The 72,089-nt window shown below is 41.4% G+C and overlaps 1 protein-coding gene across 1 annotated transcript; it reads right to left on the reverse strand.

Annotated features, from left to right (window-relative positions):
* Positions 1-1,726: 1,726 nt before the first annotated feature.
* LOC145408634 (aldo-keto reductase 1B-like) lies at positions 1,727-28,346 on the reverse strand. The gene is made up of 7 exons (XM_080279320.1): positions 28,290-28,346; positions 26,867-26,939; positions 12,398-12,565; positions 8,895-9,011; positions 7,378-7,464; positions 2,414-2,530; positions 1,727-1,849 (listed from the first exon to the last, which is right to left on the reverse strand). Exons 2-7 carry the CDS (start codon positions 26,933-26,935, stop codon positions 1,727-1,729), a joined length of 681 nt encoding a protein of 226 aa, XP_080135446.1. The 5' UTR covers positions 26,936-26,939; positions 28,290-28,346.
* Positions 28,347-72,089: the final 43,743 nt, after the last annotated feature.

The following is a 72,089-nucleotide window of genomic DNA, read 5'->3' on the forward strand; positions in this document are numbered from 1 at the left end:
TGGTTTGGGATGCTGCCTTTGTCAGAAGTGACGGGAGGTCGATCATTGGCTAAAATAGGGCTTAGTTTGATTACCTGAATTTAGTTATAGCGGCTTTTCTTTTACTTCCACCAAACCTATTTCCACCATACCAACCGAAATGCCATTAAATACTCTTCCGCATATACCAAATTACCGGTAATGCATGAGACAGCACTAGCACGTATTCAGTATGGACGGTGGGGTTAATGCTGAAGCGATTACAATTGAGAATATGTGCACGTAGAACTGGTGGGCCTCAGGAAAAGGGTTGTTTAGCTTATGACCAAAGTCAGACACAATGAGAAAATATTCGCCTATCAAAGACACTTGCCTCATGAGGGCGCTAGATTACAACATACAGTATAAAATGGCTTGGTTTTGGACACTTAATGATTAGATATTCCGCCATTTTTTTCTTCTTCGGTACAGTGACTATTTTATCACTGTTACTTTAAGTAATTGCATTCAGGTTTAAAAAGGCCTCAGGTAGTGAAAGGGTTAGAACCAATTTATATTTTCTATTGGATTCAAACGATTATCATCGTACTTAGAAGCAAGTCTCTGCATTTATTATCCAGCAGAGCACACACACACACACACACACACACACACACACTACAATGTTATATGTTGTGTCACCAGTGCTTGTCGTTGCTGCTGTTTCGGCTGTTCTTTGTGACCGTACCATCTAAATGGCTTAGGCAGTGCATGGGGACATGTACAGAGAAAACAATAAGTATCTTTCCAAAGTGTGACGAATACATAGCGGAAAAGTTGAACCATCTGAAACACGCACTAGTAAACACAGGGCTTTCATAGTATTTCGCCAATTGTAAATGTCCTTCAGACGGAACTGGGAAGATCGTTGTTTCTTTGACTGTGCAGTTGTGGACGTAAGTACCGATTTACTTCTTCACAATAATTAACTACACAACACTCAAAGACAGCATACCTCCGCCAATACCTATAGCAAAGAACTCACATCACCGCCAAAATTAATAAGCTCTTCATTGGCCCATGACCCACATACCCACAAAATTTCACTAAAATCTGTCTATAACTCTTTTGTTGACGGAGGTGACAAGGTACTGAACATTAACTTCTGAAACCCAGAAATATGATCCTCGGAGCCAAAAAACTCCTTGAAATATTCAGTTATGTAGTATGTTTTCCCACATGTACAGAAATACGAGATGGCAGAGGGAGTTTCATGGATCGTTAGTGGGCCTCGTCAAAGTTGCTGAAGTCTATAGACAAGGAACAGGACTCTGAGGGACATAAGATGAGGCTTCGTTAAAGTTAATGTCTATGAGAATGAAGTATATATCTCGTGTCCGAAAAATGTTAGTGAGTGACAGAAGGACAGGGTGACAGTTCTGTCAGGACACTAAAATATCATAACACACTACGTAATAGCTAGTGACATATATGCGGTTAATAAGTAATATAGAGATTTGAGGAAAGTCGTGCCTAAATTCGAGAGAGCTGGAGGAAAGAGCAGTGGAGATTCTAGATAGAGAATTTCTACCGCTGTTTCTCTCGAATTTAGGCACGACTTTCCTCAAATCTCTATATTACATATTAACAACATATATGTCACTAGCTGTTATGTAGTGTGTTGATATCTTCGTGTCCTGACCGTTAGAGGTGATCCGGAGTCTAAAGAGTGGATCAATATTCTTGTCTGTGATTGTGGACATTTAACTCACGGGCCCATGAACTTTGTTCTGCCGGGTGACCCCAGTGGACTGTAAGCTGTGATAAAGATGTTGTGAGCCTTGCAGAACTCATGCAGCTCCTTTTGTTGCAGATACACGTGCATCTCAACCTGCAACGACACGGAGACGAACGCTAGTCAGTGCGATGGGTCATATTGTCCAAGGTCTAAAGAATATCCGTTTATTCCCTGCAATCCTATAACTTCTTAGTTTTTCATAATCTGTTTTGATATGTCGTGTCCAAACAGTTTTACTTTGCTTAATGTTTTACCTCTTCTGCTTCTCACTTCCCTCGCTGGCTAATATTCTTATGATGTAAGAGACTTGGCACGTTTATTTGCTCATAGGTGTTTTTGATAAGATGCAGTTAGGAAGGAAAGTGATAGACATAATTATGCTGAATGTGAAACAGACAGTATGATACTTGTCCAGCTTTCTACACTACATTCAAGATCAATAAATTGCTGACACTTTCTGCCGACTGTGGAGATGTAAGATGATGTATGAAGTACATTTATGATGAATATATAAAGGACACAACAGAGGAACATAAGAAGGAAGGATACTCGGAGTGAAATGCAGGAGACACGGTTGGCAGGGAAGGGTTGGCGAAGTTTAGCTCGTGATAGTAAATTCTTATTTGAGAGTAACTATGTATATTTGGTGCAGCTGACCTGGTTGGTGGCTGGTGGTATTTTGGCGATGGCGCAGATCCTCCTCATCTGTGGCACACTGAAGTTAGACACACCGATGGATTTGGCCAGGCCTATCTTAACCATCCTCTCCATCTCCTGCTCAAGAAAAAGAAATAATAATAATAATAATAATAATAATAATTTAAAATAATAGTATGCTGGTGCTAAGGCTGCAGTGCGTGTGGATGGTGAACTGATTGAATTTTTCTCTTTGAAGGTTGGGTTGAAACAGGGATGTCATGTCTCCATGGTTGTTCAATCTGTACATGGTTGGGGTAATAAAAGAGGTACAAGGTAGGGCAGTGGATGTTGGAGTGGCCCTGGTGAGAGAGGATAGTGTTTGGAAACTCCCTGTACTGTTGTTTGCAGATGATACTGTGTTGTTGAGTGAAGACGAAGGGGACCTGCAAGGCTTGGTGGATGAATTTGGGAGAGTGTGTAAGAAACGGAATCTAAAGGTGAAAAAGGGAAGAGTAAAGTGATGGTCTTTGAGAGAGGTGAAGTCAGTGAATGTTCAGTGAGGTTGGATGGTGAGGAATTGGAAAATGTGAGTACGTTTAAGTACTTGGGTAGTCTGATGAGTAAGGATGGAGGTTTGGAGGGTGAAGTGCTTGAAAGGGTACAGCAGGGAAGAAAGGTTGCTGGTTCCTTGAAAGCAGTGATAAGAAACAGGGAAGTGAGCATGGAAGTGAAAAAGTTACTACATGACAGTATTGTGATACCAACTCTAACGTATGGAAGTGAAGCTTGGACGTTGTTGGAAGGACACAAGTCAAGAGTGAGAGCCGTGGAAATGAGTTATTTAAGAGGAACCTGTGGAGTCACAAGGAGAGACAGGCTGACAAATGAGGATATAAAGGAGCGTTGTGGTGTGGATGTGGATGTGACAGGAAGCGTTATGAGGAACACACTGAGGTGGTTTGGCCATGTGGAGAGGATGGAGGGTGAAAGACTGACGAAGAGAGTGTATGTGAGTGAGGTGGAGGGGGTAGGGAAAGGGAGGGGGAGGCCGAGGATGAGATGGAGGGATGGGGTGGAGAGGTATATGAGAGAGGGGGTGTGAGTTGGGAGCAGGGTAGTGAAATGGCGGGGGACAGGGCGACGTGGAGGCGATTTGCTTGTGGCCACTCCGAACGGGATTGAGGCGTCTGGCAATAGATAGGTAGATAAAATAGTAGTCATGGTGATGGTGATGATAATGGTAATAATAATAAAAATAATAATAATAATAACAATGATGATGATCATGATGATGATGATGACGATGGTGATCGTAATAATAATAATTACAATAATAATAATAATAATAATGATAATACTAATAATACTAATACTACTACTACTACTAATAATAGTAATGGTAATAGTAACCATCTATCCATCCATCATCCAGTCCAATGTTGCCTCATGAGGAGCGGAAGAGCCCGGGTTAGGTAAGTTGGTCCTGACATTTAAGATGAGAGAGACCAGCTTCACTCATCCCTGAGTGGCATTATGTAAGCAGTAAACCCCAACCACCCCATGGATATAAACCTTCACCGGCTCAATCCGACTGGTGCGTCTTAATTACCCACTCAACCACTAGGCGCAGTAATTTGCTTATATGGTTACCACCCAGCGTAGTAAATGGTTTCTTGATGTACAGGAAACCATTTGGCTTGTCACTCAGTGTAAAGTCACCCATAGGCAGAAGGAAGGTGAAAGAATGAAGGAAAGAAGCAGCACTACATCGACTGAGTGGATGGTGAGCGCCCACCTACCCACGTAAGAACAATAATAATAATAATAATAATAATAATAATAATAATAATAATAATAACAATAATAATAATAACAATAATAATAATAATAATGAGTAATAATAACAACAAATAAATTGCAAAGTCATATGTACATTTCCAAACTCTAATGTCTCTCCAGTTGTTATTGGAGCACTTATGGTACTCTTCAAATCATTAAACGTAAGGTTCTAAACAGTGTCAGGAAAAACGTAAAGGCCAGTTATAGCATAAATAATGTTCAGCTTGTGAGAGTAAACCATGGAAAAAGACTTTGAAGTTATAATATGTGATCTGAAAGCAAGAGAACAGTGAACAGAGGCTGTTAAAAACGCCAACAAACTGACTGGATTCAGAGGCAGAGCATCCACATAAATCAGAAAATATCATCCTCACCTTGTATAATTAATTAGTACACCTACACGTAAAGTATTGCGTCCAGTTCTGGTCACAATATTAATAAAAATTGATATGGAAAACCCTGAAAGAGTACACTAAAGTGTTACAAAAATGATACCATGATTGAAAAATAAACCATATGAGGAACGATTGGAAGAGATGAATCTGTTTACCTAAGCCCGACTACGAGGGGATTTAATTCATGTACACAAAATCATCACGGGACATAATAATATGACTACTGAAAAGTGCATCACGGTAAATCGGTCGAATTTGACGAATTATACTATAGGCGATGAACATAAAATCGTTGGCAAGCATTCTTACCACACGAAGCTGAGCACATTTTCAATAGAATTATAAATATAGAGAAGAAGTTGCCTCCTTATGTTGTTAACAGTGATTCAGTACTAACATTGAAAAAAAACCCTAGATACGCGCATTTGTCTTCTAATCCCCAGCCTTGCTGTTCACTTCTGATTCATACATTTATGAATTAAGATGTCATGCAGTTCAAAAGATGGAGGACGTAGCATTAAATGTAGAACAACATCATCCTTAAGTTGACTAGGTATGTTTCCCTTGCAGGTTAAACAGCATCGACTATGATATCGCTTCATCCTTACCCAAGAATGTTCCATGACAGCTTTTCAGTGTTGCATGGTATTCTTGCTAACTAGTTCATGTCAGTCTCTGCTGGTGGGTTTGGTGGGTTGAGCTTTCCTGTTTTATTATCATTGTCTTTGACAAAGAAAAGTGACGTTTGTTATAACCTATCCCGTTATAAACAGCCCCCAAAGAACCAGTAAGTTACGTCTGTAATAACCTATCCCGTTATAAACAGCCCCTAAAGAACCAATAGGTCTGTTGCTGTTTACTTTCTTTTGTACTCTTACATAATATTCTAAAAATTATGTTGAGCACCCTAAGTCGCACAACTTGGTCTTTGAAGTCATTGTTAACTGCTGTTATTTATCGTCATGAAGTGGATCAGTACTTACGTCCTCAACCGCACATGCATCATCATCAACGATACAGTCGTAACTCCCACATAAGATACTGACTACTGATTGCATTAATGATCTTGGCAGCGTAAGATCAAAGGACATTCCTAACGTATCGCAAGGATGACAATTATGATGGGGATAAATATATATATACCACACATCTGAGGTAGGCTGTAATTATTAAGACGATAAAATTCATCCCCATCATCATCATCCAGATCATAAGTATCACTTTAAGGTCGAAGTATCTGTATAAATTATCATCAACTGATTTCTCATGCAAAGCAAGGATACCTGTAAATCATCACTACCATCGCAAATCCTAAACCCCGTAAGAGATGGAGTCAAGTATGTCAAAAAAACAAAAAAAAAACAAGCAATATAAATTAACGGAAAAAATACATTATCGATGGAAAACTCGAAGGTCCAGAGTCACTATCACTTTTAAGACCACTTTTTACGAGTATATAACAGATGAACCTACAGTAGTATCAGGCCTTATCTGCATCACCCACTGACAGAGAAGCTATCTGACATATTTATCTCTTATCAGCTCTTCAGTAATAATAAAAAACTGCTTGCTTTGGCCTTGCCCCAGGACTTTCCATCACACTTGATAGATTACATGTTTACCTAGCACGTCAAGCCCTCAAGAAGATATCGCGTTTTTTCTGTCATATAAAGAGTTGCCGGACAAGTATATCGGCCTCCTGGCCTTAAATAATCTGGGGTTGTATAGTAAAGGATCCTAACCTATTTCTATAATGAACAATTTTCCAAGGCACGTAACAGTTTCAATAACCCTAATTTGTCTCATTAATATTCATTTTATTATGAGTATAAAGTGTTTAGTCTCCATTTGAGCAAAGACAAACGTAAACTCATGGAATCTTAAGCATAATGTTGAATTAGAGCGTTTATAAATTCGGCAAGTGATGAAGCTAAAGGTGATGAAGACTGTGATGATTATGATGATGAGGATTATGATTATTAAAATAGTAATAGTAGTAGTAGTAGTAGTAGTAGTAGTAGTAGTAGTAGTAGTAGTAGTAGTAGTAGTAGTAGCAGTAGTAGTAGTAGTAGTAGCAGTAGCAGTTGCATCCCCAGGCAACCAGAGGACTATAAGCTTAAGTTAACCTTCATCTGCAGTCCACCATCATCCTTTTGAGGGATAGGGAGGGAAGTGAGAGCTGTTTGTGGCCAGGCAGCTGAGCCACCTGGTCATATCGGTGTCACCACGTGACGACAATTTATTTCGTACAGTACCAGTTAACACTGTTGCGTAATCTATCTATATCACTTTAATTCCAAAATACTATACACCGTGCACTGTAACTTGGCCCTACTTTTCATTCTTTTGCGGCTTATTTCACGTAGCTCGGTGGCGGAAAAAGATAATAATGTAGCTCCACATCCTCTCTGTTGTACTCTTCGTGACTCGCATCATATTCTAGTGTTATTCTCGTTTTACATCTCAGGAATCAAGATGGAAGGATGGGAATTTCTGGTTAAGGCAAAGTGAACAGAGTATAACATCAATAACACACCAGAGAATGCTGCGGTATAGAGTAACGAACATATCGATAAGCAAGGGGCGCTGCGGACGTACCAAAATAATTTATAATACAACGAAAAGATTATGAAGATTATAAGGAAGTAAGAAAAACGAAAATCATGAAGACAAAAAGTAAGACAGCGCTAATGATATGGATGGAGGTAGTAATGACTCCCTCTCTCTCTCTCTCTCTCTCGTACTGACCTTCCAGATAGCGATATGGTCAGTGCCGTAGTCCACAATAAATTTCTGGTTCTCATCCATTGGCAGGAAGTCTTCGTCGTCCTTGCTCTGTAAGTACAAAAAAAAAAATATGGAAAGAAATATATGTGGAAACAAAAAGCACGTATGGAAGAGATAGGCATAGCTGACAAAGAGGAATAATTTCATATGTTGCAAGTAACCAAATGCCAAAGAGCTATGTCTGCAAGAAAGAGAACAGAAAATATGTAGAAAAACTATACGTGAAGGAAAGGCAGGTATAAATGAAGAAAGGATGTGCGGTCTGAGACAAAATTTCGCTATTTCACTGCGTCTGCTTTGAAATTAAGGCTTGTCTTTGATTTTCCTTTATGATGCATCCAACCAAAGAAAACAATTTATGGTCAGAAGACATTCCACGCCTCTCTCAGCATGGAAATAATGGCCAGCGACCAAAACTGAGTACAAGGGGTGAAATATTAGACGAGCGTTTTTCCTAACTGTACAGTCAGGAATGACAGGGAAATTCAAATACAAGTCTCCATACGCATACGATTCCTTACACACACACACACACACACACACACACACACACACACACACACACACACACACACACACACACACACACACACACACACATGCAGTATATAGATAGATAGACAGATAGATAGATAGATAGATAGAGAGAGAGATAAAGAGATATATAGATTGATAGATAGATGCCACATATGCCAGTGACTTCGGCAAGATCTTTGTCAAATTTAATAGTAAAGAAATGGTGGCGACATTGAGAGATCAATTACAAAGAGTTTTCACGGCTAAATTTCCTTAATGAATAAGAGAGAGAGGGCAAGCTTCCCTTTCTAGATGTGCTTGTCCAACAAAGTCTTACCAGATTACACACCAGTGTCAAGTGAATCCAACCAACCTAGGACTATGCCTAACTAGAAAGAATTAGTGCCTCCAACAATACAAGGACTCCACCATCACGGTCTGCATCAGGATGGTCCTCAGCCACTCGAGTACTTGAATACCACCCATCAGGAAACTTAATGGGCTGCACAGGTACTTGTCAATAATGGACCATTCAACCAGGGTATTAATTAAACAGCATACAAGTAGTTAGGAAAATTGTACCAGGGAAATGAGAAGAGACCCAACCAACATGACCAGCGCATAAAATTATACTATAAAGCCCACATGCATCCATAATATAAGAAGGAAGAAAGGATATTGAAACAGATAATCAAAAAATTCCAGCATTCCTTTACAAGGTGGCAGTCAAAATTGTCTTCAAGAGAACTTGTCACTGAAATATACATAGAGACATAGTTATTGATAGATAGATGTATGGATAGACAGACAGACAGTCAGGCAGATCGACAGATAGATCGATAGATAGACAGACAGATGGATAGACAGACATAAAGAAACAGACTTTCATTAAAACGGAGAGAAAGATTAGTGAACTTAGCTTCATCTGAGGTTCTGTGAGTCTCTCTCTCTCTCTCTCTCACCTTCATTCCGACTGGAATGTGAATGAGGTAAAGGTCGACGTATGTGAGGCCGAGCTTTTTGAGGGACTTCCTGAGGTGTAACTCCACCTTCTCCGGGTACATGCCATTGGGCGGCAGCTGCAGAAGGAAGAATTAAGTATTGAGATAAGCAGATGTGTAAGACTTGGCTAGATAAATAAATAAAAATATATTTTTTAATGTGTCCGACTCTGCGCATAGGCTTCATAGCCTGCTATCAAGGCCCAGTAGTCCTCCTACATACCATACACCCCTACATGTCACCACTTCGGCGCTAACACCCACCGTCCATATTGAATACATGTTAGGGCTGTCTCATACAGGACTGGTGTATTGGTATTAGCGGAGGTATTTTTACGACATGTCGGGGGGTCTTATGGTAGATCAGTAAAGTCTGATTTAATGAAATTCAAATCCCTAAACTGTTCCCTACCCCAGCGGGGATTTGAACCTGGGTCCGGTAGGCCTGCAGGCCACCTCTCTACCGATTAAGCCACCGCCTTCCCCAAAAGATAGATAGATAAATAAATGCATTTGGAAACAGTGGACATCAGTGTTGGAGGTGGTAGGGTGTTGTCTCGTGTTGGACGTGGTAGGGTGTTGTTCCGAATTATAGACCCTGGTGGAGGCGTGTAACCTTATAGGGGAGGATGCAGTTCCTGTCTTCAGTAGATGGTCTCTTGATGTTGTTCAATTCGCCATCCTTTTGTTAACCATTTCACATCGATTAAACATGTTTGTATTTTATTCTTACTCCCTCCTCTGGCACTGGAGTGGGGCACCTTCTCGTGATGACACTGATATAACAGATCTACACCGCTGTTCGGTTATAAAAACGTCTCTCAACTCCCCCGCATCCCTCCAAAGAAGGATGCTTACTTGGAGGAGGACACTCAAACTGAAGTCACCAGGATAACGTTCAAATGACCCTGGGATTGGAACTACTACTACTACTACTACTACTACGACTACGACTACGACTACTGTTACAGTATACCATGCGTAGACATTCTTCTTTTCAAGCTCCGCTCCCTTTCTGAAGTCGTAGCTTCAAGTCCATGACCTTCCACTTTCATGGTGGCAGGAGAGGGGGTGGGGCTGATGATTCTACAGTACTACTACTATTACTACTGCTACTATTGTACTACTACAGCTACTGTTACTACTACTACTGCTACTATTGTACTACTACAGCTACTGTTACTACTACTACTACTATTATACAGCTTTGTTACTACAACAGCTACTACTACCACTAATATTACAACTAGTACCATTACTACTGCTGCTACTATTCTACTACTACTGCTACTACTACTACTACTACTACTACTATTGTACTACTACAGCTACTGTTACTACTACTACTACTGCTACTATTGTACTGCTACAGCTACTGTTACCACTACTACTACTACTACTACAACCACAACAACTACTACTACTATTATACAACTGTGTTACTACAACAGCTACTACTACCACTAATACTACAACTAGTACCACTGCTACTGCTGCTACTATTGCTACTACTACTACTACTACTACTATTGTACTAGTACAACTACTGTTACTACTACTACTACAACCACCACAACAACAACTACTACTAGTATTACTACTACTACTACTATACAACTGTGTTACTACAACAGCTACTACTACCATTAATACTACAACTAGTACCACTGCTACTGCTGCTATTACTACTACTACTACTACTACTACTATTACTACTACTACCACTACTACTACTACTACTACTACCACTACAACAACTACTACTACTGCAACAACCACAACAAAAAGAAGAACAACAACTTCTACTACTACTACTCTTACTACTGCTACTACTGTTACCACTACTACTACTACTACTACTACTACTACTGCTGCTGCTGCTGCTGCTGCTGCTGTTGCTACTACTACTACTACTGCTGCTACTACTACTACTACTACTACTGCTGCTGCTGCTGCTGCTGCTGCTGCTGCTACTACTACTACTATTGCTGCTGCTGCTGCTGCTACTGCTACTACTACTACAAACTTCATGCGGTATAATTTTATTCAAATTATGGGGGCTCTAAATCAGTGCAATGAGTAGTGATTGCTATATAGCACTCCTTCGTTTAGAGAAAGTCCCTCGAATCCTCATTAAAGCATCCGAGAGCAGCAAGAATATATCCGCAGTTAGATCACAGTACTGAAGGCGTTAAAGGTGCACCCTAACCCACTAGACCTTATACCTCTGGCCTCTGGAAATATCAGCCATCATTATGGGTGTGTGGGTTATATCGGGCATAATACATGTCGGGGTTGGAGCCACATCGGACAAGTCGCACCCTTTAACAATCACGTGACGAGTGTGGCGTATATCAGTGTTAATATGTAATGGGAATAGGGATGGACTGGAATCTTTAGAAATCATACTGTGGATGTGGCATATTATCAGTTACAGTATGTGGTGGGGTTAGAGTCAGCGTTATTGTCACTGGGGGTTGATGAGGTTTTTTATCAGTCGGAAAGGTTATCAGCTGGTGAGGTAGTTATCAGCCTGAGAGGTGGTTATCAGCTGGTGAGGTGGTTATCAGCTGGTGAGGTGGTTATCAGCTGGTGAGGTGGTTATCAGCTGGTGAGGTGGTTATCAGCTGGAGAGGTGGTTATCAGCTGGAGAGGTTGTTATCAGCTGGTGAGGTGGTTATCAGCTGGAGAGGTGGTTATCAGCTGGTGAGGTGTTTATCAGGTACGGTGCATCACTATGTGCAGTTGGAGGCCGTATTCCACCAGTGCAAGGTTCAAAGCCTTGGAAGTATAACTCAAAATAATTGGCATGTTTTATCTCGATTATGTTTATGTGATTAAGCCCTACACTGGTGCTGGACGCCTTCACGTGGTGGTACCGATATAACCAGGCGGACCCACTTCCTCCCTATCTCCAATGGAAGGTTGTGGATTGCAGGACAGCTGTCATCAGCAACCCACCGAGTTCATGTTTCAGATGAGCCTGGCGCCACCATCACAACAGTAACTCTTGCTCTCTGATGGCCTAATACCATCTCTAATTTTTGCTGTGTGCAAAGGCTTTATTTCATTTAGGAGAGACTTTATGAACCAGAGTCCTTCCTTACCTCCTGCTGTATAATAAGCCTTTCTCAAGCTGAGCAGTATAGTCAACAAATAGCAAAGAAAATAACACGTCAGCAGCTTTATAGCGGCATTTAGAGTGACTTTGGAGATTTCCTAGCACCATTTCTGTAACGATTTAGTTTATCTTCCTGTGTGATATTGATATACATATTTTTATATGAATCATACACACACACACACACGCACACACACACACACACACACACACACACACACACTCCTGGGAATTTTTTGTGGCTTAAAACACGAAATAAATCGGTAAGGAAGGGTGTACAGCCTGCGATACCACCAGGAACACGGTAGTATGCGGGTTAGAAATAAGGCAATAGATACGGTACCTTGGTAACCACAAAAATATCCTTCCTGTCCTTCTTGGTCTTCTGCAGGTACGCCTTAATGCCGGCACCCACGCCCTCCTCGTTCATGTAGGAGGAGGCGGTGTCGATGTGGCGATACCCGGCCTCCAGCGCCGCCTCCACGCTGGCCTGGATCTCATCCGGCTCAGTCTGCGGGGTGAGACAGGGAGGGGATATTAGGTTGTAGGTGTCTTAGAGGAGAAGGGTGGGGAGGGGAAATTAGGGAGAATTAACTTTGGAAAGGATGAAGGAATATAATGTCAATAAAACTGGCATCTCTCTCTCTCTCTCTCTCTCTCAATGCGCCGATTTCACGCTGACCAATATCTCAAGGAATTCAGTGTGGGGGTGGTGGGGAAGGGAGTTTTAGCTGACATGGGGCAGTCTGTGAGTGAAGGGAGATGGGGAAAACATGGCAGTGATAAAATGATGAGAGAATGCGGCGAACATCGGCCTGCATCTTTCAAACGGACGAGAATTGGGAGCCTTTGTGATAAATAATATTAATAATAATAATAATAAAAATAATAATAAGTTAACGAAGAATAATCAAAACTTAAATAATACTGAAATGACCTTGCCCGTGACCTGTGACCTACGATATTTTTTCAGTCAAAATCTAATCACCTGTTCCTATAATAGCTAAATTTAGTGTAGTTCCATTCAATAATTTTTCTATAATCTTCTTATGAGAGAAAGAGAAAGAGAAGAAGAAGTAGCGATAAACACATAACTCATTTGCGTGATCGCCTCCATGTTTTTTTTTTTTTTTTTGCGAGGAAGAAGGAACCAAAGGCCATGAGCCCGCAGTAACAGTTCCCTCCAAGAGAAAAACAAAATACAATAGAGAGCCAAATTCAAGATCCGATCATTTTGAGATGCCTGGACACACTGCGTTTGAAAGACTGGAGATCATAGGCAGCAGGAAATACAGATAGAGGGAGACAGTTCCAGAGCTGACCTGTTGCATAAATGAAAGACTGGGAGTAACGGTTAACTCTTGCATTAGAGAGTTGGACAGAAAAGGGATGAGAGTTTGTTGCCAGACGGGTGCTACGCGCCCGTCGTAGAGGTGGAGGAATGCAAGCAGACAGTTCAGAGGAGCAGTGACCATTAAAGTAGCGATAGAAAAGAGATAAAGATGCAACAGTGCGGCGAAGAGACAGAGGTTGAAGGGAGTCAGTAAGAGGAGGAGAGTTAATGAGACGAAAAGCCTTTGACTCCACCCTATTGAGAAGAGCTGTATGTGGGGAGCCTCCCCACACATGAGAGTTGTACTCCACACAGGGGCGGATAATACCCCTGTATAGAGTCAACAATTGTGCAGGGGTAAAGAAAGAGCGGAGTCGGTTTAGCACACCCAATCTCTTGGAAGCAGATTTTACAAGAGATGTAATATGATCTTTCCAAGATAAGTCCCGAGTAAATGAGACCCCAAGCATGTTCAAGGATGATGCAGGATTAAGCTGAATATTATTAAACATTAATGGGTATACCTGTGGAAGATTTTGTCGGGTTGATAGGTGTAAGAACTGAGTCTTAGATGCATTAAAGACAACCATATTATTTTTATCCCAGTCAGAGATACGAGCCAAGTCAGACATTAGGTGTGCCATAGCCTCATCCCTTGTTTCTTGAAGTAACTGTTGAGATGGGCGTTGTGGGAACCGAATGGAAAGGTGAAGGGTGGAGTCATCAGCGTATGAGTGGATAGGGTTAGATGTACAGCTTAGAAGATCATTGAGGAATAAAAGGAAGAGAGTTGGTGATAGGACAGAGCCCTGAGGAACACCATTGTTGATAGATCTAGGAGAAGAACGATGGCCGTCTACAACAGCGGCTATAGAACGACCAGAAAGGAAGCTAGTGATGAAGGCACAGATAGAAGGATAGAAACCGTAGGAGGGCAGTTTGGAAATTAAAGATTTATTCCAGACTCGATCGAAAGCCTTTGAGATGTCAAGTGCAATGGCAAAGCTTTCGCCAAAGTCCCGAAAGGAGGATGACCAGGAGTCTGAAAGGTAGGTGAGAAGATCGCCAGTGGAGCGTCCCTGACGGAACCCATACTGATGATCGGAAAGAAGGTTGTGATAGGAAAGATGCCTTAAAATTTTTCTATTAAGAATTGACTCGAAAACTTTTGAAATACAGGACGTTAAAGCAATTGGACGATAGTTGGAGGGTTGGGAGTGGTCACCCTTCTTTGGGACTGGCTGAATGAGAGCAAACTTCCAGCAAGAAGGAAAGGTACAAGTTGACAGACAAAGGCGAAAGAGTTTGCCTAGGCAGGGTGTAAGCACAGAAGCACAGTTATTGAGAACAACAGGAGGGACCCCATCAGGCCCATATGCCTTGTTAGTACTGAGGCCAGTGATGGCAGAAAATACATCAACTGAAGAAATTTTAATGTCAGCCATGAGGAAGTCGGAGGGGAGAAGTGATGGAGGAACAGCACCGGAATCGTCTAAGGTGGAATTGGAGGAGAAAGTCTGTGTGAAGAGATCTGCTTTATCAGTAGAAATAGCTACAGAACCATCAGAGTAGAAAAAAGGAGGGAAGGATGATGAGGTAAAGTTGTTAGAAAGATTTTTGGCAAGGTGCCAGAAGGAGCGGGAAGAATTCGAGTTGGAGAGTTGAGAGCATTTAGTATGGATGAAATTATTTTTAGTAGAGCGAAGAACAGACTTAGCACGATTCCGGGCAGAAACGTAAAGATGATGTGATTCAGGGGTGGGTTGGCTTCAGTACCTTTTGTAGGCCCTCTCCTTGTTGCGGACGGCATTAGAAGAAGCGTGATTAAACCAAGGCTTTCTTGCGTTAGTCAAAGGATATGAGAAAGGAATGTATGCTTCCATGCCCGAGAGAATAACCTCTGTAATGCGCAAGGCACACTCAGATGGCTCACGGCCATGGAAGCAATAATCATTCCAGGGAAAATCAAAGAAGTACTGCCTGAGGGCCTCCCAGTTCGCGGCTCCAAAATGCCACAGACAACGTTTCCCTGGAGGGTCCACAGGCCGTACCGGAGTGATAGGACAGGTTAAGGTAATAAGGTTGTGATCGGGGGAGCCCAACGGAGAGAAAAGATTAACAGAGTAAGCAGAAGGATTAGTTGTGAGGAAGAGGTCAAGTATGTTGGAGCTCTCTCCAAGGCGGTCAGGGATACGGGTAGGGTGCTGTACAAGCTGCTCTAGGTCATTAAGGATAGAAAAGATGTAGGCTTGTTCACCGGGTGGATCCGTGAAAGGAGAGGAGAGCCAAAGGTGGTGGTGAACATTGAAATCTCCAAGAATGGAGATTTCAGAGAAAGGAGAAATGGACAGAATGTGTTCCATCGTAGAAGTAAGATAGTCGAAGAATTTTTGATAGTCAGTAGAATTAGGGGATAAGTAAACAGCACAGATATATTTAGTCAGAGAATGACAGGAAAGCCGAAGCCAGAGTGTGGAGAATTCAGAAGAATCAAGTTCAGGAACACGAGAGCAAGATAAGTCGTTGTGTATGTATACAAAACAGCCACCTTTGGCTTTGAAATGAGTATAGAGAAAGAGTATTAATAAACTGTGATGAATGCAGTGCAGATGTCTTAACACTTTTTACACTTATTGAATGAGAGGCGAAGAGGAGAGAGAGAGAGAGAGAGAGAGAGAGAGAGAGAGAGAGAGAGAGAGAGAGAGAGAGAGAGAGAGAGAGAGAGAGAGAGAGAGTTGATATGGACAAAAACGAGAAGGAAGAATGAAAAAATAGAACGATAAATGGCTAGGAGAAGGAACATGACGTAAAGGGCGAAGGCAAGGACAAAAGCAAGACGAAAGCGAAGGAAGAGATCGTAGCACTAAAAGAATAAACAAATATTTCTTTGTATCAAAAAATAATCAGAGGAGAATAAATAGAATGATAAACACTTGAACCTGAAGGCTTGTTGATAAGTTCTTGTGTAATTAAAAGTGATTACTGTGAGGTCGGAGCATTATCTGTCTTGCCGTTTATCTGTCAGTTTGCATCAGCAGTACCACTACAAGACAGGCTATTCTCTCTCTCTCTCTCTCTCTCTCTCTCTCTATATATATATATATATATATATATATATATATATATATATATATATATATATGTGTGTGTGTGTGTAATTCACCGGGTCGGTCAGGATCACTTGATGGTCGTGATCGTCAGCTTTTACCCTCCCGGAAGGGAGCTGAGAGCTCATAGTGTCCGATCTAAGGGCAAGGCTATGACCTTCACACACGCACACACCCGTCCCCTTGCTCAAGGGGGACAGTAACCACCCACTTCGTCAGTGAAACTTTTCGCAACCTGAGCGAGGCGCGAACTCCCGTCCACCAGTTGGCAAGCGAGAACGTTACCACTGCACCAGCGAGCGGTGTGTGTGTGTGTGTGTGTGTGTGTGTACCAGGGGTAGGTTCCCACTGCTACCTGGTGCTTCCCCGGGTGGTGGATAGGGGAAGGCCTTGCAGATGTTCGAGGTACCGTCTTTGACAGTGTTGACCATGGGCCCCCAGTGAGATACGCAGGGCTCCACCGAATATACTGAATAAGGTGGCACAAATATTACATCTCACCAGAAACTCTTGCAGGGAGGTTGGATTATTTGCCACAGTACATCAAACCAAACATGAATTCTACTGTTAAAGATATTACGGTAGTCCCATTTGGATCATCGTCTACTAAAGGTTCAACCGCTCTGCATCCTGGGCTTACAGGCAGTGTGCCACTGAGAGTGAGTAGGCGTTGTCTTGGCAAATAAGAGACCAGAACATTAAACAAACTGGAATCCATGAAGATTTACATGTACACTGTATGAAGTCTCGCAGAAGATCACAAACTTGATACCTTAAAGACTGAATTAGAAAATATTTGTTGGGATATTATAGGTCTGAATGAGATCAACAGAAAAGAAGAAAAATTAATTCAGCTCGAAGATACCAACCACTTATCTTACTACAGAGGAAAGCAGATTGAAAGAGTAGTGTGATTTCTCATTAACATAAATCTTGTGGCTAACATTGTTAAATTCAGCAGTGTTTCTTACAGAGTAGCATGGACTGGAATAAGACTAGGCAAAACATTCACCCTGAAAGTAATACAAGTATATGCACCAATTTCTTTAATATCAGATGCAGAAATAGAAACATCCTATGACGACATCTTCCATACTATGGAAGAAGAAAACACCACATATACTATACTCATGGGGGACTTTAATGCAATAGTTGGGAAATCGAAAAAAGGAAAAGCATGTATGGGGAAATTCAGAGTACTGTATAAGAAAGGAATGACGGAGGTGAAACTGTGGTAAATTTGCTACAGTGTATAACATGAGAATGATGAACACATTCTTTCACAAAAGACAGGGAGAAAATGGACCTGGAGAAGTCTAAGTGGAGAAACAAAAAGTGAAATCGACCTCATTATAGCAGATAAGAATAACACATTCATAAATTTCACGGTCATCAAGAGTTAATATACAGGAAGTGACCACAGAATGGTGGGTTGTACAGCCAGATTCAATTCCAGAAGAGAAAGAAAGGAGCTGATTAAAAATAAAACGATATGACCATTAAAAGTAAGCGAAAATAAAGCAGCCTTTCAGTTAAAAAATAACAATCAGATTTCAGGCTCTGCGTTACTGTGAACGTAACATTGGTAAGCTGAATGATATACTAAAAAAGGCATGGAGGTAGTAGGAAAAACTAATACAGCAAGAGCCAACAAGTATTCAAAAATGACGTGAGTTCATGGGAAAAAAAAGAAAAAAAGAAATGAAACTGAAAACAAAGAAAAATTAACTACAAAGAGTGGAAATGAATAAAATTATAAACAAGAGACAGGGTGAAGAAAAAAAGAAAGAGAAACTTGGATCACGTCAAAGAAACCATCAAAAAAGAAAAAAAAAGTCTGAAAAAGGTCTGAAGTAAAATGGCAATAGGGATGTAACAAATTTCATTAAGGAAAGACAAAAACGCTGAAGTCATTAAATGCAGAGATAGGTTGGTGAAGAGAGCTGAAAAAAATTACAAAGAACTGTGTGCATCAAAGACAATAGTACCAACAGCTAATTTTTCAGCTGACGCAAGTGAAATGCCAGAGGTAACACCAGATGGAGTAAACATTGCTCTGAAAAGTATGAACAGAGGGAAGGCTCCACGAGCAGATAGAACAATAGCAGTTTGACTGTCGAATGCAGGAGTACAAGTACAGGACAGGCTTGGCCACATATTTATTCAGTGTATAAAGAAAAAAACTCCCAAACATGGTGTAATGCAATAGATATTTTGCTTTACAAGATAGGTGACTCAAAAGATCTTAGTAAGAATCGACACATTAGCTTATTACCAGCTATTTACAAACTCTTCAATGAAGTCTTTGCGAACAGAATTACAAAACTGAAAGAAAACCAACCTCGTGAGAAGACAGGATTCCGAAGTGGGTAATAGACTACTGGTTATCTACACACAATGAATCAGCTAGCCTATTTGAGAAAACTACAGAATATAATAAATCACTGTGCTCAGGTTTTGTTGACTACGAAAAGGCTATCAACTTAGCGAAGAACATAGCAATTATAATTTCATTGTGGGAACAAGTTGTAGTTGAGGACATCATAAAACTGCACGAAAACATACGTAAAGAGATAACTGTTACAGTAACATTACATAAAGACTCGGACAAACTTAAGACTGAGAAAGGCGTGCGTCAGGGATTTACAATTTCACGAAAAGTATTTATAGCATGGCTAGAAAGTATTTTCAGAAAGCTTGATTGAAAGAACAAAGGAGTGAACATAGATGTAGAAAGCCTAAACGATTTAAGATTTTTAGAATACATTGTCCTAATCTCAGAAACAGCAGAGACAGTGAACGAAATAATAAATGACCTAAACAGAGAAAGTCTCAAAGTAGGGCTAAAGATGACCCTGAGTAAAACTAACGTAGATACATCAACGAACATCATCTATTTTATAGTGATCCGATTACTTTATGTTTGTTTTTTACCGTAACACAGCAGTAATGGCGCATATATATATATATATATATATATATATATATATATATATATATATATATATATATATATATATATATATATATATATATATATATATATATATAGTGGTGTATGATATGTAGGAGGACTACTGGGCCTTGAGAGCAGGCTGTGAGGCCTATACCCAGAGTCGAGCACATGAAAATATATATATATATATATATATATATATATATATATATATATATATATATATACTGTATATATATACTGTATATATATATATATATATATATATATATATATATATATATATATATATATATATATATATATATATATATATCATCATCATCTGGAGTTCCTTTCCCACCCAAGGGAAGGGTGAGGAGTAGCAATGTCTAGAAAGCACAAATTTGCCCAATCCAAATAGGCCACACTTCCATTCACTCATCGTTCAAGCCCCCGGAATCCTGGCTCTACCGGATAAGACAAAAAACATTCACCATATGCTGCAGCTTCACACAAACGTATCCGGTTGAGTCAGTCCGGACGCTGCCATGCTCACAAGGGGTGCCAAAATCCCTGATCATGCATTACTCCTCACAACATTCATCCAGCCAGCTCGATCTCTTGTCAGTTCCCTAGCCTCACCGACTTCCAAACGTCTCTTCCTCAGACACTCATCCACCATATCCCTCCACCTTCTCCTTGGCCTACCTCGTCTCCTCCCTCCTTCAAATTCGCTCAGGTAGACCTTTTTCACCACTCTATTGTTATCCATTCTCTCCACATGACCATACTATCTCAGGACACTCTCTTCGATTCAGGTGTCCACCGACTTCCTCACTCCACACCTTTCATGAATCTCACTCTTTCGTATCCTATCCACCCTCTGTACTCCACATCCTCCATCAATTCGATGACTTCCATCACCCAGGTGTGGAACCGGGTAAGGAAAATTTCAGGAAAATTTACTGTTCCCTCCCCTCCTGTTTTATCTGCAGCAGGTGCAACTGTGGCTGATCCATTTGCTGTTGCAGAGTTGCTTGCTGATCATTTTGCCAGTGTGTCAAAGAAGGATGCAGCTACGCCTCTGGCTTGCCACCGTCAGCGCCTAGAGTCTCGTGGTGTCAGTTTTGCCTCTGCTGGAGGAGAGGCTTACAATGTTCCATTTTCAGTTTCTGAACTCCAGGCGGCTCTGTCGCAGTGCCATGATTCCTCTCCTGGTTATGATAATATTCCTTATGCCTTTTTATGCCATCTGTCTGATGAGTCTCTGTCGTTTTTGCTTTCACTGTTTAATAAGATCTGGTGTTCTGGGGAGTTTCCAACTTGCTGGGGTGTTGCTGTAGTTATCCCCATCCCCAAACCAGGTAAAGACCACCTACAGGCGACGAATTATCGGCCTATTTCTTTGACGTCTTGTATATGTAAAGTTTTGGAAAAGATGGTCAATGTTAGGCTTGTGTGGTTTTTAGAGAGAGGTGACTTCTTATCCCAAGCCCAGTATGGTTTTCGAAAAATGCGATCTACCTCTGATGCACTACTGTTCTTGGAATCTTGTCACTGAGCCTTTCTTCACTAACCAACACCAGGTCACGGTCTTCTTTGATCTGGAGAAGGCATATGACACTGCCTGGCGTCATGGTATTTTACTCTCTCTTCATGAGTTTGGTCTTCGTGGACGCTTGCCTATTTTTATTCAACAGTTTATATCTAACCGAATTTTAAGGGTGCGAGTGGGAGGAGTGCTTTCTAATGCCCGAGCACGAGAAGATGGAGTACCACAGGGGAGTATCCTTAGTGTTACTCTGTTCGCTGTAGCCATTAACAGTGTCATTAGTGTACTTCCTGATGGTGTATGAGGAACACTGTATGTCGGTGACCTCTCGATTTCCTTCACCGCGTCTAGAATGTCTCTGATAGAGAGGAAGTTGCAGCTGGCTCTCAATCGAATTTCTGACTGGGCGGAAACTCGCGGTTTCCATTTTTCTTCTACAAAGACAGTGGCTATGCATTTTTGTCGTCTTCGAGGGGTTCACCCTGACCCTGACTTGTATCTCTATGGTAGGAGAATATCCTGTGGGGAAGGGACGCGGTTTCTGGGTCTTTTGTTTGATAGACGACTAACCTGGGTTCCTCATATTCGTTCTGTTAAGGCGGCTTGTCTTAAAGCTTTGAGTCTTTTGAGGGTTTTTGCTCATACCTCTTGGGGTGCTGACCGTCAGACCCTCCTCCTCTTGCATAGGTCTCTTATTCTTCCTAAACTTGAATATGGGTGTGAGGTCTACTCCTCTGCAACAGATGCCCGTCTCCAATTGTTGTTAAATTCTGTGCATCATGCTGGTGTGCGTCTGGCAACCGGGGCATTCAGATCATCCCCGATTCCAAGTTTGTTGGTGGATGCTGGTGTACTCCCCTTGGATTTGCGGCTCCAGTTGCTAATGATGAGGTGTTGGTATCGTCTTCATCGCATTCCACACTCAATTTCTTGTGCCACTGTCTCCCAGGATTCTTGATCTTCTGTTTTTGACACCCGTCCTAATTTCCCAAAGCTATTTGGTTATAGGGTCAAGTCTGTTATGTTAGCCCTCTCTGTTCCGAGACTGGCAATTTGTCCACATCGGATCCCAAGGGTGGGTTCTTGGCTGCTCCCTCGCGTGACCTTTTCTAGGTCCGTTGTTGAAAAAAAGGGCTCACTTCCCTCTCAGGTGTCCCTCTCTCTCTCTTTTTAGAACATGCCTCCATTCATGAGGGTTCTGTCCCCGTCTATACTGACGGGTCTAAGACTGATACTGGAGTAGGATTTGGTGTTGCCTTCCCATCCTTTAGTAGGGGCGGTAGCCTTCCTGGCATTACTTCAGTGTATACGGCGGAACTGATCGCAATATTATATGCTGTTAAAATTATTTTTACTCTCCCCCAGTCCTTTTTTGTGATTTTTAGTGACTCGCGTAGTGCTTTGTCTGCACTGGGGTCTTTTAATGCATCCCATCCATTGGTTTTATCAATTATAGAGTGGCTTTTTCTTCTTGGCCGTTGTGGCCGCCGTGTAGACTTCTGTTGGGTCGCTGCACATGTTGGTGTGGTGGGCAATGAGAGGGCAGATACTTCAACTAAAGCTGCATCTTCTCAACAGCCACCAACCGACTACCACTTCCTGCTTCTGATGTAACACCTTACTTGCGGTACGCAATTCGTACGTGTTGGCAGAGACAGTGGGATGTTGCTTCTCACAATAAACTAAAAGAAATCTTTCAGAGAGTGGTTGTGCCAAGGGTTCTTCCCTCTATGTCTCGGCGATTGGAGGTGGCTCTTGCTAGGCTTCGCATTGGACATTCGCGGCTTACACATGGGTTCCTCATGTATGGTGAATCTCAACCGTACTGTGATGACTGCCTTGTTCCCCTTACTGTCCGTCACTTGCTGGTCGAGTGTCCGAGTCTGGGGGACCCACGTCAAAGTTTCCTCCATAGACATAAGGGGGCAGATAATGCCTATTGTTTGTCCTCGATGCTTGGTGAAGCCTCTAGCGATTTTAGTGATGTTTTTAGTTTTCTTCAGGAGGCGGGCCTCCTGTCACTTTTATAAGTAATTGGTATTTTATAAACTATTCTTTTATTATTTTCAGTGTTTTATTCGTACTAAAAGATATTAACTTAAATTTGAATATGCTCTTTTCATTTTGCCGTGTCTTTTACTTTGTCGTCCGGCGGCATATGACCCTGGCAGTTGCGCCGCTAGATTTTAATTACTTTCAATCAATCAATCAATCAATCTGTACTCCACATACATTCCACAACAGTCCCATCTCCACTGCTCTTACTCTTGATTTTTCATTTTCATGCCACACCATAGTCTCACACCCATTAGTTAGAGCTGGCACTAACACTCCCTCATGTAAGCCTCGAGCAGCTGCAACACTCAAGCCTCTGTTTCTTATCAAGGCCTTCATTGCACCAGCTAGTTTTCTTCCTTGTGTCACTCTACTTTCAACTCCTTTGCACATTTTCCTTGCTTTTCTATCACTGTACCCAAGTATTTGAACTCTCACCAATTCCAGTCTCTCTCCATTCACTGTGACATCACACTGGGAGTCACCTTCTTTCTCAATAACCATCACTTAACTCTTCTCTACATTTACTTTCAAGGCACGACGCTCATGACATCAACAAAACTCGGCACTAACCTACCAAGTTCCTGTCCGGTACTTGCAAGCAGTACTGCATCATCAGCATACAACAAATTTGAGATATTCCACCCATCACCTTTCATTACCAACGCCATCCCTCTCTCCATTACTCGTGTTTTCACTTCTCTCATCACTCCATATATATATATATATATATATATATATATATATATATATATATATATATATATATATATATATATATATATATATATATATATATATATATATATATATATATATATATATATATATATATATATATATATATATATATATATATATATATATATATATATATATATATATATATATATATATATATATATATATATATATATATATATATATATATATATATATAGTATATATATATATATATATATATATATATATATATATATATATATATATATATATATATATATATATATATATAGATAGATATATATATATATATATATATATATATATATACAGTATATATATATATATATATATATATAGATAGAGAGATAGATAGATATATATATATATATATATATATATATATATATATATATATATATATATATATATATATATATATATATATATTGAACAACCATGGGGATATCACACAACCTTGTCGCACGCCCACACCGATTGTGAACCATTTACTTAGATACCCATTAACCCTTACACATGCTTCGGTACCATCATAAATACTCTTGACAGCACCTAGTAGCTTACCATCTACACCATATATGCACAAAACTTTCCACAATCTTTCTCTGGCTACTTTGTCGTATGCTTTTTCCAGAACCATGAATGCCATAAACACCTTATGGTCCTTCTCACAAGCCTTCTGTGCTATCTGTCTCACTGCAAATACTTGATCCACACATCCTCTGCCATTCCTAAAGCCACCCTGTTCATCACTCACTAGGACTTCTGATATCTCTCTTACTTTCTCTATAATAATTCTTCCATATACCTTCCCTACCACACTCAGTAAACTTATGCCGCGATAATTCTTGCGCTCACTTCGCTTACCTTTATTTTTGTACAGTGGTACAATCACAGCCTTTTTCCACTCTGCAGGCACAGTTTCACTCATCCATGCCTTCTTACATATCTCCAACAAGCACTTCATTCCACTCTCTCCACTGCACTTAAGCATCTCTGCATACACCTCATCAACCCCAGCTGCTTTCCTATTTTTCAGCCGTTTCACAGCGCTCTTCACCCGTGCGAGTATCACGTCTCCTGGCACTGCATTCTTTCTCTGCACACCCCCAATACCAATCATGTTTACAGCCGCTGTGTTCTCTCTATTCCGATTCATCACACTTTCAAAATACTTTCCATCTTGTCCTTAATTCATCTCCATGGGTTGGTAACCTACCACCTGCATCCTTTACACTATCACATTTCTTTCCCCTTTCACTTCTTCATTTCCGGACCTCTTTCCAGAATAACTTCCTATTATCAGGGTAGTTCGCATTCATTTTTCTTCCCAGATCATCATGTACTTCCTTCTTTTTCCTCTTCACTAGTCCCTTTACGTGCTTCTTGCTCTCAATATACTCAGTTCTTATTTCAACTGAACTCCTATCCTGTAACCACTTTAGCCACTTCTTGTTCTTTTCCTCCACTGCTCTCTTAACCTCCTCATCCCACCATGCCGTACCCGTCTTTTTTGTTGATACTCTTGCCACACCACACACCTCTTTAGCATTCTAACTAAGCAATCCCTATATGCATTCCACAGGCTGTCCAAGTCCAATTCATTCCAGTTCACTGAATGTAACTTGTCTTCTACTTTTGTCCTGTAATCATCTGCCACTTCTTTGATCCTCAGCTTCTTAACTTCCAGCCTTTCACCCTGACTGCTCCTCTCTCTCTTGATCCACCTCACTCCTCTAAGCTTGATCTTGCATACCACAATCATATGATCTGACAGACCTCCACATCGTCCTCTCACAGCCCTCGTATCAGCAACCATTCCCATCATCGACCTCTCTACGAGCACGTAATCAATCAGGCTTCTTTCAATGCGATCCCCGTTTCCTCTATACCATGTGTATTTATGTGCATCTTTGTGTTCGAAATACGAATTACAAACGTACAACCTCCTCTCCTGACACATATCCTTTAGTTGATTCCCATTATCATTTTCTCCTGGTACTCCATAACAACCCATTTTGTCATCCTCTGGACCAGTGCCTACTCTTCTGTTCATATCCTCCATCACGATCACTTTATAGCTCCTGGGCATTTCTCCCACTACTTCACCCAGCTCATCCCAAAACCTGTCTTTCTTTCTCTCTCTCTCTCTCTCTCTCTCTCTCTCTCCTATCCTCACACGGTGCATACGCTACAATCACTGTCACTTTCACCTTCTCAAACTTGAAGTTGACGTACATATACCTCGAGCTGATGCAATTGTAGTCTTTCATTTCACTCTGCCACACCTCATTCATCAACAAGGCAACTCCTTCCTTGTATCTTCCCCTCCCATTCATTCCCGATCTTACACATTTCACACCCTCCCACTCCTCCGCTTCGCACCCTTTCATCTTCGTTTCACACAATGCCATCACAGCATATCTCGCACTCTTGAACACATTCACCACTTCCACCCTCTTGCTCTCCTCATTCACACCTCTCACATTCCACATGGCCACACGAGTCTGCCCATTTGGTTGGGGCCCTGGGCAGGTATTGGGCCCTCCGAGTCTCTCTGAAACGACTGCCATGATTTAGTGATTTTGGATAGGGGAATCTGGGAGACACTTAACCCTGCCAGAAACCCCGGTTATATGGTTACCACCTAGCATAGTAAATGGTTTCCTGGGTACAGGAAACCATTTGGCTTGTCACTCAGTGTAGAGCCCATATGGCATCACTCTACATTGAGTGAGTGGATTATGGGCGCCCCCACCTACTGTAACACACACACACACACACACACACACACATATATATATATATATATATATATATATATATATATATATATATATATATATATAGTGTATGTGTGTGTGTGTGTGTGTGTGTGTGTGTGTTTCTAGATACATACATACATACATACACACACACACACACACACACACACACACACACACACACACACACACATACATACATACACACACACACACACACACACACACACATATATATATATATATATATATATATATATATATATATATATATAGTGAGAGAGAGATATGATTCATCTGTGTACAGAATGTACTCACCAGCCAGCAACCCAGGCCCAGCAGTGGCATCTTGTGGCCAGAATTAAGAGTTACCCATCTGTCAGCCATGTTTCTGAAACGAGTCACCCACAACAACGTTAGTTCCAGAAGTGAATTACATTGTGAGCGGGAATAGGTAATGTAGATGAATTTGTCTGTATACTCACTCTATCTTTTGGGTGGGAATATGGGATCGGACAGTAATGATGATATCAATGTATGATATAGATTAATTTACAAAATATATTCATTTACGGAAGAGTTTAGTTTACATAATAGGCAAGATAATAGGAGTATGAAATACAGTCGGCTATGAGCAGATTAGGCTGTGAAATTTATTAAGTTATGAAATATTTATATTATACTCGACTGCCACTTAAATGATGTCATGTTAGTTCATCACTTTCGTATTTTTTAAAAGTTATTTTTCATATCTTGAGAAGTATGTATCCAGCTTCTGAAATGCTTCTCGAACTGGAGGAGTTTCACACATATTTTTCATTACTCATTCGCTAAATGACGTTTCCACCAAAGCGAGTAAAATAGGCGTCAGGCAACAATTTATTAAAACTTTACGTCACTGGTTTGACAAGGCCAACTCTTAGGGTTCCAGGTACTTCAGAAAGCTGAAAAACTTATCTTCATAATATTATAATAACCCTCTATCAATCCGTCATCCATTCCTTTTTTGTCAGATCAAGAACGTTGAAGTCCGGGGCAACTCTCCATAGTCCTGATGTTTAAGGCGAGGGTTTCCAGCCTCACCAACCCCTCAGTGGCATTTGTAAGCAATACTCGTAAACTTTAACCATCCCTCAGATGTACATTCTTTCGAGTTCCATCGGGTTACCCACGTGATCATCAGATGTCATTTAGTTATATGGCTACCACCCAACGTAGTAAATGATTTGTGAGGTTAGAGGAAAACATTTGGCTTGTCACTCTGTGTAGAGGCACTTGAAGGAAGCAGTATATTGCACTATGATTATTTTAATGATTACCCCCTGTCCTAGATCCTTAGACCCTGAATCCATGGCATTTTTTTTTTTTTTCACATCTTCATGACTAAAAATTTGTTCCGTTCATGTTGTCCTACTTTATGCTATTGCATTTCATTATTTCTGTTGTCCTATGTTTACGATTTTCAGAAATATTTATTATATTTTTGTTCTGTACGTGTTGTTCTACCATATAATTTGCTGCTTTTCCTCTTGTTTTGACTTTATCTCCCAGTCATTTACATTATGTTCCCATAGTTGAAACAAGTATAACAACAATTTCATCAAGTATGAGTCTGTATCACCTTGTTATTGCTCTCATTCCTGCTTCGTCTTCAGGTTCATCGTCTCCCAGCGTCTTGGGGTTTGCAATGAACTGTAAATACAAAATTTAAATGATAAAACTGTCAGTGTCAGAAAATTACCTTAATTAGTGAAGGTCGGCGAGGATGGTGAGAGATGTGAGCGGTGCAACGTGTAGCAGGAAAGTGAGGTGTGGGTGTGTGTTTGTGTGGCCTTTATCACCACCACCACCACCACCACCACCCCCAGCAACACACTACCCCGAGGGTCACTTTGTTTTTTCATGGTAACGGGACATAGTTCACTTTTACACTGTTGTTGTGGCACCAATCTCAGCTGAACGTGTACCCAGTGAACTATACGATGAAGCTGCCATTCTTCAGTTCATCCTCCTCCTTCCAAGGGAAGAAGTGGGGGGGAGGAGTTGTTGAATGTTTGGATAACCGGGCAGAGGAACCTCTCGGTTATATAACTGCCTCTCCAGCAAGTCATTTCACACATGACACGCGATGAGGACTGCTTGACCTTGGGGAATGGTGTGTCAGATCCTTGTTCAAAGCTGGAAGCATTAAAAACAGTAAATATTGCACTTGCTAATTGCTTGAAAATTAATTGGTCTGCTGTGTAAAATAAAGCAAGTTTGAGCCCAGACAGGAGGAGGAACGGTTTCATGATCTCAGTTTCGTCTACACTGATCTTCCACACAATCCACCAGCATACCATTGATGCACTCCTGCTGTTGCCATTACATCAGTTCTGAATGAGGCAGCCTTTGCATAGTATGGACAATGGGTTTTAATCCCGAAATGGTGGCAAGTGGAGATGTAAAATGTAGGAGGGCTGCTGGAACTCAGGAAGCGAGTTTTCAAGTCTATACCTACAGTAGGACATCTAAGTCACACACACACACACACACACACACACACACACACACACACATACAAACACACACACACACACACACACACACACACACACACACACACACACACACACACACACACACACACACACACACACACACACACACACGCACACACACACACTCATCGCCTCCTCGACCAAGGCCACGGCATGCCCACTCACAGTGACGCATCAAAACGGAGGTATAGTTGAAGGCACTCATGCAATTCACACCACACCACTCTACCTCACTATGCCACTCTACCACGCCACTGCCACACCACCATACTATACTACCATCATAGGCCGCCACCACTACACTGCATTACCAGCACCATACCACAACCATCACGCAATACCATCACCACTACACAATCATAATACCAAAATGTCATACTACCACTTCAGCATTATACCATGATACCAGAGCACCATACTGTACCATCACCACCGTTATGTTATTTCATGCCCACTTATGGCAACGCAGAACAACAAATGCTCCTACAAAACAATACACTCACTATTAAGTTCCATGGCAAATGCTCACAAGACAAATGCTAACAGGACAATGCTCATGTGATAAATGCTCGATGGACTAGTGCTCAAGAGAAAAATGCTCACAAGACATGCTCATATATTTTCACAAGTCAAACATTTAGTTGGTATATGCGTGCATGACCAGTGCTGATATGACGTACTATACTCAAAAGACAAATGTTCACTTGACATGCCCTTAAGTCACGCTCACAAGATGATGACCGTGCAAATGTTCACAAGAAATAACTTCACAGTATAAAAAGAAGACAAGTTGTCAGTACTAATACTCACACAAAAAATGCTCACAAGATAAATGTTTTCCATACACATGCCGAAAAGACATATGCTCACAGGACACATGCTCAAAACGATGTATTCATAACTGTTAATAGTTCAAATGCTCAACAGACGTGCTTACAGTAAAATATGGCAATAAAAATGCTCACAACATAATAGCTCACAAGTCCAATGCTGACAACATACATGCTTACAACCATTTTCACCATGCAAATGCTCACAGGTAATCGCTCACAAGACATATCCTGACAACACATACGCTTCCAAGACATTTTGACAATGCAAGTGGTCACAGGTATATGCTCACATGTTGAAAATAAAGATGCGCACAGAATAAATGCTCAAAAGACTCATCCTTCGGCCCCAGCCGTGGAATCTTTCAATCTTTACCTTAGTATCTTACAACCCTAACCTTACTATCCTGTAATCTCAATCTTGGCATTGTCTAACCTAACCTCGGCATCCACCTTGCCTAACTTTGGCATGCTTTGGTCCCATTCTCAGCATCCTTATGGCCTAACGTGGGAATCCTTCAGTCTAAGCTAAGCGTCCTCTGATCCTGACACTGGTATCCTCCATTCCTTCCTTTGGTATTTGGTTCAGTGTGTGTGTGTGTGTGTGTGTGTGCGTGTGCGTTCAAGAGGGTTTGCTATATACGTATATACTCTTAATGGCTATGGTATTTATGGATTCGGTACTGATAAGTGTGATCTATGTGGGTATGCTATTTAGAGACAGTATATTTGTGGATATGTCATTTACGATTATGCTACTAATGAATGTATTGTGTATGGGTATGCTATTCATGAGTACCGTTATGTTACTTCGAGCTTTGCTAATTAATATGGGTATGTTGCGCTTTTGTATACTCTTCACGCATAGGCTATTTACAGTATGGTGTTTATGGGTCATACGTACGTGTATATGAGATCTAATTGAAATGATGAAAAAGCCACATCTCTCAGCATCCTAACTTGGATTACCTTTAATCCTTTCATACGTCTGTTTACAATCTCTCTCTCTCTCTCTCTCTCTCTCTCTCTCTCTCTCTCTCTCTCTCTCTCTCTCTCTCTCTCTCTCACGTTCAGTCTTCGAATGAACATCCGTCTAATGAGCACCTTTTTAGTGAGCATTTCATGTGAGACCTTTTTCTCGCGTGAGCATTGTTATAAAATTTGTCAAATGAGCTCATTATGTGCGCATTTGTCGGATGAGAATTTGTTGTGACAGCAGGTGGCGAATGAGGGTTTATTTCATGAGGATTAGTCTTGTGAAGAAATGCCGATTGACCCTTTAACTTACTCCACATCAACTGTTTCTTTTCACCAGACGGAACTGGACCAAACCCACAACTTGCACACTAAGTCGTGCTTGTGTTAAATTCTACGAGCCGTTGTCAGGGGGCAAGCATGAGCCTCCTTCCTTACTAGTCATATCGACCCTCAGATTGAACTACATATGGCTATGATCAGCTCATATTAAAGGGGTAGTGATTTTTGTAAGGTTACAACAAACACGCTAGAGTGTCAGCCTGCGCTCTGACGGTAACCGAAGAGAGCGCAATGCGCATTCTTAGCCCACTGGAACCCGGGACTTTTATGTATTTATTTATTTATTGATTTTGGTCATCTGACCATTTTCCTTAGTCCGGGAAAGATTCTTCGTGTTGAATTGGTTAGAAATATACTTAATTTATCCCCTACCACGCAAGTGACCTCACCTATATTCAGTATAGTTATGTGGTACAAGCATGACAAAAGCAAAACGACCGTCACCCTATTCAAAGGCCGAAAGTGATCACTGTCTTTTGAAGTGGTAGACTGGGGTGTCCATCATCCACTCACTCGACGTACTGCAGTGCTGCACGCTGCTTTCTTCACCTTCATCATTCATTTCTTGTGCCTGCATTCCTCTCTTCCTACTCCCTTCGTTCCTGTCATCTTGTATTGCCCTTCTTTTCACTTCAGGTGATTCTACACCAAGCGACAAGCCTAATGATTTATGTAACCAGGGAAATCATTTACAACGATGGGTGGTAATCATATAGCCAAATAGCATGATGATGTAGTGCCCACTATGGTACACTTGATAACAGGGTGGAGAGATGCAAATGCAGCTTCGATCCAGGAACCAAACTTCCACACTCTTCCCAATGGACAGCGAGACGCTGTCTGCCGCAAGGTAACATTGATTCATTGCACAGGACGGCCCTGAGGGACGGCTGCTTGGTCGTTGTGGTTGGGTCAGCTCGGCCAAATGGATCGCGGTTACTTAACAACAAACGTCCTGGGATTCCTAGGCCGAATTTTTCTTAACGATGCCAGGTTAGTATGCTTCGTCATGGTGAGGCAAACATTGTAAAGGAAGGGTTTGCTTTGATAAGCACAGAACGTACAGGAGAGTTGCCAAAAATATCTCTAGCTGTGTGTGTGTGTGTGTGTGTGTGTGTGTGTTCATTTGTTTTTTCAAAGTATGTCACTAATTCTATCTGTATTCGAATTACTTTTGCTATGGTTTATCAAGATCAGGTACTGAAAGGATTTTAATATAATACGAATTGATATGAAGTGAGTTCATAGAAAAAATCTTGGCGTTAAAACAAAAAGTTTTACGGCAACGAATGGACGAGTATATATATATATATATATATATATATATATATATATATATATATATATATATACATATATATATACACAGGTAAATGGAAACTCCCTGTACTGTTGTCTGCAGATGATACTGTGTTGTTAAGTGAAGACGAAAGGGAGCTGCAAATCTTGGTGGATGAGTTTGGGAGAGTGTGTAAGAAATGGGATCTAAAGTGAATGTAGAGAAAAGTTATGGTCATCGAGAGATGTGAAGTCAGTGAATGTACAGTGAGGTTGGATGATGAGGAAATGGAAAATGTGAGTACGTTTAAGAACTTGGGTAGTGTGATGAGTAAGGATGGAAGTTTGGAGGGTGAAGTGCTTGAAAGGGTACAACAAGGAAGAAAGGTTGCTGGTTCCTGGAAGGCAGTGATAAGAAACAGGGAAGTGAGTATGGAAGTGCAAAAGTTATTACATAACAGTATTGTGATACCACCTCTAACGTATGGAAGTGAAGCTTGGACGCTGTTTGAGGGACACAAGTCAAGAGCGAGAGCAGTGAAAACGAGTTAATTGAGAGGAGCCTGTGGAATCACACAGAGAAACAGACTGACAAATGAGGATGTGAAGGAGCGTTGTGGTGTGGATGTGGATGCATTAGGAAGCATTAGGAGAAACACACTGAGGTGGTTTGGCCATGTGTAGAGGATGGGGAGTGAAAGACTGACGAGGAGAATGTATGTGAGTGAGGTGGAGGGGGAGAAGGGAAGGCCAAGGATGAGATGGAGGGATGGAGTGGAGAGGTATATGAGAGAGGGGGGTTTGAATTGGGAGCAGGGCAGTGAAATGGCGGGGAACAGGGCGACTTGGAGGTGATTTGTTTGTGACCACCCCGTATAAGGGATTAAGGCGTCTGCCAATATATAAATAAATGTATATATATATATATATATATATATATATATATATATATATATATATATATATATAAAACTTGTCCTAAAACAAATTCAATATATCCGACACGAATAAATAAAACTAAAAATGACCAAAAAAAAATATCGATTAACTATAAAAGGTGTAGGAAATCTGCCTCCTTAAAAAAAAAAAAAAAAAAAAAAAAACAGTCGGCTAGCCTGAGGCTCCACCGAGCAAGGAGGACAGACAGTAGGCACCATCCGTCCCCCTATGTATATGGAGAAACCTCTGATGCAGGTCCCCCAAACTCACTCAAACAGCAAGTGATTGACAGTATGGGGAACAAAACAATCAACACAATACAGCTGAGTTCCACCAAACACCAGGAACCCATGAGTATGCCATGAGTGCCCAATGCGAAGCCGAGTAACAGTCACCTCTAAGGCTATGGCCACACTGAACATGACGAGTGGGGAGGTAGGGTTGAGCGATGAGTGGCGAGGTGAGCGTCAATGTGATGCCCATCCAAAAAGGACATGGTATCCTCGCAGGCGACAGATAGTCAGAAGCTGTTCATCGGTGCAGGCATGCCTCGGGATGTCGCTAGGCAGTGCGCAACATTTGGAACAAGTTGCATCGTGCAACGATAAGCGTGGAGGGTGAGCAGGGTGACAAACCTCCCCACTCATTCATCGTGGCCACCCACACAGGATTTAGTTTTATCGTATTGCTTCATCCCTCGCCGCTCTAGTCTCCATGCTCGTCACATTCGGTGTGGCGTACCCTAACTGCTGAGGCATGGAGAGAAGATCCCTCGATATAGACACCCTCTGAAGAAAGTTTTCTAATTTATTATTAGTGACAGTATCCCACTGTTTCTGCTAACAAGCACTAACCGCCAACTTTAAGAAGAGACATATCGGTAGCAGGAAGTGGTTAGTTGACAGGGGACAGTCAAGAAGAGGCAGATTTAGGTAAAACATCCGCCCTGTCATAACCTGCCATACCAACATGTGCAGGTACCCAACAAAACTGGATCAATTCACCACGTCTCTCAGTCAATAAACGACAACCAACAACAGCAAAGACCAGAGGATGAGCTGATTAAATCCTTCAATAGCCAAAACGACACTTTGGGGGTCGCTCAAAATTGTAAGATACCTGTGTGGACGTGCTAATATGAGTTGAAGAGCTAAAATGACCATAGACAATTCTGCATGTACATCTAGAGAATGCATACCTCCCCTCAGAAAATCTGAGAACACCATTCCAAACCTGACCCCAGAGGCTGACTTCGATCCATCTGTATAGACAGGGACAGTACCTCCATGAAGGGATAATCTTTCAAAAATAATTGATGTATTGCCTCGGAAAAGGCCGAAGACTTAGTGCCAGCAAAGTCCCTGTGGAACTTTATTGTTGGAAGGAACCAAGGATCGATCCTTGTGACCCTAACGGCACAGACTGGCGCAGCTGTAAGACAGAACTCTTCCATGATCTGCTTGATCCTTAGCCCTATATCAGAGTGCGAGGATTAGATTCGTAATAAGAAAGAAATGATTGTCGACACACATAAATGGCTGCGAGTGTGGCAGAGGTCAATTGTGGTTCCAACAACAAATGATCAATGACTAATGCTGCAGATCTAAGGGGGGAACACCAGCCTCCACTAGAAAGCTATGAATCGGGGACGATATGAAAGCAAAAGTAGCAAGTCACAGACCAGCATGATGTACAGGATTGGGAACACTAAGCTGCGGTACATGCAAGTTTAGATCCCACCAAGGTATGATACAAGTGCAGTAGTGTCTTGCGGTCAGCACCCCATGAGAAGTAAGACAACATCCTCACCAAATTCATGGCCTGCATAAAGGACACTCGTAAAAGCTTCAAATGCGGAACCCAAGTCAATGTGCAGTCAAATGTCAAACCAAAGAACCTAGTCTCCTCCACACATTGGAGACGATGCCCACTCGGAAACAATTCAGTGTATGGGTGGACTCCCCTATTTCGACAAAAATGCATAACTACAGTTTTCGTTGACAGAAAACAAAAGCTTCTCTGGTCCGCCCAACTGGCCACCCTATCTAACACCAACTACATTCGTTTCTCAACAGTTGTCATCCATGAACTAGCAAACCAAATATTCAAGTAATATATGTAAAGGGAGGAAGACACTCCCTCTTGTAAAGAATCTACTACGCCACCGAGGGCTATAGCAAACGAGGGGATGCTTAGCACACCCTCCTGTGTAACAACCTCCTCCTGAACACGAGAGAGTGAAAGGAACGAGCCCACACTGACCTGAAACTTTCAGTTAGACAAGATGACCCATAAAACCAATGACAGGCCACCCTGCAACCCGAAACTGTGCAATTGATTCAGGATGCCATGGAACCACGCCATATCGAATGCCTTTTCCAAGCAAAAAATCAAAGCCACACAGATCTTGGCAAGAAACAAAAGCATCACAGATTGTTGATTCAAGACAGATGAGGTTGTCAGACGTGCACCTCATTCTGCAATATCCACTTTGTGAAGGAGAGAAGAAACCATATTTCTCTTGATACCAACGAGCCTCACGCTAACCATCATCTCAAACAGTCTGCATACACATGTCAAACAAATGGCACAATACTTAGAAATATTAGAATGGTCCTTACCTGACTTAGGAAGTGGGAGGACTATACTCCTCTTCAAATTACTGGGGACTACACCTTCGTCCCAGTTCCTGTTATAAAGATCCAATAAAAACAAAAAAAAGAATTGTATGGCACATGCCAAATCAAAGTGTAAGAAATGTCATTTGGTAGCAGTTTGTACTGACTTCTCAGACCATGCTTGCAAGTGACTGACTTACACTTTATATGGAGGTAGTACTGAATAGAAAACAACTGTAGTTATTGTTCTTATATTTGTCTTTTTTTAAACAATATATGCAAGTACAGTAATAGCCTAACTAATATAAACCTGGAGTAAGTATCGGAGCATATTGGTACTGATACTAAGAATGATAATAACAGTAGGAGAAACATAATGGTAATACTAATAACAACAAAAATAATAATGTAAGTAAATGTTATAACAATGGATATCCTCTGATATAGTAAAAGTTTCAGTAGTTTTGGCTTTAACTAAGTATAGCAATGTGAAACATAATAGGAATATGAAATAAGCAATAAAAATAATAGCAACAGGAAAAAATAGCAACACGATAAATGATGGTGGTGATGGTGGTGATGATGTCGTTGCTAGTTGTGGTTGGATTGTGTGTGTGTGTGTGTGTGTGTGTGTGTGTAAGTGAGAGGTTGACTGAGAGTGAGTGGGTGACTTAAAGGTGGTAATGAGGGAATACAAATTTATCTATTGCTGTTACTATTGTAAATTGTTTATTTTGTAATAAAAATTATTTTTAATATAAAGCTGTAGTGATTACTCGTAAACATATTTTCTCGGAGTTACAAAGCTTTGAGCTAAAAGAAATCTTCCCTCTGCTTCGTGAAGCCCTCCCTTGTTGGCTAGGAGGGGCAGAAGTATCGCTCTCGTCATTCTAGTATGAGCAGAAACAGTGCATGCTTCCAACATGATTGCTTCGGAGAAACAGACTGTAGTCATGTGGTGAGGGTCAGTGTTACCAGATCTCCATTGCCAAAATATGTTAGACTCCATTTAAAATTACGCTGAAACCAGCAAAATTATTCTATTGGGGTGACGACATTATGCCAAATTTATGCTAACTTTCAGAGTTAGTTTATTTTCTCAGTAAAATATTATACAGCCCATAATAAGAATAAGCAATAGTTAACACAGGTCAACTGCACTGCAAATAGAAAATTAAATGATCTCATTAGAGACAATGGTGAATAAGAACATAAAACTTTCAGCTGTAACAAATTAAACAAGGCTAAACATTTTTGTGACTGAGATGAGATCGGTATAATAACCCTTCTTCTTTCTGTATAATATTTTGTTATCCATTTATCCATCATCCAATCCTTTCTTCCCCCGTAAGAGCGTACTGGCCCGAGGACAGGATACTCAGTCCCGACGTGTTGGCGAGAGTGATCGGCCTCACTCTTCCCTGAGTGGCATTATGTGATCAATAAACCCTAACTTGTATGTAAAAATCTATAGGCCCCATTCAGCTGGAGAATCTTAACCTGCTAGAACACCAGACGACATTTAGTTATGTGATTACCACCCAACGTAGAAAATGGCTTCCTTGATTATAGGAAACCATTTGTCATCTACGAGTGAGTGGATGATCAGTGCCTCCGCTTGCGACTGAACTAAAAATGATTAAAAGGAAAATGGCAATATCAGTGTACGTATTTACTTGGTGGTAGATGGCGACGACTATCATCCACTCACATTATATAGTGCTGCCCACTTCTCCCTTCACCTGTATCATTCTTTTTCTCTGTCTTCCTCCTCTCTTCCTATTTCTCTCATCTTTCCTGTCACTTTTTATTACTCTTCTTTCCTTTTCAGTGGCTTTACACTGAGTGACAAGCCCAATGGTTTCCTGTAAACCCATAAACCATTTACAACACTGGGTGGTACACATATACCTAACCCATACGTGTTTCCTACGTGTCAGCAAGTGGGTTGGAGAAGAATTTGTGTCCCTCTCCGTGTAACAACTAACTCAGAGACAAACGCCAACCCCTTACGGGATTATAGCGTTTGGCCATAGAGAGAGAGTCGCATACACGGAAATGAATGCTTTACAAGGAAGACTTCGTAAAAAAGCTTCAAATTTATCCTGACTTGGTGTTCAGTATGGGACACAAAACGGGTCAATAATTTATTTCCTTATTTTATATTTTTGCCTCCACTCCATAGTTTGAAAACCTATTCAATTTGCTTAGTTTCTTTCTTCAAATACTTTTAGTTTGGTGACATTCTTTTAATTCATTGCCAATTTGCTTCAAACTTTAAATAATTGTTCCTTGGGCAAATACCCCCCAGACACCGGTTTCCTGTTCTGCAAGTCGTTCAAAGGATTTTATGGAGTCAAGTGTCAATTCACATAACACACAAATCTGGAAATCCTATTTCATAAACGTTCATTACTCATCACTATACTTTGCAAAGAATCGTGTCGATGAGTTGTGGCCGTGTGGAGACCAGCCATCTTTATTTTCAAAGTATGTTGTTTGAACACAACCATCCTTTCACTCCCTTCTTTCCTTTGAAAAAAACAAAAAGAGCGTAACTCTAAATAGCTATAACCGCGCCAGTCTGAGGGATTTTTTAAAATCAGACGATTATATTTAGCTTCGGAGCAATTTCTTTTTCAATTGGAGGGGAGAGACACAGACTTCATTTAGCCCTACGACAGGAGAGGCTATTTTTAATTTAAATAAAATCGTTTGGAAGTAAAGGAATAAATAAGTAAACTTCCGCATCACTGCGAGCAGGTTAAATATGGCAATGACATTATTTTATCGCGGCTTATTACCACCGTATTTATCATTAAACACTTATAATTCATTCATTATAACTTGGTTCAGAGTTTCGACCCATTGCTGATTGTTTTCACAATTTAGTGTCAAACCCTACACCCCACGGCTCTACATTATTTCCAGAAAAATTATTTGTTACTAGCACCATATTCAAGTGTTAATCCCTTCTTACAGCTGAACATCCAAGACAGAGCGATGCCAATTTACGTCTAGAGAACAGAGTATATAAATTCTAACTGAAGAAGAGGCTGTGTGCTTAGCTGAAACCAGATCAGCCTTTAATGTTGCTGACTTGGTTTCGTCGGGTCCTCAGCAGAAAGAACCCGAATGCGACAAGTCTGTAGAAGATGATTAGAGCCACCAGACCCAAGATATCATAGGCCAAATGCGACTCGGCAAATTCCATATATTCAAGGACAGCCTGGCCATCGGGAAAGCAGCGGCGGGTGTGTGTACAGGTGATGTTAGTGATCCCTCTCCACTGGTTCACCTGATAGCCCTCGTAACTAAACCTGAACCACGAAAAATACTGCAGCCACTGCACGGCCTTTGGTATTGACCTGGGGGAAGAATAAGAGAAAATTACTTGCGGAGGGGGGAGGGGATAAAACAGAAAAGACTTAGGATGAAAAACAAAAATTAAAAGACTTGAGGAATAAAAAGACTTCGAGGAAAAAAAAAAAAGACCGGGGAAATTAGACTAAAACGACTTAGGAGAAAATAAAGACAACGACATGGGGGAAATAAGAATAAAAAGCCTTATAAGGGGAAGACGAAAATAAAAACTTTGGATAAAAAAAGAAAAGCCCGGGGGGGGAAATAAGATTTTAGAGGGGAAAATAAAATAAAGAAGCAGGAAACGAAAATAGAAAGTACTAATAAACAAATAAAATTTAGGGGTAATTTAAAAAGAAAAAAAACGGGGGGAATGAAAAGAGAAAGACTTAGAGGAAAAATGAAAATAAACAACTGAAGGGGGAAAATAAAAATAAAAGACTTATGGGAAAAAGAAAGGAACCGTAGAGGGAAAATGAAGAGAAACAGACTTTGGAGGAAAGTAAAATTATAAAGACTTAAGATTAACCGTTCTGAATACAGGTGACACCAGTTTTAGCATAAGCGACTTTATTTTATTTTCAACTTAGGAAATGCATCTCTCACTTACGGATATGTTATGGTAATATCTGACACGTTTAGTTATTAAAAATACCTCCTGGATTATTCAGAAAATGACCAAAACGAACGGAAAAGGCATCCTCTGTATCAGTTGGTTAAGGGACGCATTTTGAGTGGTATAGGAGTCTTCGTAGCATCTTTTCCCTAGAGATTTATTAAGTACATTACACCTTATTGGCATATATGTCTGTTATTACACCCCTGCATGCGGAAAGAGAGCAGTTTTTATGTTTTAGTCGCTGTGTGTGTGTGTGTGTGTGTGTCTGTGTGTGTGTGTGTTTACCTAATTGTTCTTACCTAATTGTATCTTTAGAGGAATGTGTCAAGCTCGAAATGTCCCGTGTCTTAAACCATTTTTATCATACATATCCTTAAAGTTATGAGTCGTTTTGGCGCACACTATTTCATTCGGTAGTGCATTCCACTGATCAATTGCCCTATTTGGGAAACTGAATATTTTTGCGTCTTTATCGCTTCTTGTTGTACGTAGTTTTTTTAGAGTGTTCTTTTGCTGATGCATCCTCACAGATTATATATGGGGCAAAAGGGTTTAAGGGTAAATGCAGATAAAACAAAAGTGATGATATCTAGGGTTGGTGGCGGTACTGTCAAAGACGAGGGAGAGTGGCCATGTGCAGTTTGCCACAAGGGCGTGGGAAGTAATTCCATCTTGTGCGGTGTGTGTGATAAATGGGTGCATAAGAGATGTAGTGGTATCAGAGGTAGACTGCGAGATAATGCTGATTTTATGTGTACGGCGTGCCGGGGTGAGCAGGTGGAGATCGTCAGACGTGAAAGAATTGAACTTGCTGGTGAATCTCTTGAGTGTGTGGAAGAGTTTTGTTATTTAGGAGACATGTTGTGTGCTGGAGGTGGGGCTGGAGCTAGCTCTGTGGCTAGGGTGAGAAGTGGTTGGAAGAAGTTCAGGGAGCTCTTGCCTCTCCTGACATTGAGGGGCTCTCCCTACGTGCTAAGGGGTCTTTGTATGCAGCGTGTGTTAGGAGTGTAATGCTGTATGGCAGTGAGACCTGGGCAGTGAAGGAGGAAGACATTCGCCGGCTCAGACGTACAGAAATGACAATGATTAGGTGGATGTGCAGTGCGTCCCTGCGTCCAAGGCCTGGAGGGGCTGGGTTTACAATGGAAGAGTTGAGAGGTAGGATGGGACTGGAGTGTATTGGTGTTGTGATGAGGAGAGGTAGATTGAGGTGGTTTGGACATGTGGAGAAGATGGGGGATGATAGTTGGGTGAGGAAGGTGAGAAGTGTTAATATTGGGGGTGGGGTTATGAGGGGTAGACCGAGAAAGACATGGGACGAGGTCATTAAGTGTGACCTTAGGGTTAAGGGACTGAACAGGGAGGCTGCAATGGATCGTGCAGCATGGAGAGCCGCCATTAGGTGACCAAGGCCGACACATGCAAGCATGTTGGAGCCTTTAAAAACGAAAACGAAAACGAAAACGTCTATTTTCTCTTTCCCTGAGGTGCATTTATACAGCATAATCATGTCTCCTCTTTTCCTTCTCTCCTCTAGTGTTTGTAAATTTAATTTTCTAGTCTTTCTTCATAGCTTAGATCCCTTAAAATTGGTACCCATCTTGTAGCTGCCCTTTGTACTTTTTCAATCTTATCTGTGTTTTTTCAGATGAGGATTCCACACAACTGATGCATACTCCAGTGCTGGTCTGATGAATGATCTTATCTTTCTCAGCATGTCTTCATTTTTATACGTGAATGCTATTCTCATATTAGCTAGCAATGTATACATGTTACGTACCTTCTCTTGATGTGGTCAGCTGGAAAGTGTTACTGATAATCACTCCTAGGTCCCTCTCCCTTTCTGATATATGTAGGGTTGACCTTGTCACGGGGTTTTTATAATATCACTGTGTTTTTTAAAAATAAATGCTTTAAATATTATTTAATTTGACAATAATATTCAATAATATTGAAGAGCAAGGAGAATGATTGTCTTGCTACATCAAGCAACGATTACTTTACGCTGACTTGCTACGATTCTCTAAGAACGAGAATTTATAAACTTTCTCAACAGTACACAGCAGAGACTAATTACTCACAAATGCTGAATTAGTACTGTTAGCCTCTGGAGAAAGTTACTTCACCCCTGACAATAATTAACTAATACTAACATCAGGTTCTTGCCGATGCTTAACTCCTATGGCACAACGGATTTTAAGTTATTACAACAAGACTGGTCTAAGTACCAGTTATGAATAGTAAAACGTTTATGCAAGCTAGGAGCTATATGGAAAATAAGCTTAATTTGGAGAAATGAAACAAGATTTTACTTTACATTGAGCTCAAGAAAAATAACTGTTAAATTTATTGATTACAAAAAATAAATTTAACGTTACAATTCAAATCAAATTAATGAGACGCACTCACTCACTCACACAAAAGCTAAATACTTACGCCTAGGAAAAAAAACACCTTGACTAACTCTTAAGACTACAAAATACAAAAGGAAATACTATAGTCGATGAATGCTTTGTATCACCAAGGTGGGAGTTTGAAGAAACCGTACTCTGTGGAGCTTGGGCGCTAGCGACCTCTTCTCTCGCACTTCTGGAACACAGGACCTCTCTCCGTCAAAGCAACAACTAGACTGAATTCAAATAATGTATAGGCAGGACGCACAAGCCACCGGAAGAAGATGTGGCTGACGGTTGAGGGAAGCAGAGGTGAACAATAAAGAACAATAGTATCGCTCAGTACAGCACTTGGTGAAGTGCATTAAATCGGTCACTTTTGAAAACAGCGACGAATGTTTTGGAAAGTATACCCCGAAATGGAGGGAGAAACGGTTAGCTGAGCGATACACAGTGAGTTTTCCACTAATAGTTCGTGGCTTCTCACAAAAGGGAAATGTCGCGAATTGATTCGTGACATTACGCCCTTACAAAGTTAAATTTTTTCCTTATGGGAAAAAATTTGTGGATATATATATATATGTACACATCCTAAGTCATTCACACAAGATTCACACTGTGGTGTGTGTGCTATCCTGCTACAGGAGAAAGTCGCAGTCGCCAGTGAGCGAAAAAACCTCGTATTTACGTTAATAGAAGCAAGCTTGAGGGAAAAACTCCGTGACGATGGTGAAAATCCTGTACTCAGGTCAAACTGAGCGAAAAGTCGCTACATTTACACTGACAACTAATTGTTGTGTAGCGTGATGTATGTAATACACGGTGTAGGTGTGACAGTTGTAGTGTAACTGTACCTACGTGTAAAATGACATAGTAAATAATAACATGGCGACGACGAAGGCAGAGAAGAGGCGGCAGCGTGCGGCAGACGATCAGCTGGCCCGCACAGCAAAACTGCTACACCCATTGCTGAACCTGCAAAACCAATTAAGGTGGAGCATCAAAAGTGTCAATGAGACAAAATTCTTATTACGTTACAATTACTCTCTCTGCCTAGCAATCAGTACATGCTACGAAAAGTACACTCGAGGTCGCCATTAATTTTAGCACACGATTAGTGTCGGCAAGTTGAGAATCCTTGTGCAAACTCAGGTCTTCCATAGCCTCGAACCGCACACGGGTCCTCAACCTGTGCCTTAACCTACAGTACTTATATTAGTATCGGGGAGCTGAGAATCCTTGTGCAAACTCAGGTCTTCCATAGCCTCGAGTCGCCTCTGCGGAGTTCTCACTTCCCCCTTAACCTACAATACTTATATTACTATCGGGGAGCTGAGAATCCTTGTGCAAACTCGGGTCTTCCATAGCCTCAAGTTGCTTCTGCGGAGTTCTCTCTCAAACTTCCCCCTTAACCTACAGTACTTCTATTAGTACCGGGAAGCTGAGAATCCTTATGCAAACTTGGGTCTTCCATAGCCTCAAGTCGCCTCTCAACTTCCCCCTTAACTTACGGTACATAATATGTATGTACAGGCCCTGGATATAATGTGTCCTGTGGGGCCAATGGGCGAGACGTCAGGTCTGCACCCACTTCACCACTACCCTGTCTCTCAACTGACTCGGAGATTACAGGTGTGGTTATGAACGGCACAGGAAGGACATGTCCCTGATCAGTGGTGATACTTTGGCACACACTGCAGGAACGGACAAAACTATCTATGTCTCGTCCCATCCCTGGCCAGAAAAAGTCAGCTCGGATACGGCCCTGGGTCTTCCTTTTGCCCATGTGACCCCCTGAGGCTGAACAATGACCCCATTGTAACACTGCTTGGCGGTACTTGGCGGGAACGACAAACTGCAGTCGAACCTCGCCCTCGGGTGTTCGTGACTCACGGTAGAGCCGTCCTTGTTTGCGAAGGAACTTGACTCGACCTCCCCGTGAATACTTAATCACTCGACCCTTTTGTTTGTTCCGCACGGCAGCAAGTGTCGGGTCAGAATGTTGTTCTTGCACAACAAGTTGACTACATATCAGATCTTGCAGCGATTTAATGATCACTGGGGTGACACAGTCTGGAGCCTCAGTCATGGCTCGTGTTACCACAGCAGCCGAAGTCTGAGTAGCGTCATCGGAGCAACTATCCTTGACTCCATTAATATTTCCAATGATGAGTTCAAATAAGGGTTCTGGCATGACAACTGCAAGTGTCGTACCAGTATAAAATGGAGATGCCACCTGGATACATGCCTCAGGGAACAATCTCACTGATCCATCAATAAGGTTTGCATGGATCTGTTGACCTGTATACTGCTCAGGCCGAACTAAACTCTGCTTAACAGAGCAGCCTGAGGAACCATTGTCTCTCAGGACCTTCACAGGAATGCCTCCCACAAACCCTGGCTGAACAAGGAAGGTACTGTCACCTGTGGGAGGGCCTGTGGAGGAAGCAGCTAGCCACTCATGAGGCTGCTGAATTGATGCGGCAAACATTGTGCCTTGAGAAGATGGAACATTGGCCATCTGTGGAGGGGGGTTCACTGTCACTGTGGGACTAGTGAACTGTGGGGAAGTACCCACACTGGTAGGGACGTGACCACCAGGCTGCTGCTGAGGAATGAAGGCTGCATTCGCTTCCTGCCTCTTTTGAGCTGGTGGTGAAAAAGTTTCTCCCGACGGTCGATTGCGTGGCTGATACTGCTGCTGATTAGGGTACCTGTTGTACCTCTTCCACTCAGGTTTCTGAGTGTTTTGCCCCTGGTCCTTCTGTGGTTTGCTTGGACCTTGACCATTACTCTGAGAACGGCCTTGGTGCTGGGATTCAGTCTGAGACGGCTTCCCAGACTTGGCAGTATCTTTTCTGCTCCAGGTGTTTTGCTTACGAGTTTGATACCTGTATGCAGTAAAGAATGTGTCAGCCTTCTCTGCCATTTGGCTGGCATCTTTCACCTGGCAGATCTTAAGCTGTGCTATGAGCTCAGCAGGCCACGACCTCTCTAGCTGTGTACGCAGCATAAGGTCAATTATCCCCTCACGCGTGGAAGGAGTTTCATCTTTCTCCATCCACTCATTTAAGTAAGCTGTGAGACGATCAAGGAACTGAACAGCTGTCTCCTTGTCTTGGAGACGAGCTCGCATGAACTGAACTTTGGCGTCGTCTATTGTGAGACCATACGCCTTAATGAGTGCAGCTTTCATCATCTCATATGTGAGATTGTCTCCACGAATTCTGTGGAGAATATCGAGGGCAGGGCCCTCAAATAGGCTAAGAAACTGAAGCCGCTTAGCTGCCTCATCCAGTTGATACATGTCTGCCATGTCCTCAAAACGAGCTATGTACGGCTTGATTCGCTCGTTTTCCTTGTATGAAGGAAGCTTGATGCGTGGGGTCGCCAGGACATGTGCAGGGAGAACGCTCGTGGAGCTTGGACCAACTGCACCAGACGTGTCTGAAGCCAAGGAATCTCACTTGAGCTTCATCATTTCAAGTTCATGTTTTTCGTGTGCTTCTCGCTCGGCACGTTCGTGTTCTCGTTCTCTCTCTCGTTCCTCACGCTGTTCTCGCTCATGTTCCAAGTCGAGTTCGCGCTGTTTTTGCTCGTGTTCGCGCTGTTGTCGCTCTTTTTCTAACTCGAGCTCGCATTGTTTCTGCTCGTATTCGCGCTGTTCTCGCTCGTACTCGCGCTCCTTTTCGCGTTCCTCACGCTGTTCTCGCTCGTATTCGTGCTGAATCTTACGCTCTTCACGGGCATCATTCTCGCGCTGCTGCTCCTGATTATGCCGTGAGAGTATATACTCTTTAATTTCGGTTGGGTCTGTAAGACCCATATCTTTGGCTTCCTGTAAAAATACAGTGGTAGCCATGGCGCTAATTTACTAAGCAGACCGAAACTGAGTACTGACTGCTTCGCAAACGAATACTAATAAACACAAATAAAGAATACAGACACAAGCTAGTGGTGACCAGTCTTATCTAGTTAACTGGCAAAGATTAAAGCAAAAATGAGAATAACTAAGAACTCTCAATAATTAACACAATGGGTACGGCGGCTACCCAGGAGCGAATAAAATCGTCTGGCGTTACCAAGAATAAACTAGAGTTAAGTACTCTATTGATTAATTAAGCAAAAATTCACTTGCTAAATCAACGGTAACCACCAGTAAACTTGTGCCTATAAACTTTAATTATAAATACCTAAATATGAATGAGTGAGCACTATCTTGTGAATAGCTTTATAGCTAGGAGTTAATATCCTGGAATGAGGTCGCCAATTGTCACGGGGTTTTTATAATATCACTGTGTTTTTTAAAAATAAATGCTTTAAATATTATTTAATTTGACAATAATATTCAATAATATTGAAGAGCAAGGAGAATGATTGTCTTGCTACATCAAGCAACGATTACTTTACGCTGACTTGCTACGATTCTCTAAGAACGAGAATTTATAAACTTTCTCAACAGTACACAGCAGAGACTAATTACTGTACTCACAAATGCTGAATTAGTACTGTTAGCCTCTGGAGAAAGTTACTTCACCCCTGACAATAATTAACTAATACTAACATCAGGTTCTTGCCGATGCTTAACTCCTATGGCACAACAGATTTTAAGTTATTACAACAAGACTGGTCTAAGTACCAGTTATGAATAGTAAAACGTTTATGCAAGCTAGGAGCTATATGGAAAATAAGCTTAATTTGGAGAAATGAAACAAGATTTTACTTTACATCGAGCTCAAGAAAAATAACTGTTAAATTTATTGATTACAAAAAATAAATTTAACGTTACAATTCAAATCAAATTAATGAGACGCACTCACTCACTCACACAAAAGCTAAATACTTAGGCCTAGGGAAAAAAAACACCTTAACTAACTCTTAAGACTACAAAATACAAAAGGAAATACTATAGTCGATGAATGCTTTGTATCACCAAGGTGGGAGTTTGAAGAAACCGTACTCTGTGGAGCTTGGGCGCTAGCGACCTCTTCTCTCGCACTTCTGGAACACAGGACCTCTCTCCGTCAAAGCAACAACTAGACTGAATTCAAATAATGTATAGGCAGGACGCACAAGCCACCGGAAGAAGGCGTGGCTAACGGTTGAGGGAAGCAGAGGCGAACAATAAAGAACAGTAGTATCGCTCAGTACAGCACTTAGTGAAGTGCATTAAATCGGTCACTTTTGAAAACAGTGACGAATGTTTTGGAAAGTATACCCCGAAATGGAGGGAGAAACGGTTAGCTGAGCGATACACAGTGAGTTTTCCACTAATAGTTCGTGGCTTCTCACAAAAGGGAAATGTCGTGAATTGATTCGTGACAGACCTTCCTAACTTATAATCCCAATCTGGTCTTTTCTCACTTTTATGAAACTCAGTCACATGACACTTGTCCACATTAAATTCCATTTGCCATTTATTGCTCCATTCATGAAGCTTATTTAATTCTTCTTCCAGGTCTTTGCAAGAATCTGTGTTAGTAATTTTCCTTCGTATTTTTGCATCACCCGCAAACATATTTAGATAGCTTCCATTCCCAGCGTTAATGTCTATGTCCTTTATGTATACTAAAAACATAATTGGTGCCAGCACTGAGCCCTGTGGAACTCTGCTAGTCACTTCCCTCCATGATGAGTAATTTTCCCTTAGTACTGTTCTCATTTCCCTTTCTGAGAAAATCCTGCATCCACCAGTACAGATTGCCTTGGATACCTCCTTGATAGTACAGTTTCCATAAAAGTCTTTTGTGCAGTACTCTGTCAAATGCTTTCTTGAAATATAAATAGATACTGTCCACCCATCCTTCTCTTTTCTGAAATGTGTGTGTGTGTGTGTGTGTGTGTGTGTGTGTGTGTGTGTGTGTGTAAGAAATAACTGTAAAAAGATAATCGTTTTCAATCAAATTTAACGAAACTTACAGAATGAGTTAAGAGTCATGCAAGGTGCAAATCTACTGTTCAGGGTCGCAGGATTAAGTCTCCATAAACATTTTTATCCGATTAAGACCTAACTGTGTGGGAGGGTTAGGGATACGGCAAAAATATAGCATAAAATTCTGAGAGACATCAAGGGTCAAGGTCAAAAGGAACAGGTCAAAATGCAAGGCCACAAGGCAAGGTCAGCTCAGTCATGCTCTTGTTTCATCCAAAGCTGTGGAAGAGTTAAGCTCGTCAGTGAAAAAGTTATGGACTCTGACAACAATCCAAGTCTGTTTGAAGCGGTTTTAGCAAGTAATCTAACATCAAGGGTCTAGCTGAGGGCATTGACAGTTAAACTCCGAGCTTTTAGAGATGGGAATATTAGTAGCACCGAAGGCCATATACGATGAAGGCAGTATCTGTCTATTAGTGAATCATATATATTTGGTTTTCCTATCGTTAAATGAAAAAGTGTGTCCCTATTCGAAATTTATAAAGATTGTTGTATTGAGTTGTGAGTTAGAGATATTAAACTTTGTAAGTGGATGTTTAAGTGTAAGTGAACTGCAGAGTGTTGAGTCATATGCATGTGAATGAATGAGATTATGGGTGACAGATAAGAGATCATTAATATGAACTAGGAATAGGGCTGGAGCCAGAGCTGATCCGTGTGACACGTTGACATTAATCTGGTGTAAATTGGAATATACATCATGTACCTTTATCTCTCCGTTGCTGATATATGAGGAAATCACAGGAACAAAAGATGATAGGCCATACCAAGGGAGTTTGGATAGCTAGGAAGCTGAAATTTTACTACAAAATAGCATTAAGTCAGACGCATTGAAAAAGGAGTATGACTGCAATCGGCTGAATATTCACTGAGATCATCTTGATTTAAAAACTGGGACTTCCGGATAATCCAGATGGCACCTAATTTTCCATGAAGGATTAAAGCTAGAGCCACCAATTCTGGTGATCTTATAAACTGTGATGACCTAAGGTGACGCACAAATCAGTGACCTTGAAAGAAAGCCCCTTTTTAACTTGGCTTCTAGCCGGCAATGGCTGTGGGAAGTTTTTGTCAAAATTGTCCTTATATCATTTTACGGTTTTCTTGTTACTGTTATAAAAACTTCCCACATCCCTGTGGCAAGTTTTCTTTTGTCATTTTTTTTTCTTCTTCTTCTTATCGCCCGCCTTTAGAAGGCGGGGTGATAATGTTTTTGCCTGCCTCTGTGTGTGTGTGTGTGTGTGTGTGTGTGTGTGTGTGTGTCTGTTTCCATTATATCTCATGAATGGCTTGAGCTATCAACATGAAACTTTCTTAGGGTATCAAGATATGACCAAAATCTTGGCCGAGTTCGATAATGAGTACTCGGGGATCAACATCAAGGTCACCAAAATGGCTGCCAAAGGTAAACTAGCTTTTATCGCCTGCCTTTAGTACCATTATATCTCATGAACGGCTTGAGCTATCAACATGAAACCTTCAGGGTATCAAGATATAGCCAAAATCTTGGACTTGACCAGCAGCAAATTCTGGCGGGCGATTAGCATTCGGCTTCCGAATGCTTTTCTTTCGTTATTATTATTATTATTATTATTATTATTATTATTATTATCATTATTAATAACATAATAATAACATAATAATAAAAATAATAATAATAATAATAATAATAATTATTATTATTATTATTATTTCATCATGATAAGCATTATTGGTAGTGCCTTGAATATATTGCGAAGGAGGTGTTATGAGCTAAGATTACGAACCTGAAATCGATTCCTGTCTCAGTAACATTCAGTCAGTCCCTTAACTTACTTGATGTTGAGGAAGAAGCCACAAAGGGTCCGCAGAGTGATGGCCGATGATTCAATAATGCTTAGGGCCACTTGGAGATTGGGAGCGGCGCAGGACAATACATACCCTGCATCAATAAATAAATAAAACAATTAAAATTAGGTAAACTGATACGTAAATAAGTAAACAGGTTAATAAATAAATAAATAAATGCTGGTTGTAGAGTATTATTCCCTTCACTAAGCTGATGTATATTGTATTCTATGACTGCTCATGGTCACATTGAGAGTGAATAAGGGACAACACATACCCTGCTTGAGTAGAAATAACTATATAAATCAATTAATGAAGAGATTATTTTAGCCTCTGTCCTGACCGCCTTCACTGTGATGATGTAGTTTGCATTCCATTATTGCCCAGTGTCACTCTGCAAGTGGGTGCGGTGCAGGACAAAGCATACCCTACATGACCAGCAAAACAAGATTATGTATTTGCCCATGTCTTTACCCCATTTTGTCCCACGACATGGTGCTGGAAGGATGCGCCTTCAGGTATTGGCACTGGTATAACCAGGTACTTCAACGGCCTGTTTATAGAAATGTCTCCGGCTACTTTCCTGCCCACTTCTCCCAAAGAAAAAAACATTGATGGATTGAAGACGGGTAACTGGGGTCTGAAGTCGACTGACTATTTTCAGATGAGCCTGGGGTTACTACTACTACTACTACTACTATACTCTTTTTACTCTAAGTTGGCCAGATATTCGTTCTTTTGCTGCTGATTTCACGTAGCTCTATGGCAGAAAGAGACAGTCCTACCACTGTTACAAATGATTTAATTATTTCTTACAAACTACTGATATCTTGTAAAGTGAACATTACAAGCCAAACATTATATAAATGTTGGTCTTTATCTATCTATCTGTCTATATCTATATCTATATCCATCTATCTATCTATCTATATCTATCTATCTATCTATCTATCTATCTATCTATATATATATATATATATATATATATATATATATATATATATAATGGAGTATCAGTGAGTAACCGTTAGTGGTCTACGTAAGAGTGGCGTCATATTGGATTTTTGCTGAATTATGTCTGTGAAGCAGAGGGCAAAGATGTGCACCAGCTCTGCCAGTAGTCCTACCTCAGATTTTACCCAGGGCACATGTGATATCATCTAGTCCAGAAAAAAACAAAATATAAAACCCCCTGAACTCTGAGTACAATCTTGACATTTAATCAGACAACAAAGTGGTGGCAGTGAAGTGAGTGAAAGCCAGTAATTCAAGTCTCCTACAAATATTCTCAACAAAACTGCCGGTAACAAAAGCTTCGTACTGTGTGAAGCCACCGTGGCAAACCCTATGCCGTGCAAACTGCCCTGGTCATCTCTACACTCTGCTCCACAGTTAATCACCACTGTCCTATCGGTGTCCTGCATATCTTACATTACGTGTCCTGGGTTTCCACTGTGTTTGACCTGGCTCATCTTGCAGTATCTGGGAATTTCAGCTGCTCAGTGTTCCAGTTTCTGTTGTCTCCTGCCCTTTGCTGTATGGACTCAGTCTGTGTGTGTCCTGTGCCTTCATAGTGAGGTAAATTGTCATTGTCCCTTGCTTCTGTCATGCCTGTTGTGGGAAAATCAAGCCGTCACTGCCCACCCCACACCCTGCAGGCAAGCAGCACGTCATCGCCTCGCCTCATATCATGCCGCATCCCGCAAGCCATATTCACAACGAGTCTTCCACATAAGCTCCCCCAGCCAAGGACACTTGGCCATGCCCACCACTGAACGTCATCGCTACATCACAACACGGGTGTCTCTTCCTTCAACATGCCACGTCACAGACTTACATCATCGAGCTTCTCCAATCAACTCATTCCCTCTTGTCAATGGAAGGAGTTTGCACCACACTTTTCCCTTAGCCACGACACCGAGAACATTTTCTGCTCAAGCGTCAGTAAATTCACGATTATTTAAAGTTTCCATGCCACTTTCTGTAGAGACTCGCTTTCTCTAAAGATTGTGATTAATATTGCTATTCACTTCTGATTTAATTCAGTGTTATAGTTCTTTTACAGTATTAATTTTTTTCATTTTTGTTAATCTTTTTCTCTTATCCCTCATTATTCACTCGTCGTAAAATTGCCAGTTTTCTTTAATATATAGTGTTCATAGCGTATAATTCATTCTCTTACTTGTAGCTGTAGTTTGTGTGCGTGTGTGTGTGTGTGTGTGTGTGTGTGTGTGTGTGTGTGTGTGTGTGTGTGTGTGTGTGTGTGTGTGTGTGTGTGTGTGTGTGTGTGTGTGTGTGTGTGTGTGTGTGTGTGTGTGTGTGTGTGTGTGTGTGTGTGTGTTTTGGTCATGCTTAGACTCTGCACCTACACATGGCTTCTTATGAAAAAGTCAAACTCTCCCAAACTCGCCGATGGACTAGAGATGATCATGACGGAGGCAGTGGTGACGATAGTGGAATATTGCTTCGTAGCGGTAAATTATATGATAAACCAACCTTGTACACCACTAATAGTATTACTACTCCTACTACTATTACTGAAATTATTCCAACTTCTACTACTATTTATATACTACTAGTCCTAATACTGTCTTGGTTCATCCAGACAATTATAAACCAGATATTCTTACTCCTTCCCCCGCAAAGAAACCAATTCTGTTTTCTCATTTTCCTACTGATCTACCTCCAGTAAACTTTATCAAAACTCCATCTACAAAACCATTACTCGCCGTCAGTACTACTTGGTTTCCCTTCCTGTCTCTCATTCTCTACGCAGTGTTACTTCCACACCTTGTCCGTCTCAGCCACATATGTGAACAACGATGACAGGTGAGGCTATTCATTTCTCTGGTCATTCGTGCTCGTCTAACAGTGGTGCCTCTACTAATCCTCCCTAATACGACGCAGATCGCCTACACGACGTGACGATTCGACTGCACGTTGGAGCAACAAATTCTTTATTGTGTGCTGGCATTGTTATGTCTCTGAACATCGTAGGTCAAATCGTTATCGAAGGCAAGGACAATTCTGTGAGGACAGACGATCCCGTGGTGACAGAAGGCGACATTTATCTTTGCGGTTCGGCCAAGGATACTGTAGGTATAGTCAACCAAAAAAAGTCGTGTCTTCGTTCCGAACCCCGTAAATATTCGAACAGATAAGTGAAAGCAGCAGGGATAGCTTCACAAGTCTGGTAACGGGGTCAGACCAGACGATGGTGGGGGTGATTGAATTGGGGGTGGAGGTGGGGTAGTGGAGGGTGTGTGTGTTCTGTAATTATTGTTGGCAGTGTAATCTGTAATATTTGTTGGCAGTGTAGTCTAGCAAAACACCACACAGTAAAGGTGCTACATGTGATAGTACATATGATTTAATACCTGTAAATTGTGAAATGTTTCGTTAACCTGAAATAATGCCTACAACGTGTAGCCAAACAGGCGTTAGCAGAAATGACGAGATGCTACCCTTTCCTGCCACAGCCCTTCGCCGGGTATCAACTAGCCACATAACATGGGAATAAAGGACAGACAGCTGTGTTTTTACTGTATGTTTCCCTTCTGAACATGACAGGATATATTACATATGTGTGGTGTGGCACCGAGGCATACGGTGTTTTCACAGTAATAACGAGAAAAGCACTTGTTTCCACAAGTAGTTTATGTTTTGGTAAAGGGGTGAGGGAAACCTAGCCACAGATGTTACGCAAGGTGATGACACCAAGACATAAACCCACCAGCACATAGTCATATCTTCATCATCACTCAGTTATCTATATTGGGTGACAGGAAATAGAAGAGAGATTCATGTCATCACTAATAAACGCTGTTTTATATTACCACGATCATGACTCATAAAATTCCAAACACTCGTTATGAAAAATATTCCACCTTTATTCCGTCTTCTGAGGTAATCTAAATATCAAAGATGAATTAGATATGACAACTCGTGATATGAAACTGCAGTATATTTTGATCACATGTAAACACATGATGATGCATATGTAGACATTTAGCGACATAATTGTGATAAAAATTGACTATAACCCTATAGCCCAGTATGTCATTCCCAACAGTTTCCACCCTATGGTAATGCATGGTATATAAAACATGACAGCACACACACTCTCCGCTACCCCAGCTTCCCAAACCACTCACCCCCACCACTGTCTGGTCTGACACAGTTGCCAGACTTGTGACGCTATCTCTGCTGCTTCCACTTATCTGTTCGAAAATTTACGGGGTTCAGAACGAAGACACGACTTTTTTGGCTGACTATACCATAAATGTGGCTGGCGACGACATTCATCTCTACAGTCTGGCAGTCAATTTTGTAAATATCATAAGAAATCCATAAGGCATGCTACTACAGTCACGGCGAATCTGAGGTTGTCATTATCGTACCCTGGCGACCTACCCATTATCAGTGCTTCAGATTTCGTGTATAATACTGTTACGTCCTCACCCCACATTGCCACAGGCTCCAACAGCAGTAGTACAGTACAGGAAGGACGTTGCCCAGTAAGCTGGTCTTCCTATGGTCAGCCTTAAGGTGTACAGTACACTAGATCGCTGAGGCGCAAATAAACACTGGTTCCTAAAGTCCACTGTCTTTATATTCCAAGTAATGCCACTTAATGCTTTCCAACTGCACTGTTCTCACAAGCACTGGAGCTATACATACTTTACTAATTGCAGTTACACATAATGCTTGACAACACTTCACAGTTAGTACACTTAATGTTTACCAACACTTCATTGTTATCTCAAGTTCCAGTGATATACAAACTTCAATAACCCGTCAGTGTTTGCCACTGTTTTCAAAAGTACCAAAAATATACAGTCTTCACTGACACTGACACTGCACTCAAACTAAACCAAAACGGACTATACTTCACTCAAACTGACTTGACACCCTACGAAACTAGTAATAATCTCTACCCCATCATATATAAGCTTGCATTACTCTCGAAACTTCGTGTTTACTCTCGACGGGCAACAGTTGCCAATTCGGAAACAGCCCAAAACATTACATTACATAACACTCTAAATCATTTACCATACGAGCTTTAACTACATAATTTAACAAGCAATCACTTAAATAAAACATTATAAAGAAAATGAGCATAAAAGTAAAAGAATGTTGAACGTATGAAATAACTACGCTCACAAACAACATGCAAACTGGCAACTCTGATGATTCATACTGGAACTTACGGTACGAGAAACGTCTGGAAGGTACGAGACTACCTAACTGGCAAATCTCCCTTCATAACAATACGACGCACTTGTGATCTGTTTATAGTATGTTCGTGTATAAAAATATCCGTGTATAATATATTCGTGTATAATAAAATGATACGAAAAAGGCGTGCTGTTGTGAGGTAGGCTGCCAGGGTACGATAATAACAACCTCAGAGTCGTGCGCGTGACTATAGTAAATGTTGTTAGCTTGCATGACTGTGTTCGGGGGAAAACGAGAGCCGCACTCATCCCTCCTTCACAGCAGTTATTGAACACTGTGAATTACTCCCGTCTCATTTTCATGCAATAGGTTCTTCAGGGGTTGTTGTGAGTGGATAATGTGGTCACGTGAATCTCTCCCTCTTTATGGACTCAGGTCCTGTCATCAACTTGGTAACTTAGGAAGCATTAACAAGAATGAAAGGCCACAGCTCTAAAATGCTAGCTTCCTTGAGCCCTCCGATCTTCGTCTTTGTAGTGCAGATGGATCAGATTTAGATGTCAAAGGCAAAATTCAGTTTCACCTTTCTCTACATGATTTGACATACCCATTCATTGTTGATTTCTATATCACTCCTTGGATGAACTTTCTTGCTGACGTTTTATTTGGTACACTATGATTTCTATGTCACTCCTTGGATCAACTTTCTTGCTGACGTTTTATTGGGTACACTATTAAAACCATGGCAGACGAAGGCATCATTGTGTCACTGGCACGTGGAGACATTGCTATTCAAGACTAGTTTGTGCCAGGTATCTCAAACCCGATCTCTCAGTCATGAGATGATACAGTTGCTGTCACTCCTATCGATTCACCATCCTCTGACATGCCTGATTCCGTTACTGGCATACCTGATTCCATTACTGATCCCCTATACCCTTCAGATTCTTGCCTTGGTTATGAAATGGATAATCACGGTGACCCATCTAGTGACACTGAAGCGTTTCCGGGCTCATCTTTATCACCTCACTGACATTAGAAGACCAATGCAGTCCTCAATATCCATCCGAACGGTGGTAAAACAGTGCATGGTTTTACCATCTAATGTATATAGCAAGGTTGCTCTGAGGATTGTTTGATCACCTAGCTGTGTTATTGCTATTTCTCAGCCCAAGACCTGTCATGTCTGGCTTGAGTTAAGAGCCTGTGAAGTGCTCGGTGTCACATGAAGGCTTATGTTATTTGTGCTCAGCCATTACTACTAAAGGCCGTTTCACACCAGATGCGATGCTAACTATGCTGCAGATGGGAAGCGACATGGCTTTCAATTGCTTGTGTTGTTTTAAGTGAGGCTGTTCAGACTGGATGCAATGCTATGTAACAGTCACATGTGACATCGCTTGCATGGCTTTCCAGATCACTGCCTCTGCAATTGTTCTCGAAATAGCTTCCATCATTCATGCGCTCTAGAGTGCTTGAGGAGTCAGTTGCCACAGTCTGCCAGTCTGTCCTTCATACTTAGGGACCGCATGTATTTGTAGTTTGTATCATATTTCTGGATGTTTCGTTCAGTCACTGATAAGACTTCAGTAAACTGAGTGAGGGATGGTATTCACCCAGCCTTTTTATTTTCACATTTGTCTTCTACCCAGTTCTTTTTCATTTTCTTGGTAATGGCTAGAGTAAGCAATAATAGCTCCTCCTCCTCCTCTTCCTCCTCCTCCTATGACCACTCGGTACTATCTTCCATGGCTCCAGTGATACAACTTATAGCAACATCCGCAACGTAACCCGCTGACATTGCTTCCTGTGTGAAAAGTCACATTTTTAACAATCGCGAGCGTATGACTGCATGGTAGTTAGCATCGCATCTTGTGTGAAATGACCTTTTTGCACCACTTAAGCTGTGTGCTGGGACAAAGATTGGTGATTCCTTGGTATACTCAGCAGCCATATGTGTATGTAAAGATTTCCCACTCTCTGTCACAGAGGTGTACTCAGTTACTCATTCTACTGACAATACTCCTCCAACTATTCTTGAGTCTCTTGTGAAATGGGGCGATAATCCATAGTATAGAAGTCAGTTACTTGATCTTCTACATGACTTCCGCAAGGTTGTAGCTTTGCCCGGTGAGAATATGGGCAAAACTAACTTAGTTTAATATACAGTTACACTGCAGCCTGGGGCTCAACTATTATAATGTCCTGCATATTGCTTGCCGCATAGTCAATGTAAGGAAGCTGATCGTCTTGTTAAGAAAATGTTGGAATCCGACATTATTGAGCACTCTCACAGTATGTGGAACAGTCTCTTATTTCTTGTTCCAATGAAGGGTGGTGAATTATGCGTTGTCATAGCCCACCGCCACGTCAATGCCTTGACTGTTCTGGACATATTCCCAATTCCTGTGCTCACTGATTTATTAGATTCCCTAGGAGACTATAATTGCACTTGCTTCTCCCTGGAGCTGTTGAATAGTTATTGGCAAGTAGAAACGGAGGAATTGTCTCGCCCGATCACTGTCTTCAGCATCCTGTCTGGCCCTTACAAGTTCTGTAGACTTTAGTTTGGTTCAAGAAATGCCCCGTCCACGTTCATGCGGTTAATTAACGCAGTTTTCACAGGTATGACAGGTTACTCACACTTTGCTTATCTTGATGATGTCATTATCACTAGTCACTCTGTCCCAGAACCCTGAGAGATATAAGCACATGTATTCACTAGGTTCCAACAGGCTGGACTGATGATCAAACTGTTAAAATGTCATTTCTTATGTAAAAAATTAAAGTTCCTTCGACATGTTGTCAATACAGTACTTACAGAATACACACGAAAAGGTAGCGGCAGTGACCAACTTTCCTACCCCTACAAATACTGATGCAGTGCTCAGCTTCCTTGGTCTTAGTGGTTATTACTGTCGTTTCATCGAGGGGTACATCCGGATATCTGCACCACTGACTAAACTGTTAAAGAAGGACGAGCCTTTTGTATGGTCAGATGAACAGGCTACTGTGTTTATCCTCCTGAAAACTGCTCCTGCACAAGCTTCAGTCTTGTCAATCCCTGATTATTCCAAACCTTGCATAATATGCATAGGTGCTTCGAGAGTGGGCCTTGGAGTGCTTCTCATGGAAGTTAATCCTGATGGTAGGAAGTGTGACATTGCTTATGCGAGCCGTGTACTAAATTTCGAGGAAAAAAAATACATTGTACCTCATTGGGAAGCACTTGCCATGGTCTGGTCTCTAAAACATTTCCGTGACATCGTCTACAGTTATTTTATTCATATCCAGACAGACCACCTCCCTCTTTGTGACCTGTTTCGAGGCCATAATCTTACTGGTCGTCCTGCACATTGGGCAGTTATCGTTGATGATTACAGTCCAACATTTCAATACATTCTGAGTAAGTCAAATGTTGTAGCTGATGCTCTTCCTTCATGTTGCCACCGTTTCAAAGGTTGCAGTTTAAGTTCGGCACTCATTTATGGTGTTCTCTGCGAGTTCCAGCGTGTTGACCATTTATTGTCCCAGGTCATATATATTACTGTGTCTAGTGATGATTCCTCCTTGCCAAAGTTACCAGTTCCCATGTCTGATTTCTTCCTCTTTAATGACTGACTGTACAAGAGAATGGTACAGTACTCACAGGTAGTGATGTGCCTCATCACGAAGTTGGACAACTAATCATTCCAAAGGACTTAATTTCTGCTGCTCTTCATTTAATCCATGACACCTCTCACGCGTCGCACATGAGTAAAGACAGATGCTTACCATAGGCTCGTGTTTTGTATTATTGGTCCACTATATGAAAAGATATAGAAGCTCATTGTGATGCATGCCTATCTTGTGCTCGTAATAAATGTTCTACTGGTCGGCCTGCACCTTTACCGCAATACCAGTACCACCGAGGCCTTGGTAATCTGTCTCCCTTGACCTTCTGAAACAACCACGTACGGAATCTAGCTTCACAGATTACCTCTCCTGGTTCCACTGCGTGACAAATAGGCTAGTATTGTTGCCTGTGGCTTTGTTAATTCAGTTATTTGACCTTTCATAATGTCAGCATTCATTATAACGGATTACGGGTCAGAGTTCAAAAATTCAGTGCTGGAAAAAATTTGCCATCACTATAGGATTAGTAAATGTAATGTTGTTGCTCGTTATCCAACCTCTGATGGCCTTGTGGCGCGCCAGAATCATAAAATCTTGGAATGCCTAAGCCACATGGTGGGAGATCAGAGTTCCACTTGAGATGAGTGAATTCCAGAGGTAGCTGCATCAATTAATGAATCACTGAATAAGTCAACTGGTGAAAAGCAGTTCTTTGTCATCTATGGCTTTCACATGAGATTATCTATTCTTAATTACAGTCTAAGGCTGATCCGATCTACAGTCATGATGATTTTGTCAGAGTTCATCCTTCAGATTTTCAGAAAATTCATAAGTTCGTTCAGGATAATTTGACTCTCTTAAATGCAGAAATGGTGCTTAAGCAACACGCAGCTGCCTCTGATGTCACTATCCAAGTAGGCGTCTTAGAATTTGTCCTCAACTAAAAGCATGCATCAAAACATGACGGTAAATTCCTGGGGCCTTTCCGTACCAACTCTCGTAAGGGCAACAAATTTTAGATAAAGGATCTGTCTACCTCCGATGCCAAATGGGTGCATGCAGATGATCTTAAGCATTCCCCGAGGGGCATGGTGTTGGAGGAATCACTTGGAGATGTTTCATCTACCATTCCTTCTGCTAACACTCCTTCACACTCCTCGTTCTGAGGCACTGCAGCCTTCTTCTCCTGTAAATGAATATTGCTCATAATTACACTTTGTGCACAAATCTCCAGTTTCTTGAATATCACCCAAACAACATCTTTGGTGGCAGATATCCACAGCCATGTCCTCTTCATGACCATCTCCTTGATCTTGCCATTAATTTAGAATCATTTTGTAATTAAGATATTGTACAGAGTGTAGACAACCTTGATTAGCACTAGCTGTCCATGGTTTATCTCTGGATGATGTGTTGTCTTATTCCATACATCCTTATATTCCTGTGACTAGGTGGTATTATTCCATATATTATTACACCTTTGTTACTAGTAACATTATTACATTTATTATAACATCTCCATTCCTAGGTAGTATTGCTACATATCTGATTGACATAGGTATGAAACTGTACAAGTTTTGAATATCTTAATGAAATGACAATGTTATCATCGAAAAATTTTATATCACCATCCAACAATTTTCCAACAATTTATATTCAGAGTGAAGAAGTTATCAGTTGTCATGCTACCATAGGCCTTATCCCCATGTCAAATCTTATTCATTTTTACAATGGGGTCTCTCTAACTTTAATTTTAATTTTATTTCTTTCTTATCTCCCAAGACTGTACTATTCTATACTAGAAGCAACCTCCTTTTCCTCGACTATCATAGCCCTGTTCGTTCTGCAGTCATCTTTGATATCTTCCAACTTATTCTGCTCACGACTACATGTCCCGTTTGATCTCTTACATTCGTGTTCGTCTGTAGATCAAACTTTACTTAAACCTTCGTCATTGTCCTGTGTTTTTCTTTAATGCCTTCCCCATCACAGCTGTTCCTTGTAAATATGCTAAAGTCCAGATATCTCACTTCCTTCAACCCCCCCCCTCCCCTTTTTGAGCCCTCATTTTTTATGTTTTTCATCTTACTGAATTCACTCTGCCAGGAGTCTTATTTACAGTATTTTTAAAATCCATTGCTATGTTGGCCATGTGAGATATAACCCCAAGAAATTATATTACAACAAAAGAGTGAAGCTACTTAGGTGTGAAACCAGTGAAAGTTGTTCAATGCGAAAGTGGAAAGACTTTGTAACCTGATACTGAACAGGAGAAAATTCGATGAGATTATGGTAAACGAAATGAACCGCAGTACAATCCACTCTTGTTATACAGTGTTCATTTACGTGAAGACGAGCGGATAACCAATTAATTATATGATCATTATTCAGTTATTATAAGACAATAGAACCTGCTGTAATATAGTTTTATTCTTCGTCGGAGTAACGCATGTCAATATGATATTCTCTTATGTATGTACACTCATGAACACTAATCTTTGACCAGAGAGTTAGCCAAAATCGTCGCCAGGAGTAGGCTACACACACAGACACTCTCAACAGAAAGGTTTGGTGCTTCAATTACATTTTCAAGTAACATACAGTAGTGCCCCCGGAAACGCACCGACACCCCCACCCGGACCCCACGGAGTAGCCGCAGCCAAACCACGGGATGCCGTGCAACAACGGCATAAGTCAGCCTGGGCCGTGCGCCCCTATAACACCCAGCCATTGCGCCGTCACCCTAGCAGGAAGAGGACACTACCTTCGGGGAATGGGACTGCCGGATCAGCTAGGGGTGGAGCTGCTCATTCAGCTCCAGATAGCGCCCCTCAGGAGACGGCCTACTGCCGCTCCCACCTTCGCCAGACTGCCGATTGCCGCTCCGAAGGTGCTTCCCCCGAGTCGGCCTACTGCCGCTCCTCCCTCCGGCAGAAGGAGACGGCCTACTGCCGCTCCCGCCTTCGTCAGACGGCCGATTGCTGCTCCGAAGGTGCTGCCCCAGAGTCGGCCTACTGCTGCTCCTCCCTCCAGCAGAAGGAGACGGCCTACTGCCGTTCCCGCCTTCGTCAGACGGCCGATTGCCGCTCCGAAGGTGTTGCCCCAGAGTCGGCCTATTGCCGCTCCTCCCTCCGGCAGAAGAAGACGGCCTACTGCCGCTCCCGCCTTCGTCAGACGGCCAATTGCCGCTCCAAAGGTGTCCAGAGGCACGCTGATTCCCCCACTCAGGCCACGGCCAATTGCCGGGCCTTGGCGCCTCATAGTTGCGCCCTTGGGCTACCACGGCCAATTGCCGGGCCCCATGGCCAAAGAGAAGTGTCGACAGTGTCATCGCCCCAGCGTGAGACAAGAGCCTGGACCTTCAATATTGGGAAACCCCAGCAAGGCCTTACGGCTTCCCCTGGCCTCTGCTCCCTACGCCTGGCCATGGAGAAGACCCACCTGACGGACCCTAGTTCAGGTCGGTGCCGCAGCCCCTCCCTGACAGCACCCCTCGACTCTGGGGACCGCAGCCCTCAGTCACTCCAGACCTTCCCAAGGACGCCTGGGCGTGATCTCTCCACGCCCACAAGGCGGCGTAAGACCTCCACCTCCGGCCGTGACCTGCGCCAGAGATTCTTGGACCTGTTTGACCCAAGTCCTGAGGGCCACACTCCTGAACCTAGCCCGGAGACTGCAGGCTCCTTTGCCACCCGCAGCCCTGGACGCGAGAGGACGCCCCTGCGAGCCGTCCCATGCCCTCTCGGCATGCCCTCCCTTGGCGGTGCCCCTATCCCAGCAGAGTTGTCACCGGCGTGTCTCCCTGCCGCCCCCACTATATGAGTGAATCATCTTAAGTGTGATGTTGCCCCAGAACTAGTGAAGTGACTTATGCTAAGTGTGACGTTGCCCCAGAAATAGTGTAACAGTGATAGTGACAATGTATGCTGAATATCAGGGCGAGTGAAATCACGCGTGGATGAGTAAGGACGAGGCAGAAACTAATATCTGGTGAATCAGACTCACGAGTGACGCCATTGCAGAAAACCAGTAAGACTACTCCCCCGAGAAATCCTCTGTAGTAAAATACACCCATGTCCTTTGTTACAAGAACACAGTAAAGAAAGTGTCAATAATATTCTCCCGCTTGTATTACCGTAAACACAGTGAATTCCCAGTGTCCTCCACTCTCTTTAAGAATCTCCTCTCAGCGGCTAGCGTGAACGTAAACGAGGAATAGAATCAATTGTCAAAACCCTTTTGCTATTAGAAAATACAAAGTTTGAATTAATAATACTTACTTTCTCCCAATATTACTATAACTCTGTTCTAACCCACCGTGTCACTCCCCTCCCCCCCCCCTTGTGAGACTCACTCCCCGCGTTCCCACGCGCGCCTGTATTCCCTGTACACCTGTGCACTAGAATTACTGTGTTGGCATCAGTACCAGTTAAGCCAGTATCCTGAGAGATACTAATATCCTAGTTAAGGTGTTATTTCTTTGCCATATACTGTGTTGTAATATCTGCTGTCATTGTCCTGTGTCTGACTGTGGTAAAATACGTGTAAAGGTTGTTGCCTGGATTTTTTGTGTCCTACCTCCCTTTATTGCACTAAGCCCCGGTCTCGAAAGAGGACCCCGCTACACGTTAGGTGTTCTAGGACCGAGGAGTCGGGCCTTTTTCACCTAGCATTACAATATGCATGGTAAGAGACATGAAATTTGGTTATTGCTGTTATTATTAGTGTGGAATGAGTGCATGATAATATCTGAATTTCATACTGTGTTTTATTAATCTGTTTATTATTTCACTGACCTATTTCTTGAGGTGAGCCTTTAACAGAGCTGTTGGTAGGTTATAGCGGAAAAATATCCACTGTGAAAAATGTTTAATAATTCTGGTAAACAAATCGGGGCCCTCTTTCTGGACACCAAAATGTGAAAATAGTTTAATGTATACAAGTCGGTATCCCTGCCGGAGCACCGCTATGCAAGAAATTTCTGGTATTTACTAATAACAACTCGTAGGTCGTTACTCGTTTATAAGGTTGTTCTTAGTTAAATCAAACAAATCTCAGAGTTAGGTGAAACGTAACTTAACCTTAACTCACCTACAATAACTATTTTTCTTCTATCTCATAGCTAATCCCCCCTTGAATTGGCCAATTCGTAAATGTTACTTAGCTAGTGAAGAGGGAGTGATCGATAACCGATGACGATGAGGCTGCTTAGTGTAATTGCTTGAGCAAGCAAGCGTCCTTATGGTGCGTATGTACAACCTAGCTTGAGAGTGACTAGGAACAGAGTGAGTGAACGCGGCAATTCTACCTCCCTCATAGAATGGTAGGTTACCAACTTTTAGTTATTTACAGTACTAAATACAGTCAAGTTACATCATGATATGTACAGGGCAAATCTAACAAATTAATCTTAGTTCCACTTAAATTAAAGTTAGACCAATTATTCCCTTTAACTATGTAAATATCTTAATTCCACATCTGCCTTAACAGGGGAATCTTTCCCTGCTTGCCACGTCACCTATCGCGCAGACGCAGCTTAGGTCAGTGGAAAATACCACATAATTACATGTATTTACAATGCATAGTTGTCCTCAGGGGTTAAATGCAGTAGCATTTATCAATAACAAGAATGATAAAAGAGAACGTTGTTTCTGGGTTATTAAAACCGCTTGAATAATTAACAACAGTCTCTACGTCCTCTGCCTTTAACCAGGGATAAACTATGATAAATTTAGAGAGCGCAACTGCTCTGGGGGAAAATATTTCCCACAGTTTTGGGGCCGGCGGAAAATGATACGTTGTATCATGTAATATGACCCTTAGCCAAGAGTTCCCTCCATAATTCTCGAGAACCCTGTGCTGCGGCCCTACTAGGTCGCGCCTCTTGACCCGTTTGATCTTCACCATTCTCTGAATCCGGAGTGGTTGCTAACTCAAGGGGTACCAGTTTATCAATAGTTTTTATACTGGTATGTCCCCTGCATTTTATTTTTACGAGTCTCAGCACCCCTTCAGAATCTGGGTGTGTGGAGATCACTTTAGCTAATGGCCACTGGGATCTTGGCTGTTCAGTCTTCACTAAGACCACATCTCCTATGTTAATAACTGATTTGTTGCTGGCAGCTTGAGCTCCATAAAACCTCTCGCGTAGGCTCAAAAGATACTCTTCGCTCCAATGTCTATTCCATGTATCCAGCACCCTTTTCAGACGTTGATATCCCTCCCGAAGGTGTTGTTCTAAATCATTATTTTCTATGTTAGGATCATCAACTTCTTCCTGGATATCCACACAAGGCATTGGATGGAGCTTCCTGCCATATAACATGTGAACCGGTGTTAAGGCCTCTAGCGAGTCGCTAGTGTCATCTTGATAAGTCAGAGGTCTATTATTAATCCTGGCTTCAATTTCAGTTATTACTGTTCTTAAATCTTCTCTCGTGATCTTAGTTCTATGTAATGTTTTCCTCAGGCAGTTCTTGACAATACCAATCATTCTTTCGGTAAATCCATTTTGCCATGGAGCTCTTGGAGCTGTGAACTGCCATATACAATTTCTGATTCCCAGCACCGTCTTAACCTTCGGGTCGTTCATTATATTCAACAGTAAGGGAGCTGCTCCGATGAAATTAGTTCCGTCGTCGCTTATTAACTTGCCAGGACAAGACCTTCTAGCGGCAAATCTGCGAAAGACATCGAGGAATGTCTCTGAGCTTAGGTCTTCCGCTAATTCTAGATGGACTGCCCTTGCGTAGGCACAAGTAAATAAACAAATGTAAACTTTATGGGGAGTTTCCTCACCCGTAACAGTTATAGCCCCTGTGTAGTCCACTCCTGTTATATGGAAGGGCCGACTTATGCACACCCTTTCCTTCGGTAGGGCTGGTGGTCCAGGGTAGTTAAAAGGCCTCTGCTCATACCTCCTACAAATGATGCAGTTTTTGAGATATTTTTTAATAACCTGTCTACCCTTAGGAATCCAGTACCTTTCCCGAATTTGGGCTAAGGTCTGCGGTACACCTCCATGGAGAGTGGAATCATGGGCTTCCTTTATAATAAGTTGTTCAAAGCACCCACTCTTAGGTAATAAAATGGGATGTTTGGTTTGGATGGGCAAGTCAGCCTTTACCAATCGGCCTCGACATCTTATCAGACCCTTTCCGTCTAAAAACAAGCCTAAATTCTTCATCAGCTTATTCCCTTTTCCAGTGTCTTGGCCAAAAAGTTGATATATTTCCCCGTAAGAATTTCTTTGTACTCTTTTCAGCCAGTATTCTAGGGGATCTAATTTCTGAAACCCCACCTTCTTATTCAAACATTCGACAACCAATTTAGTAGTATTTAGAAGTTGTCTTATTGACGAAAATCGGCTGATGTCAATTACTTCTGGCTCAGGTACTACAGGATCCAAGTTCACTGCACTAATCTCAGCAATACTGTACTGTTTCTGTTCAGGCCAATCCTTAGTGAGTAACCATTTAGGACCTTTAAACCACAAGTTATCTTTGATCAGTCTTTTTACGGTCGAACCTCTTGAGAGCAGATCAGCTGGATTTTGTTTGGAGGACACATGCATGAAATTAAATTTGGAAGACAGCTCTTTAATAGTCTTCACTCTATTACGGACGAAAGGAATTTTACTGTGTTCCTTCCCTATCCAGTAAAGACAAATCTCACTGTCAGTCCATATGTAAATGTCCTCAAATTGAGTATCAAGAGTAATGGTTATATACCTGGCCAATTTAGTTCCTACTTCTATGGAAGCCAATTCCATTTGAAGCAGGGTTCTTTCTTTAATTGGCGCAACTCTGGCTTTGGACATAATAATCTTACTATCCTCTCCTGTTGCGCAATAAGCTACTGCTCCATAGGCCCTTTGAGAAGCATCACAAAATATGTGTAAGTGCGACTTCTCATTACTGTTTATTTTCCTGGGAATACATATGCTTGATGTAGTTTCAAACTCCTTTCTAATCTGTTCCCATTGTTCCACATATGTCTCACCTAATTCAGTGTCCCAGTCTAACTTTTCTCGCCAAGCCTCCTGTACTAAACATTTGCCCCTAATAACTATAGGACTGACAAATCCCAATGGGTCAAATAGCTTGGAAACCTGACTTAACAAGGACCTCTTGGTGAGAGTGACGTCAGAGAACTTAATTGGTTTCAAACTTATTACATCAGCTATTGTATCCCAGTTAAGACCTAACACATTTTGAATTTTGGGAATGTCAGAATCTGGATAGTCCTCTTTTATTTTATTCCTCAAAAGCGGTGAATTTGTATTCCAGCTCTGTAACGGCAAATTTGCCTTCCCACATTCGGAATTGGCTACTTCATAAGCCTTCAAGACTTCCGATTCTGTATCAGCAACACCTTGCAAATTATCCATATAAAAAGCCTGCCCTATTTCTGGACATTTGGCATTTTCAAAATGATGCTTTAAAGTGTTGCAAAGTAGGAAAGGACTAGCACAAGAGCCAAAGAGCACCGATCGGAAACAGTAAGTTTTCAATGGACTATCCTCATTTTGAGGATCATGAGGCCAGAGGAATTTTGTAAATTTCCTATCATCATCTCTCAGTCCTATTCTGAGAAAGGCCTTACTAATGTCTGCTGTGTAAGCGTAAGGTTTCTCTCTAAATCTTGGTAACACATTCCCTAACTTCTCTGTTAGTGTAGGTCCAGAGTATAGGCAATCGTTCAAGCTAGCTGATCCCTTGGACGCTTTACTACTACAGTTGAATATCCTTATGGGAGTAGTTACTGAATCCTTGCTTACAGCATGATGTGGTAAGTAGTGTCCTTCTTTGTGGTTAACAGGGTATTCTACCTCTTCTATAAATTTATTCTTCAATTGATCCTTTATAATATTATCATATAGGATCAGATGTTCTGGTTTATCTCTCAACTTCCTTGGAAGAGAATTTAACTGAGCTTTAGCTGCTTGGTAATTTGTTGGTAACTCTGAATGGTTTAGTTTCCATGGTAATCCTACCCAATACTGTCCATCCTTAAATTCCACAGACTGATTATACAGATCTAAAGTTATCTTATCTTCAGGGGTTGGTTCCTCAGAGTGTATACCTATACTGTCTAGGTCCCACAGTTTGTGTACAGGTTCAATATTTTCATCCAACAAGTCATTTATCTGAGCAGGTTCTATTCTGCACCTATTCTAGCTACCATCAATGACTGTGTGGGGGTAACAAAGACTGAGTCTACTAGTTTGGCCTCTCATTTAACTTGTTTTGGAAAAGGCAATTGACCCATAATAAGGTTACCTCCTGGACTCTTGAACAACTGTACCTTATTCCTTTTGAAAGTCCTATGTAGGAATCTTCCACAATAATCAGAACCAATTATCATTTTTATGGGCCCCACAGTATCTGATTCCACATTCCGTTTAGCCAACTTTATCCCTGAGCTTTGTAGATGATCAGAGGTTTCCTTCAATCCCTTTATGTATATACTTGTCTCCATAGTATCAAGCACAGCTGCTGTTATACGGCATTTATATCTGCCTAATTGTATTACAGGTCTAACTAAATCAAAAGACTGAGGCTTCCTAGTTGTTAAGAATCCTGTAATGGCTAGATTTACCTTGCCGATAACTGGTAACTTTAATTTCTTCACAATGTCTGCAGAAATGAAAGTTTTCTGAGCACCCGTATCAAACAGGGTACATACCAATTGGTTTCTATTCTCAAACAATACTTTCACATCTGCTATTGGTACTGCAGCTGGCATTACTAATGGAGCATTCCCTTTGCAATTGTCATATTGACGCTTGCAGGTTTAGGAACCTCAATTTTCATCCTAGGGCATAAAGCACTATGATGATGATCCTTTTTGCATTTAAAGCAAAGATTTAATTTAGTCTTACAGTCCGCGGCAGTATGTTCGGAGTTCATACAGATTATACAACACCCCAGTTCCTGCAGCTTCCCTACTCTAGAAGCATAATCAGGGTAGTGTTGACAAAATACACTGGAATGTTGTTCACCACAAAAGACACAAACTTTCCTGTCTTTTACCATGGAAGGTTTTATTTCCTTAATATCTTCAGCATGTCTATTCCTTATCTTTAATACTTTATCCTCGGCCTTTGTGGAGCTAAGGAAAGTACCTATCTCTTCTTTAGGCACATACTTAGTCTTCTCTGACTTAACTTTCCCTATCAGTTGGTTAGTGGGTTTTTTCTTTACTTCTGTCTTCTGTTTGACCTTAGTAGTGTTTAATGTTCCTTGCAAATGTTTACAGAGTTGCATCAAGCCTTCCTCTATCTCTTCACAGGAGAAATTATCCTTCTGGTACCTACCATACAAAGCATCCTTGGTTTTCGGTGGTAGCTTTAAGGACACAATTCTTGAAAGCACCCAATCTGGTCTTAATATCTTCGTAAGTACCTAAGGCCTTTAATTTAAAACTTATTGCAATTCTAAATTTTTGCAAGGAATCAAAATCGTGCCTAGGTGTGGGTAATTCTATTAGAGCCTTTAATAAATGATTTATAATTTGTTCCCTGTCTTCGTAATTTTGTCGAAGGATGGTCAAAGCCACCTCATAGTTATTTTCTTCTACTGATAATTCTTTTATCAGTTGATATGGTGTTCCTTTGACCTGTCCTAACAAATACGTAGGTTTGGTGACTTTAGGGAGATCTGTTCTATCGTGTACCAAATATTTGAACTGATCCCAGAAAGATTTCCAGTTCTGCTCTCCATCAAATTCTGGAAGCGTTATTTGTGGTAACACAGCTCTACTCTGCTGTGCCACAACTTGTGTTTCCGCGGCAGTGTCAGCTAATTCTGACTCTAGTGTCTTTACTACAGTTAAGTATTCTTCTAATTGGTTTTCAAACTTCGTAGTTTCTGACTCTAAGAGTTCCTTATTCTCAGCCTTTACTATAGCCGCTTCTAAAGTTAAGTAACTCTCTTCGTACTTACTCCATCGATCTTTCAGAATATTTAGGAGACTATTTATTCTCTCCTTGGACAGAGGTATTTGGTCCAGCGACTGGTTACAATCATTTATGGCTCTAGTTACCCATCCTGCCTTACTACTAGAAGATCTTTGCAATAAAGAAACAGACATGTTGACTTCTAATTTAATAATTTAATTATGAATTCCAACCACAATTTTACCTCAACTTAGTAATGATTTGATTTTAAATTTTGAAGATGGTAGGGATTAAGTCCTCATTGTGTAAATTATCCCCTCTCCCAATTTCGTAATATTCATTACAGCTCAGCTAATTATTTAGTTTAATTTTGAGGAGTGTAGGGATTAGGTCTATACTTTTAACCTATTCCCCAGGGTTATTAAACCTCAAGGGTTTTATTTCATCCCCACACTCAATTGCCAAAACACCCATATTCCCAGAGCTCAGAATTTATTACCTCAATACTCCATAGGCCCACCTGTAGCTTGTACAGCATAGAACTCTCCTTTCTTATGTTCTACATAATTTATAAATTTCTGCAGAACCGCTTCCCTACCATGATGGTTCCAATGTATACCATCAGATTTCAACATTGCTTGGAAGGGCTTGGCATTAAAATGTATGAAATCCCTTCCCTTCCTGGCCCGTTGCAACTTCCGGTTTACAGCTCTGCTAACTAATTTATATGTTCCATAACAAACTGGAGAGCCATATGGCAGGTTCCTTGGCTAGAGGAGGGTTATGGCTACTGAGGATTTACAAGAGCCCTCTATGGCTCCTACCACTGCTAAAATATTCTCCACAACTTCATTGACCTCCACGTCCTCATGGATATCATTTCCTCCAAGGAAAAGGACCGTACGGTCATGCTCCCAGTCTAGTACGGCATTCAGCCTTTCATCTTCAGAGAAAGCGCTTGCCATTCCTCCCGGAGCTCTATAGACACGTACGTCCACGTCTTCCACTTCAACCGAACGTGGGAGTAAACTGTGTCCCACAAAAGCAACTTTAAACACATACAACGCCTCGGCACACATCGGTTTTCCTCACTCGGGGCACCAAAAATATGAAAAATGTTTAATAATTCTGGTAAACAAATCGGGGCCCTCTTTCTGGACACCAAAATGTGAAAATAGTTTAATGTATACAAGTCGGTATCCCTGCCGGAGCACCGCTATGCAAGAAATTTCTGGTATTTACTAATAACAACTCGTAGGTCGTTACTCGTTTATAAAGTTGTTCTTAGTTAAATCAAACAAATCTCAGAGTTAGGTGAAACATAACCTTAACTCACCTACAATAACTATTTCTCTTCTATCTCATAGCTAATCCCCCCTTGAATTGGCCAATTCGTAAATGTTACTTAGCTAGTGAAGAGGGAGTGATCGATAACCGATGACGATGAGGCTGCTTAGTGTAATTGCTTGAGCAAGCAAGCGTCCTTATGGTGCGTATGTACAACCTAGCTTGAGAGTGACTAGGAACAGAGTGAGTGAACGCGGCAATTCTACCTCCCTCATAGAATGGTAGGTTGCCAACTTTTAGTTATTTACAGTACTAAATACAGTCAAGTTACATCATGATATGTACAGGGCAAATCTAACAAATTAATCTTAGTTCCACTTAAATTAAAGTTAGACCAATTATTCCCTTTTAACTATGTAAATATCTTAATTCCACATCTGCCTTAACAGGGGAATCTTTCCCTGCTTGCCACGTCACCTATCGCGCAGACGCAGCTTAGGTCAGTGGAAAATACCACATAATTACATGTATTTACAATGGATAGTTGTCCTCAGGGGTTAAATGCAGTAGCATTTATCAATAACAAGAATTATAAAAGAGAACGTTGTTTCTGGGTTATTAAAACCGCTTGAATAATTAACAACAGTCTCTACGTCCTCTGCCTTTAACCAGGGATAAACTATGATAAATTTAGAGAGCGCAACTGCTCTGGGGGAAAATATTTCCCACATCCACTATTGCCACAGCAGCCGGCATCCACACGACACATTCTAAGTATGCTGTGTAATACATGTATCTTTGACAAAAATTTACCAATACTTGCTACTTTGAGCTAAATGTTTTTCTCTAGTGATAACAGGCCCCATTACCATCCGGGGGGAATGACTGCCATATTCCTACGC

The sequence above is a fragment of the Coenobita brevimanus genome, chromosome 78, assembly GCF_032717465.1.
Source record: "Coenobita brevimanus isolate Jiangsu-jjx chromosome 78, ASM3271746v2, whole genome shotgun sequence".
NCBI lineage: Eukaryota > Metazoa > Arthropoda > Malacostraca > Decapoda > Coenobitidae > Coenobita > Coenobita brevimanus.

Coding starts and splice junctions, on each gene's coding strand:
- LOC145408634 (XM_080279320.1), bottom strand. CDS start 26,935: ATGGCTGACAGATGGGTAACTCTTAATTCTGGCCACAAGATGCCACTG. Junction 7,465..8,894: donor ACATTCCAGTCGGAATGAAG/GTGAGAGAGAGA, acceptor TTGTACTTACAG/AGCAAGGACGACGAAGACTT. Junction 2,531..7,377: donor ACCATATCGCTATCTGGAAG/GTCAGTACGAGA, acceptor TTTCTTGAGCAG/GAGATGGAGAGGATGGTTAA.